General features: G+C 42.6%; 3 protein-coding genes and 2 long non-coding RNA genes across 9 annotated transcripts; 4 read left to right on the top strand and 1 right to left on the bottom strand.

Annotated features, from left to right (window-relative positions):
* Positions 1-10,122: 10,122 nt before the first annotated feature.
* LMO2 (LIM domain only 2) lies at positions 10,123-17,230 on the top strand. Of its 4 annotated transcripts, XR_010623357.1 has the most exons (5): positions 10,123-10,477; positions 10,880-11,057; positions 13,514-13,729; positions 14,755-15,006; positions 16,243-16,319. XR_010623357.1 is itself a non-coding variant. In XM_065754995.1 (4 exons), exons 1-4 carry the CDS (start codon positions 10,441-10,443, stop codon positions 16,460-16,462), a joined length of 651 nt encoding a protein of 216 aa, XP_065611067.1. In that variant the 5' UTR covers positions 10,178-10,440; the 3' UTR covers positions 16,463-17,230. The 4 variants fall into 4 exon arrangements, 3 of the variants coding, with proteins under 3 accessions (XP_065611067.1, XP_065611068.1, XP_065611069.1); XM_065754995.1 differs by lacking the exon at positions 14,755-15,006 and having other exon boundaries at positions 10,178-10,477; positions 16,243-17,230; XM_065754996.1 differs by lacking the exon at positions 14,755-15,006 and having other exon boundaries at positions 10,361-10,799; positions 16,243-17,230.
* A 2,480-nt stretch (positions 17,231-19,710) lies between these two features.
* Positions 19,711-24,229, bottom strand: LOC136060456 (uncharacterized). The gene is made up of 3 exons (XR_010623359.1): positions 23,940-24,229; positions 21,457-21,569; positions 19,711-20,091 (listed from the first exon to the last, which is right to left on the bottom strand). It is a non-coding gene; the product is annotated as an uncharacterized LOC136060456 (long non-coding RNA).
* Positions 20,479-23,124, top strand: LOC136060455 (uncharacterized). The gene is made up of 2 exons (XR_010623358.1): positions 20,479-20,727; positions 22,574-23,124. It is a non-coding gene; the product is annotated as an uncharacterized LOC136060455 (long non-coding RNA).
* A 1,593-nt stretch (positions 24,230-25,822) lies between the features above and the next one.
* FBXO3 (F-box protein 3) lies at positions 25,823-44,440 on the top strand. Its single transcript, XM_065755002.1, has 11 exons — positions 25,823-26,017; positions 29,356-29,445; positions 31,690-31,853; positions 33,190-33,304; positions 37,326-37,530; positions 39,107-39,152; positions 40,753-40,837; positions 41,658-41,780; positions 42,233-42,348; positions 42,695-42,885; positions 44,132-44,440. The coding sequence occupies exons 1-11, from the start codon at positions 25,911-25,913 to the stop codon at positions 44,255-44,257; spliced, it is 1,368 nt and encodes a 455-aa protein (XP_065611074.1). The 5' UTR covers positions 25,823-25,910; the 3' UTR covers positions 44,258-44,440.
* Positions 44,441-47,346: 2,906 nt separating this feature from the next.
* CD59 (CD59 molecule (CD59 blood group)) lies at positions 47,347-52,535 on the top strand. 2 transcript variants are annotated; one of them, XM_065755003.1, is made up of 4 exons: positions 47,347-47,404; positions 49,056-49,128; positions 49,771-49,872; positions 50,879-52,535. In XM_065755003.1, exons 2-4 carry the CDS (start codon positions 49,065-49,067, stop codon positions 51,070-51,072), a joined length of 360 nt encoding a protein of 119 aa, XP_065611075.1. In that variant the 5' UTR covers positions 47,347-47,404; positions 49,056-49,064; the 3' UTR covers positions 51,073-52,535. The 2 variants fall into 2 exon arrangements, with proteins under 2 accessions (XP_065611075.1, XP_065611076.1); XM_065755004.1 differs by having other exon boundaries at positions 47,359-47,388.
* Positions 52,536-54,768: the final 2,233 nt, after the last annotated feature.

A 54,768-nucleotide genomic window follows, 5' to 3' on the forward strand; every position in this document is an offset into this window, starting at 1 on the left:
TGTACCGGGCAGTGAGGGAGGCACCCTATGCTGCAGAGGCTGCAGGAAGGCAGCTCTGCAGGAAGTCGGGCCGGGCCAGCTGCCTCTGCAAACATTTATTTCTCTCCCTGACAGTCTTCTCCTTGATGCTCTCCACAAATGACATGGGGAGGAAGCAAGCTGTCAATTGAAAATTGTCACCTATTATTAGCTGCGGAATGCAAAGTGCTTTAGTTAAGAAACCAATGTGTAACAGATTTGCATTTATTTCCTGTATGTGTAGTTAACAGGAAATTTATTTGAAATAGAAATTATTAAAAAACCAGTGTGACCCTTCCCTGAGAAAAGTAATTTCTGTCAGCCCAGAAATCCATGCTCAGTGTTTTGGTGAATTCTAGAAAACACAAGATGTTTGAGAGGAAGAGTGCAGAGAATGGGTCAGAAAAATAAATTAGTGGACAAAGGCTGATCAAAAACTTTAAACAAGCCACAGGAAATCAATGGTGCAGAATACACTTTTTGAACCTCGCTAGAGAAAGCAGCTCCTCCTTCCAAATTAGAATGATGTGCTTTTTGTGGCTAAATTGTGACTGACATCTGCTAATTTGAGCAGAACCGCAGAGCGGTGGGAATTAAATACAGGGAATTGTGTTGAGACTGAGACTGCAAACTATTGCTTTGTTCATAATTGTTACTGGATTATTAGGGGATTTCTCTCACTTCGGAAATACTCTTCTGCCCCGGGCCACTGATATGTAATTATTGTAATTCCTATTAAGTAACATAACCAAAAGACCTTTAGAATACTCCACGAGTCTACATTTCACACTTGGGCTGACTCAGCCATGTCAGGCAGAGGTATGAGGAGGCATGATGCCTGATCAACACAGCAGTGTTGGCAAAAGCTCCTAGCACAGAATAATTTATACCAGCAGAATTGCACTTCTGCCAACACAGCGTGTTTCATCCAAGTAAGGCTGGAATAAACTCTTCCAGCAGAAGCTTAAGGTTTAAGGTACAGCTACAAAATCACACATATTTGCTGGTAGAATATAATAATAGCGTGGCAAACTATTCCCCACTTAGGTCTGTCCCAAGTTTCCTACACAGCAGGTAGCAAAGAAAACAGGAAACCAGACGTCAAGAAGGCAGCAAACCAACCTCTGAGCCTAGAAGGGAATCTTCAGAAGCTGCGATCCCTCCAGCAAACAGGAACAGTCAGTGCCTTCCTGCCAAGCTGCTGACCTGCAACAGCACTGACAGCCCTCACAGGCCACCAAACAGCTGCAGAAGGAGAGAAGTTGTGAAATAAGCTCAATCGGTGCTGAAATGAGGAAGGAAACGCTAAATGCTAAATGATTTAATTTTCTAAGTTCACTTTGTTCCCTACAGATAGACCTAGAATCGGAGCTGATTACAGTGCCTTGTTTTGATTAACAGAGAGGGAGAGAGATCTGAGGCAGAGATATTTCTATCAGTTTCAAAGGGTTTCCACATCTTGTAATTCATTTTCATAGAGGGGTCAGGGATTCAAAGGATGTTTATCTTTCATGCCTTATAGCTAAAAAAAAATGATTCTCAATGATGCTAGTTTAAATCTAGCTCACTTTACTGACCTTACATTTCCTATACTTCAGTGGAATTATTCCTGATTTACACCAGCACCAGTAGATATGCTTTACCCTATGCTGAATGAATTCACAAGCTTTAAGCAGGCTGTACATGTTGGCTCAACTTCTTTGGGAGCTTGATGAAACTTAGTGGCGATGAATGATTTCAGTTGTGCTTCAGCTTTACGTACTCCATCAGGTGGGTTTACTGCCAGAATGCCGCCAGAATTTGGAAGTTAATGGGCCAACTGCAGTCCCAGGTGCACCCTGGGATGCTGTTGAGATTGGGGTCCCACAGACCATCAGTCCTTCTGTGGTGCCTGACAAACCCGAGCACCTCTGTACTGCTGCAGGAGATTAAAGCAACATTTCTTTTGTACTACCCAGTAATCTTTATGCTTGGTGGTAAAGTTAATGTACGGGTTTGTCATTCAATTCATTTCACGCAGGCTGCCAAAAGCGCCTTCGGTGCACAATGTTACTACCAGCCTTGAGCACGTCTGAGCCAGCGATATGGAGGTAAAAGAACTACACACCCATTTGTTTCTCTGTTTCAGAGAGGCTGCAATGGTGAAAACAATCACTGAAGAGCAAAGGCAGTCTCCACTGCTTCTAAATGAACCTCTAAAAAGCACCTAGGGTTCCTGATACCCAGTCCTGTCATGACTACTAGAAGGTATCTCCACCCTCTGAAGTCTCTAATTCTTGAGAACTGCAACTCTCTTGAGGCTTGGTAAAAAGGGAAAGAGGAGAAATATGTATTAGACAATTCTGTCCTTTAGTGAGCGTGTTCCTTTTAAAAACGAATGAAGACAGGCTTACAGAGCCCATTAGTTGTTCCACATACACATTCAATGGGAAGGGAATTAGTTTCTGGCTAGCGCGCAGCCACTGGGTGATACAAAGGAAAAACTCCTTTAATCTTCTGCAGCAGTATAGCAGTGTCCAGGCTTGTCAAAAGCTGCGGGAGAGTGATGGCCCTGGTGCTGACAGCCTCCTAATTGGGTACCAGAGGGGACCAGCAGAAAGCAGTTATAAAGGCTGTGTTTGTGCCAAGAGCGTGGCCAATGTAAAGAGAGATCCATGGAGGAATGAAGAGGGAGAGTGTGGCAATACTGCAGTGCTGGATGCTGTCCTAGCCCAGCAGGACTCGTGCTTCCCAGCCAGTACTTTGATGGCTCTGAGGCTACCAGCAGCTGTGGAGAGCTGCAGGAGAGAGGTCTGGCTGGAGTCAGCAGCACTCAGAGCTGGATGGCCTGGCTGCTCTGCAATGGAGGGATCTCTGTTTTGGCAGCAGGACTCATGCTCACAAATTGGCCAGGAGATAGGAGGCACGGGGCCTGCGAAGATTAAAAAGTGAATACACACGGTGGCTTTGTGTGCTGGTAGTCCACTTTGCTCACTCTGCATTATGCACTTCCAGTACTGTGTACTGCCCCGCTCAGATCTGGCAACCTGTGGTCACCAGCACCATCTGCACTGGCTGCTGCTTCCCCAGACACTGTGAAGCAGTGGCAGTGCTTTTGGAACCCTTAAGCTGGGTAACACGGGTGCCTTTCTAATACTGTTTTCATCTCCATATTGAAAGGAGATGCCAAATAATTCCACTCTGAGACCTTGATGAAACTCACCTGAGCTAATGCATCACTTGAGGCTAGCTGATATGTGTGTGATATGCATGTACTTACCACGCACTTGCGGTCACTCTGCTTGGTCAGCTTCAGAACTGAGTGAATGGGAATAGGAGCTGGGGAATTGAAACCACAGTTCAGTCTGAAAATGGTCAGACCCTGTGGCTGTGGAATTAAATGCCTGATCTAAATATAATAAGGGCTGAAAAACTCACTGCCTGAAATGCCTGGAAGCAGAACTGGGATGGGCACCCTATCCCATCTGGAGCCTCTGGAAAGAGGATGAACTAAGAGAAACTTCACGATGATATTTTGAGCAGATGACATCAGTGAAGTATTCTAATTGTTCCAGATGAGCTAAGAAACTAGAAGGTAAAGCTCTGGGGAAGGGTGAACTCAGGAGAAAAATGTTTATTGTTCTTCTGGGCTTGTTTCCAAACTGAGAGTGGCCTTGACTGCGCTTCCTGCGTCTCCCAGCCAGACAGCACCAAGTCCAGGCAGAACTTCTGTTGGTGATAGCAGAGAGGAAAATGTCAGTGTCTGATGGTGGTATCCAGGAGAGGCAGGAACAAATTGCCAGTAAACCTCTCAGCATCCCATCTCTCCTTCCTTGGCACACACATGGCCTCTCCACAGCCTGCAGAGCAGAGAGGCACTGCTGACCCCTGTGGGGGTGTCCTTGGGATGAGGAAGACACTTCAAGGCCATAGTCAGCACACAGAGCAGTGAAGGAGAGCAACAGAGGACATCCCGCAGCAGGATCCCCATGGCCCTACCCTAAAAGATTGTACTTTCAACCCACATGGGAAGAAGTCACCAGAGCTCTAAGGGCAACGCTGTGTCAGGACTGATGAGTACGCTGACAAGCAGAGGAGTTAGGTGGGACCACTGTACACAAGAGATGCAATGGCAGCACAGAGAGATACCAGTTGGGCCACAACCAGCTCTGTTTTCTCATTTAAATGATGCAGGCTTATGTGCATGGAGAGGAAGCCAGACAATTGGTGCCCATAGCACTTAGAGGCAGCGAATAATTTGGTCAGTGGTGTAGTGCAGCATGTTTGACTAACATCTGTGATAGCTGGAAATTTACCCATCCAATTTTCTCCTCTACCCCGGCCACAAAGGGAGATCACTCCAATTATTTTTCAGACAGAATTAAGGCTGATGTTTACCATTATCTCCCTGGTAACCTTCTTCTCATGACTATATTATGCGGCATAATTGCAGAGCTGCCTCAGCTCACTGGGGCTGTTATTAAAGGCACTCCGCTTCTTTTTCCCAAGGTCAAGGTTAATAATTAGGTGGCTGGTATGCCTGCAACAAAGCCTTGTCATGTAGAAAAGAGAAGCAACTTATAGGCTCCATCAGACATTCCCAAGTCCAAGAGGAAATTCCTGCTGAATAGTACAAGATCTGCTGAAGGTGGCCCAGTGAAGTGGGGTAAATTACTAAGAAGTGTTCCTGCACAATGGTTCACAGATAAAGCTTGGTTAGGCTCACGGCATAAAGCATGTTAGATGACTTTCTATAGGATACATGACAAGGTGTGTGATGAGATTTGAAGCAGAGTTCCAGCTTCTGCGTAGAAGAGATGACCTCAGGTCCTCTACAGTACAATTGTTATTTGAGCTGTTGTAACAAGAATACATTGAGCTGTTATTCTTCTAGACTTTTTTCCAAAGATCCATGGTACTTGCAGTCTAAGTGTAAAAATATGATGCATTCCTTGGGCCATTCATTTTGGGAATATCCATCTGCCATACGTGTTCAGGGAGATGGCGGAGTCACCATCCCTGGAGGTGTTTGAGAAACGTGTAGATATGGCACTGAGGGATGTCACCCAGTGGGCACAGTGGTGGTTGGTGGTTGGACTAGATTATCTTATTTGACTTTTCCAACTTTAATGATTCTGTGATTCACTGTGAACCAGGAGATGCTGGGCTTCTCATCAGATCTGCCTCCCGTGACATCTATTTTGGGAAGGTTGACCTGTTGCCCCTTAAATCCCCAAAACTATTTAAAAGCAGAAATGATGTTACATAGTGGAACAGCAAGACCGATGTATTCCTGGAATGGTGTTAGACTTCCTGGTGTAACACCAAGGTGCTACATCTACCTGGTGGCCCTCAGCTAACATGACATAGTGCATCAGCTCGACCAGTGGTAATCTTGAAGGGCTACCTTTGTTTCGAAAACAGCTTGGAAAGTTACAACATACTAAAAGATATAATTTACATGTCTGTAAGTGTCTCTGTGATTACAGATACACACATACATATAGAAACACATGATTGTGTACTCATTATAAATGCCCACATAAATATATACACACAAACAGGGAAGCCTGAGCAGAAGATTCTGGTTGGTATTTGACTCCCTGTGAAATTTTCTCGGAGGGCAATTCTTTCCCAGTCACTGCTTATTTTCTAGAAGGAAAGCATTCGTAGGTCAATCTTAAAGCTTCTGCAGGTTAATACATGTATTTCTTCTGACATGTATGGACTTCGGATGAGATATTTAATTCTGAAATGAAAACTCTCCATAGTGTGCTGCTGGTGTGACTTACATACATAATAAGCACAGAGGAGAGCGCTTAGCAGAGAAAAGGTGCAAATTACTCGAAAGAACTATACTGTAGAGCAGTAGCCTTATGGAAAAAAATGACATGGTAATTGGATCTGGCTGGTGTGCAAGGCAGCAAGGGCTTGATGGGAGCAAGAGAAATCAATAACAGAAAAGAGAGGAAATGGGGAAGGGGAAACCTTTCACATTTCTGCAGTGAAGCATCCCTTCGTCTGACTGCCTGCAACTTACTTTTCATCATCTGTGGTGTGACCCGCAGTCGAAGATTTCTCTCAGCTGTAAACACAGGCTTGTTTTTCATCTTTATTGCTTGCTGAAGAAAATAAGGCACAACAAAACAACTTGTTACCGCTCAAACTTCTTTATGCATCAGACTCCTTATCTGAAAGTCCGGACCTTACAATCCCAGGGCAAACCTCACCCTGACTGTGGTTTTTATTGTTCTGGTATGTTTTCTTCCAGTTCAAAGGAATGGTTAACCTGCCAAAAGAGAAGTGTGTCCTTATCCTGGAGTCTTTAAAGTACTCTGAATCACACTTTGCTAAGCCTCGAAAGACTTTAAGATTCGTGCCTGTGATCGTCACTCAAGAAGAACTCTTTATCTTTACTTTCACCACTTCCATCCCCAGGAAAGTTAGAAAGTATGCTGGCTGGCTGGGAGAGTGATAGGGAGCCTTTGCTAGGAAGAAAACTAGCACTCGTGGAGACAAGATGTATGACAGAAATTATTGTCTGAAAAAGAGATTTCCAGTCCATGAAAAGGCAACAAAACAACAAATGCCAACACATTTTTTTCTTCTAATTGTGTGGTGTCTTACATGCCTATAATAGTATCCATTGTCAGTATGGTGCACTATTGATACAATACTGATTCTCCAATGTCAAACAGTGTCAGAAGTGGCTGATTTCTACTGAAGCATTCTGTATTCATCCGAGAGACCAGAGATTTGCAAATACAATTTCTCCTAAGCCTCCTAACCTGTTACACAGCATCTACATCATGTCAGAATAACCCAAAACAAAGCATCAGATGTCTTTCTATAAAAATAAATAAATAAATAAATAGAATCGCCCAAGGATTTGGCATGTCAAAGACTCAGTTCAGTGAGTGGTGGGAAGGAGATTTTCTATTTGGCAAATAGGTGAACCAAGCAGGGCAGGGATTTTTCCAGCATCGTGTGGTGGAGCAGTGGCAGACAGTAACCCAAATTACAGACATTCGTATTCTCTTTTCTCTGCCAACCTTTGCATTAATCATTCAACTTCAGTCGTGGTCTTGATATTACTATCCCATAGAAGCTACTAACAGAAAATCTAGGCCACCGGCACTGAGAACTAATTCTCATGTCTGTGCTGAGACTTAAATCCTCATAAAGTACATTTTAGGCAAACAAAAACAATGTTACTGGCTATGAAGGACAGCAATGTTAATCTTCCCTATACATGAGCTTCTCTAAATGAGAGAGACCTGAAATTATTCAATATTATCCATAAGCTCTAGAGAGAATAAAGCTAGGATGTACCAAAGAAGTACAAGCAGGAGCAGTGATCCTGAGTCTCTGTCAAATGAGCAGAGTTCCAAAACAAAGCTGAAAATACTCAGTGCAGGAGGGTCTGGTTCTTTGGAAATGGGTGCACTTAATTATTTCTTTAGATGACACCACTCATAGAAACAATACAGTTTTAGATGAAATGTTCTCATCGAAAAATATAGAGAAAAATCCAGCCCATTTCTTCCAAGTTACTGCTAAACACAGTAACTCTGGTTTTGATCTCAACTATGCTCCAATAATTAGTCTGTAGTAGGATCTACATTAATAAAATTTAATTGAAATCAACAATCATCCCTCATGATTTTTAATCCGTCAGTGAACACAAAGAGCTGCACCAGAAAACACAGGAAAATACAGCCTCACAGAGAAAGGGACAATGGAAAGAAAAGCCCTCACTAAAAATAGTACCGGTCTTTTTGTCCCTGTGCAGGAAATGTAGGCACCACAAATTCTAGCCCTGAATAATGCTTTGTCTTTGTGAACATTATTCAGCAGGAGGCAAAAGTAAATCAATGACCGATTCTGCTGAGGGGAGTAAACATTTACAGATGGGAAAACTGAGGCACAGAGATATTAAGGGACTTACCCAAGATTAAAAAAGAAGCCACTCTTCATCACTGCTCATCTGTTGTGCTGGGACATGAGATCCTTGGGTGGGTATGCCAAGCTTCGCTGTCCAGAGTGAGAGAGCATTAAATGCAAGCTCAATAAAAGAAAATTGAAATGTCTCCCCAAAAAAGATTTTGATCCCCTAAGGTATTAGAATACACAAGTCTTGGTTAGAAGGACAAGGACATTCTTGCTGGCTTTGGTGTTTTTTTTGTTTTGTTTTGGTTTGGTTTGGTTTGGTTTTTTTTACAGTGAATCCAGTGGAAACTGACGGCCAAGGCCAGCCCAGAAACCTGGGCTGTTTCTTGACAAATTACATTCAGGCAAAACCCAAGAGCAGTTTAGTTTGGTACTCCCCATCAGGACAGGACACTACCTCCTGATGCACAGGGCCAAGCACTGCCTGGAACTTTTGCTTTGCTGTTTGTTCAACTTTAATCCCAGTTGCTCTTTGCTTAAGCAGATTGAGTTCAAGTACTGTCCCACTAACCATGGTAGAGCAACATGTCTGTGGTTATGTATCAGGAGATAGACTGGTTTCTTTGTTCCTATTAGCTCTCTCCATGCTGTTTTGTCTCTCATAGGAAAGAGGGAAAACAGTAAATAAACTTGTACTCATTGTTATGAGTCTTTACACTGGGAGATAGGTGGGGTCTATGGGAATATGTGATGGCACTGGAACCATCATGAGGATTACGCTTAAAGAACTGGCTTTTTTAGGATGTTTGTTCTGGGTCTGAAATGTGTCGACTTCTGTGTTTTTGTCCCTCACTGAAACTGGTGACTGAGTTGACCTCTTTTAGATAGGCAGAGGGATAGAGGTCTTAAGATATTCATTTCCTGTGCATTTTGGAAAAGTATATAGAAGACAGTGAGCATGCCAGAATTGCTGTACTGTACGCACAACTGTGTCCTCTGAAAGCAGAAAATGCACCTGGCCTTTTGGAATTGCTCACATTATCTCGTCAGGACCCGTTCGGAGCATGACTACCCCAATCATCAGGGAAACTGTGACTCAGAGTTTATACTTTATTAAACCTTGAGACATGGGGCTAGGGGAAATCGAGCTCACACAAATGCTTTTCCTTTTCTTTCTCACCCCAGCCCCCCAAACGTGTTTGAAGTCCTTATGACTATTTCTGATCCACCTTTAAAGCCAATTTCAGATTTTTCAAACCAATGTAATAGATTTCCCATCTGCCAGTGTTTTTCTGTCTTGCGGTAGTTTAATTCTTCTATCCTCCTGAATGATTTACATCTGGCTTTTCTGAACACGGTGTAAATATATAAGAAATGAAATGTTCATCATTCTGTCCATGAAACCTGGTGAAAGAGCTACACTGTGACAGGAACATTTGGTTGTGAGAGAGGCTGTCATGCTGTAACAGTTTAAAATATGTTGGAGATAATTCTTTTATAGAATAAGAAAGATGTGTTCTAATGACCAGTGATGGCTCTAAAGTGTTGTGAGAACTCAGTTCAAAGCCCTTGAAATTAATAACAGTCCTTCTGCTGACGTTACTAATCTTTGGATCGGGCTCATTAAAGTATTTCAGTTATTATAACCCCGGTGCCAAAAAGATGAAAAAATTAAAACGTACTCATAAAAATAGACATCAAATGTATTTCTGTTCTGGGAATTAATATAGAAACGAAATGCTTCTGCTGGTGCTTTACTGCAGATCTTTTCTTACTGTTTCTGAAGGAATTAGAGGGGGGAGCGGCTCATTTCGGCCGGGGCTCTGCCTCCAGCAGCCGCCGGGATCTAATGCCACGGAGACTGGGAAAATGCTATAACCACTGTAATAGTTTTCACTCTGGCCCTGTAAATCAGCTCTTTCCGGGAGGTGCGGTGCTGATGGAGAGGAGGGGGAGGAAGGATGGGAGTGGAAATAGAGACATTCAGGCATGAGTTTCTCATCTTTAGCTTCCGTGTGATTCATTGCGGATCAATACTGTACTCTCGAGCTTTTATAGCTCATTAACACCAAGCAGCATCAAGATATAAATTTGTTATAGTGCTTACCGAGAACCCGGGCACGTCTGGAAACAGACACCGGCGACCAGTGACTCTGGGACACAACGGGATACGAGGGAAGCACGGTTTAGCTGACTGATTTGCACTCTAGGTAGATAACAGCGCTTGAGTTCCGACCCAGCGCCTGATCTCTCGGTGCCGTAGCGAAACGTGCGTGGCGCGGGCATGTGCGTGTGTAGGGGATGGAGAGGACGAGGAGAGGGAGCGTGACAGCCGCTGTGCTTCTGCGTGGGGCCGGGCTGCCCACAGCTCGGAGCCGGACGAGGTTTCCCTGAGCCCTTCGGATGCTTTCGGGTCTCGCACTTCCCCGGGCGCCCCGCACAGCGATGCGGTGCCGCTCCAGTGACGTCGTGATGCGAAAACGCAGCGTCAGCTCGCAGCCCCGGCTGCGGGAAGCCCGAGCTCTGTCTCTTTAAGAAGCCGAGCGAGTCGTGATGCTGCTGTTTGTGTTGCTAAACCCCCAGGAGTCCAGTTAAGAAACGGGCAGCTGTCTCTTTAAGCGTGATTTCCTTCTATTGTATTTGAATCGTGATCAGGAAAAAGGAAATGAAACCGGAGAGCCGGGGCCGCGCCGCGCAGCACTAATAGCGATGCCGAGCTCCCCGGCCGCAGCACCCGCCCGGCTCCGCGGGGCGAGCTGAGAGCCGCGGCCGGGCAGGAGCCGGAGAGCGGCGGGCAGCGGTGGGGCGGGCAGCGGTGGCCGCGGTAGCCGCATCCCGCCCGCCCGCAGAGCCGCAGCCGCGGGAGCGGCCCCGCCGCCCGACGCGCAGAAGGAGCGCGGCGAGGATGGGAGGTTAGAGCCCGCGGGCAGCCCCGCCGCCGGAGCCCGGCAGCCGCCCCAGCCCGCGTTTGTCTCTCTCTTTGGTGTTGCAGGAGGAAATCCTGTGAATGTCATTGGGGGGCGGAGGGGGAGCGCGGCCGGTGACAAGGCGTCGAGAGCAGACGGCCTCTGCGGGGGCAGCGGGGGCAGATCGCACCACAGGCACGCTACAAAGGAGCCGTCCCTGCCAATGTCATCGGCCATCGAGAGGAAGAGCCTCGATCCTTCCGAGTAAGTGGCCTCTTTTCTCCCGGCCTCCCCGCCCCTCCGTTCCTCGCGGTGCCACCGACGGCAGCTGGCCGGACCCGCGCGCCCCTCGGCAGCCGCGGGGACCCCTCCGCGGCGAGAGACTCCGGGGCCGGAGCCCGAGCGCGGGACGGCCCCATGGGTACGCGGCTGCGGGCTCCGCTCCGGGCCGGTCGCCTCTCGCCGTCCCCGGGCTGCGGGACACGCTGCGGGGCTGTCGCCCAAGCCGAAGGAGGTGGCCGTTCCGGGGTCCCCGGACCGGCCCCGCTCGCTTCCCCGAGTATAAGCGAAAGGTCGGAGCTGTTATCTGCGGGTGCCCGACTTCCACATTTGCACAACGCGAGGCGCTTTGCAACTTTCAGGGGCTTTGCTGGGGGAGGTGTTGTGCAGAGGGCGTGCGGTGGGACCCCGCGGTGCAGGTGGGGACAATTTCCCTCCCTGGTTTTTAACGTTGGTGGAAGGGACCGACCCGCAGGTCCCCTCCTGCAGCCGGCTCTGTGCAGCCCTCCCGCGCATGCCGACGCCGTCCTTGCGAGGGGCAGTGGCAGCTCGGTGTGAAACAGCGTTGCGCCCTCGTAGCTGCACTTACACCCGTCTGGAATCGTGATAAGAGCGAAAAAGAGAAAATCTTTTTTCAGATAGCGCTTAAAACATTGCTCTTAGTTAAGTTCGGTCATCCGAGGTTTGCTTCCTGTGAGATATTAAAATGCCATCTCTTGAAGCTGCGAGTGAGCACACGGGAACCATCCCCGATGTGGGTTAAATCAATTCCTGCCACGTTGCGTTTGATGTTTTGTGTGCTACGTTTTTTCTTTTATCATCTTTGATATCCAATTTGCACTGCAGCACTTGAGCAGTATTTATTTGTTCTCCTGCTCTGTGCCCTACTGGCTTTGCTGGCGTATAGAGATGTGGACATCAGAAGAAGTGATGCTGTTACAGAGCTGCCTTGTGATTCCCAGAACCTGTGAGACAAAAATATTTGGGGGCTGCAATCTCAGGTTTCTGATGATGGCCAATAAGGGGCACGAAGGTGCATTTCCTTGCAGCTGCGTGCTCTGCTGGGAGGCTCACAGAGCTCATCCAAACGGAGCCCATCTCTGGGAAAGGAACTACGGGGCTCAAAAGAGACAGCTTGGAATAAGCAGGGCCTGCTCCTGCTCACAGCCCATGCTCTCCCGAATTTCAGTGGGATCTCGCAGAGCTCAGGCATCACTGCTGGGGCCCAGCAGCTTGGGCACTGGGAAAGCAGTGGGCTGAGCATGTCGTCTCGTCACATCCCTGGGCTCAGCTCGTGAAAGCTACAGGATCAGTTTCATAGCACAGAAGTTGTTGACCAGTTGTCATTCCTCCAGTCGTTTTTGCCTAGGAAACTGCCGACCCAGTAAATAGACTGTATGGAGCTTCTTGAGGCAGCAGCGATGGGATTTCTCCTGTTGCCTGCTGGAATCCTGGAGCAGCCTGGTTCTGCTCTCACAGTGGCTCTGTGTCCGCCAGAGGGAGAGACACAACACTGAGGGACTGAGAGCCCCAAACAGTCTGGGGCTCTGCTCTGCCTCCTGCTGAGCCTCTTTGGTCATGATCCAATAATGCAGTTAAACCTAAATACACAAGCATTGGGTCTACAGGATGGGCTTGTGTACTTTTGGGTGCATGCACAAATGCGTTATGGGGCTCTTCAGTAAGTTAGAGGTAGATCCAGGTGCTGTCTGAGTTCATTCAGTTGCTTACAGACATTTAGAATTAAATCTTAAAAATACTGTGGAAAAAAACCAAAGCATTTTTTTTAATGGAAACTAAAGCCTGGCTGTGTGTCGTGGGCAAAACAGTCTTACTGGAAAACAGAATACAATAAGAACTCGTAGGACTTGTGGTTGTTGGTATCCATCGGCCCACACGGACTCCACTAGCGTTTCCGTGGAATAATGAATCCAGGCACCTTTCTGAAAAAAGTTTCTGTAAAAGTGCCATCTTCAATCACATGAAAATGTGATTTCACGTTGTTTGAAATATATTTTTAAGAGCTGCATGGGTTAAGCCTCGTGATGAGCAATTCATGTTTGTTCGGCAGAGAAAAGGACAGATCTACGCTGCCACCAATGCTCTATTAACACTGTAGGGGTATTTACAGTAATGAATAGTCCTGGGTGGTAAAGAGACCTTCACGTTTACGTGTTATCCTTTGGAGACAAATATAAAACAAGTTAGCAAATACTTGGCTACTTTTATTAGCTCCTTATACTTGAAGTTATCCCAATCTCTTCAAAGCCCTATAAGTGCGAAGTCCTGCTCGCTCCTCTCGTGTTAGAAGGCTCCACTGGAAGATAAAATGAGAGTGTGCTCTGTGCTCTCACCTGACCCATCTGCTACTGTGCTTAGTTTTGTTTTTCCTCCTTCTTCTCACTGCGTGTTCTCTTCTCCAACACTCCTTTCGTCTGCAGGGAACCGGTGGATGAGGTGCTGCAGATCCCCCCCTCGCTGCTGACATGTGGGGGCTGCCAGCAGAACATCGGGGACCGCTATTTCCTGAAGGCCATCGACCAGTACTGGCACGAGGACTGCCTCAGCTGCGACCTGTGCGGGTGCCGGCTGGGAGAGGTGGGGCGGCGGCTGTATTACAAGCTGGGCAGGAAGCTCTGCCGGAGGGACTATCTCAGGTATGCGGCCTCCCAGCCTGCTTCCCTTAGAATCCTTGCAGTTGGAAGGGGCCTTAAATGCCATCTGGTCCACCTCCCCTGCTAGGAGCAGGGACACCAACGCTAGGTCTGGTGCTCAGAGACCTGTCCAGTCCGACCTTGGGTGTCTCCAGGGACAAGGCATCCACCACGTCGTTGGGCAACTTATTCCACTCACCTGCCCTTGTGTTCTACCATTTCAGCTATTAATTTAATGTACAGCTATTGAACAAAGAATCATGCATAATTCATTTTGGCTAGTCTTAGATGTAGAGTTAGAGAGAAATAGGGTTTGCTCAGTGCTGCTGCTCCCTGGATAGCTGGATGCCAACTAAGCCATGTCAGTGTGGGGTGCTGCCAAGCAGAGATTGGGAAGCAGTGATGAATTTCAGCAAGGAGCTGCCCGCCCGAGCTGACTGCAAGCCAGCTCCCCAGAATGGCTTTAAGCAGTTCTGTGCCATTCCAGGCGTTGCTGTGGAGCTGAAAGTTATATAAAAACAGGTGCCGAGATTGGCTACAGATGAAAGATCATTTCGTTCTCTCATTTAAGAACATGGTATCCAAGGTAACTGAATTCAATTCATTTTCCTGATGTGGTAATGTCAGCCTTATAAGAGATGCTTGATTCCTCCAAGCAGTGGGACCGCTGTAGTTGTTTGGTTCTGACGTGACAGCCTTTTGTACATGGATCCATCCATGTCTTTTTCTGCATCACTGGTAACTTACTGGGAACACTTCAAGCAGAAGGATATCATGCACTGGACGCGTGGTGTGGAGCTGCAGCTGCTACGGGGAAGTTTAGTCCCGCTAAGTTGGACCCAGTGGAGTTTTCAGCAACATCTATCTCCCTGGCTGATTTGCCATAATTTTTAAGTAGAAGGATTAAACTGAAAATAATACAATTCACAAAAATCCTTAATAAATCATCTCTATGTTCTCAGTTACAAGAAAAGTGTTTTGCTCTTTGCTGTTCTGGCTGTATACCATTTGTATCCCTAACGTTGCAGGAAGCTTGTGCAACAGGCTAAAGACATTGTACGTATCTTCAGCTACCTTACTGAAGTCTACAGAAATTAAAACATCTCAGAGGAGCTCCTAGCCATTGTGTTCCAGAACTTGCTGATGGGAATTTTGCTTGGCAGAAAGGGAACCACTTATAAACACTCAGCAGAAATCATGTTCCAGCAATGAACCAGTGTTAGCTACGCTTCCCAGATACTTCTTGTCTTAAAATGGAAGCAATAGAAGATATGTCACAAGTAATGTATTTTCTTGCCATGAGATGAAACGTTTTTGTTTATTTAATAATATAATATAATATCTTTCATTATTAACGAGATATTTTGCAACGTCTGTGTAACCTTATTACTTTTGTTGGGTAGAAGACACTGACATCTCCTGGTAGACTAAAGAAATGATATCTTCTATGCTTAAAGAGCTGTCTGTAATAGGCATTCCGTTTCCAGTTCAGGATAAATGAAGCAGGCACAGATGTGAGGTGTAAAGGGGTGGACAAAATCTTTCTGAAATTAGTATGGAAAGCCAAAGTCCATGAGTGTATTCTTTACACAAGTGATAGGATTTCTCCCTCCTTATAAGAATATATATGATAATCTTAGTGGTCTTTTCCAACCTAAATGATTCTATGATGTTATATATGTACGTACTCTATATATGCCCCTTATTTATTAATGGTATGACTTACAAACTCTGTAACCAGCAGGCTGTGTGAAATGCTGCTGTCCATTTTGTCATCACACATGGCTGAGTATGTTGCCCTGCTTCAGCTGAGAATGCTGGCACATGCTGTGAAGGGGATACATACATGGTGCGTTTGTTAGGGGCTCCTTTTAATAGAAAATATCATACTGATTTCAGCAGGGAATCTCAATCTGCTCTCAAAAGAGCAGTCCAGAACATATAATTGTCTGGGATGGGTGAGTACATGAAGGTCTTAGCATGTATCCTGAAACTCAGCAGGAGTGACTTCATGAATACAGAAATATTAGAGCTCAAAAGAATCTCAAATGTGGAAGCAATGAATGCAGACAGTAGAATATTAAATCATAGCTATGTCATAATGCGGTAACTCTTTCCTATAAACCACAATAGCAGCAGCTGAAGATAGGCAAGATTTATCAACTGAAAGTTAATTTCTGTTGATTGTATAAGAGAAAGTATTAGCATCACACAATTTTATGCTATGTTCTGATGAACCTTTGCTCTGCTTGAAGCTGCTCAACATTTCAGGATAATATCGTTGATCACAGAATTCAATTACCTTAGAAATAGGTGAAGACCTTGGACTTTCTACCTCAGTTTTTGGTACTGCTAAAGTTTGAGTTCTGCTCGAGCTTTCCCTGTGACTGCTATGTATCTTGGCAACAGTATGACTAATGAGGCAATGCTCTGATGTTGTGTTCCTGTTTTGACTATTTTTTTCCACACCTTTTCAGCAAAGAACTCTACTTACTTCTCTGCTGTTGTTGTTTTAGGCTCTTTGGCCAAGATGGTCTCTGTGCTTCCTGTGACAAACGGATTCGGGCTTATGAGATGACCATGCGGGTGAAGGACAAAGTGTATCACCTTGAATGCTTCAAATGTGCAGCCTGCCAGAAACACTTCTGTGTTGGGGACAGATATCTCCTCATCAACTCGGACATAGTATGCGAACAGGACATCTACGAGTGGACTAAGATAAATGGAATGATATAGCAAAGAGATGGTTCATGTCTATGAAGGACATCTCACAGGCAACGCAGACGCATAGCTGCAGTGAGGAGATAACCACCTGAGCTATGCACTTTGTCTAAAATTGGGGGGAAATACCACAGAGTAGGCCCTTTTCAGGCAGTGCTACGTAGAATCTAAACTAAATATAAGTGAAGAAGGGAGACTGAAGCAATAGTAGATAGACTGACTTCTGCTAACAAAGGTGTATCGACAACAACTGACAGATAAGCAAGAGCTGGGGAGAAAACACAGTGAGATAATGAATGCTCATAACTGGAAAAACAGTAGTGACTTCTGTAAAGAGATGTTATGACTTTGTCACCTGCAGATTAGGATTGTGCAATTGATTTTTCTTTTCAACTTCTTTTAGTTACTCGGTTTAGACGTCATCTCCTAATGCAGATGTGAAGAGGAATACTGGAAGAGAAGGGCCAGTCACTGATGTGGTCATTCATTAAGGCTTTGGGATAGGAGAGAAGGACGGAGAGGGTGGAGGGCTATTTTGCATGGATTTTTTTTTTTTTCTGTGAGAATGAAGAGTGCATCTAGTCCCAAACTGTTCTTCAGAAAAGTCCTGCTGAATAATTGTTTTTCAGGCACTGCTGTTTCAAGATGAGATGTTCCATAGATCATTTCTATACAGATATAAATCTAAAGAGTTGTTCAACTATTTTATTAACTTAGATTATATCGATAAAATATTTGTTGTGTGTAGTAAGACTCTGCAGCTTTAATAAAAATGACAGAAGATTTGTGTGTTATTACTTCTTTCTTGGAAATCGAACTGGATATTTTGTTTGCATCGTTCATTTTATTTTCTGTAGCGGGGTTTCTTCTTTTGGACTACATCTAATTCTTGCTGGATTCACTTAAGGCCGAGTCTCAAGGCAGCAACAGGAGAACAACAGTCAGTCTCATGAAGCTTTGTAGAGTTCTTCATACTGAGGAACAATTGGGTAATATTGTGTGATGTCAGCCCTTAGGTGCTGATAAGGATGTTTTGAGGCTGGCTGATGCCATGAAATACATTTGAGTATTACTTCGCAGCAGAAGCAGAAGCTGCCTGATCTTAGAGGAAGTCATGTAGGGTTACGTCCTGATTTTGGTCCAGATCATTGAAACCAGTATAATATGACTCAAGACAATTGATACTTACTAATGTTTAGAAAGAATTAAGTCCAAAGTCCTTCCTGCAAAAACTGTTATGGCTTGATTCTTAAGCAGGAGGAACTTTCTTGGCATTATAGTAATATAAAAAGCAGGAGATCTATTCCTGATCAGGCAGAAGTGGCCATTTGGAATCTTACTCTAACAGTGACAAGCAGTGGGAACAGGGAAGTGGGGATGAATAGTCTAAGTTCCTTCCTGCGTGAGAGCTGTTTCACACTTCTGATCCTCTTCATGTCTATATGTTTTCTGGTTCCACTCTGTTCTTTTAAGAGTGTCACGAGAGCAGTTTAATCTTTTTACACATATTAAAAATAGAGCTTATAGCACAGTGGAACAAGCCTGGCAATCAACTCAGAAGACAGCTGTTAAGTCCTTTCACCCCTTCAGTAGCAACATGTAAGCAATAGCACCTAAAGATGTGGGTATCTTATCTTATCTTGTGTCTTATTCGTTTTAGTAAGGTGGTTACCTGAGGGATCTCTCATGTTTCTAGAAGTGCTAATTAGTGGCAACACTTCGTATTGTATCCTGAGAGCTCTTTTTTTTTTTTTTTTTCCTTACTTTTGTTGTCACAGGAAGCACTGGGGACAAAAAGCTTTAAATCTTAGTGCCACTGAAGTTGAAAACTATACAGGAGACATGATCTCACGCTTGAAAAGAGAAAGCGCCGTTTGAGTCCTCTGTGATTTTCCTCTTCTCAAGTGGTATGCTGACCTCTGGAGGCCATAGGCAGCTGTTATAATTACAGCTCTTAGCGTAACATGCATCCCTGCCAGCATATGCAAGAAAGCCATGTACCCAGAACAAGGAACATCCAGCTTTCACTTTCATCACGCCCAGTGGCTCATTGCAAATACTCTGTCTCAATATCCCTGTTAGGTGAGGTGCACAGTCATTCTTGGGGTCTGTGCATAGGAGCACACAGTGAGCACTGCATTGTCAGACAAGTCCATAAAAACAGTTTCAAGGCAGATACCTTTAAAGCTTTCCAGGTCATCATGCCCTATTGTAATGTCTCTTTCAGGGACCTCTGTCTCTTTCAGGGATCTCTTCTTTCACTCTTTTCCTTTCAGTGAAAAAGCAAACCTTGACAGCACTACAGTACAAGAGGAGAAAAGAGTGCTTACAGCTTCATTAACGTCTACAAGTTAATGGCAAGAAAAATGTACAGATGACAGCAATCAGCAGTAAAGCTGCACACCTTACAGCCTCATGATAGTGTCATACTGAGACAGGCAGACATCGAAGGGAATGTGTTACAGCAGGGAGCATGAAGTCTGCTCCAATACATGGAGCGTACTTCAGAGACTAGGCAGTGTTCTGCCAGTGATCCTGACACTGCCAGGGACTTTGGCAAAGTGGGCAGTGATTCTGACTTTTCAGAACTGCTATGAAGAGGTTTTGAGTCCCATTCTGACCTCACGCTGCGCAATGGTAGAAGTGACACTGGAATAACTGAAACGGCAGAATTACAGTGGTATAAAGATGGCACTGATGTGATCAGGAGCAACTGAGGTCATTACAGAGAAGACTTTAGACATTTATTCCCTAAACCCTTTTACAGAGTAGTCTTCAACCGTTCCCAGACATACCACAGAGCTGATTTCCACCATTCCACCTCAGAGAGAGTTCTGACTGAAAACAGTGTGAGGGACCTCATGATCATCTGTGTTGAAGTAATAATGTCCATAGTTCAGAGAGGCTTTGTGCTAAGGAAAGCAAGATCTGTGTTTTGTCCCCACCTCATCAAGTGTTTCCTGTGTAACGTCTGGCAATGTAGTTAAATATTCAGCTTCTCCATTGCTCACTTGTGAAATGGAGATATTCTCATTTACTCTTAAAAACATTTCAGAATGTCCTTTTAAACTTAAATATATTTGCAATGGAAAGATTCTGCAGTGTGGATGTTCTTATTTAGTTGCAAGACCACCTATTTTATCTAGTCTAGGTAACTTCAGAAAAGGATTGAGCTAAACTGGAAGACAAATTTTTGTGCCAGGAGAAGAGTCTCCACTTGAGCAGTAGTATAACTGTGCCTATAAGCAATAGTATAACTGCATGTATAATTATGTCAATCTGTTGATGGACTTTTCCTAGTTAGATAAACACTTAGACATCACAGAAGACGACTTACGCTCACAAACAAAGGGAAGAGGTTAAAAAAAAAGGTAAAAAAATCTACCAAGTATAGGAATACAAAATGCTGTAGTCATTCCTAGCATTTCTTTTGCTGTCAAATCCCCATATGATGTTACATTCATCGCACTGCTGTGAGTTACCATTTATTCAAGCCCGCTGCATAAGTCATACTGCTCTCAAGTCATGTGTAACTTCTGTTCTTTGGATCCAGGTGGAGGGAGAAGGGGTTTCCCTTGGAGCTGGTTTAACCAATGCTTCACCTCCATCCTCACAAGTATACTTCATACAGCAGGGAGTCTCTCCTAGAATGAAAAGAAAATAAAATATTCAGAAAACAGTGAAAAATAAAAGCAAAAATTATTTAAAGCCATCGAAAAAGCATGATAATCTGAATATGACTTCATCAGCTGATATTCTAATACATCGTCCTTTATGTGTTTTCAACAGCATCAGTATTTTAAAAGGCATGTCATCCCTCAAGATTTCCCTTCTCTGTCCCCATTATTCAATGTCATGGTAGGAAAATGAGAGCATTACCATCAATATTACTTTTTTAATTCCATGTCCTTGAATAAGGGCAATAAGAACCCTGCATAATAGAGTTTTCAGCAGGGAGAGTAAATGGGAATCGGTTGTTAATTCGATACAGAATACAGAAGCTGACTCTCCCCTCTCTGTTCTCAAGGTAATACTGTGCCTCCAATTGTTATTATACCCAAGAATCAAATTATTGGAATTCTGGACACATCAGCACAAAACCGAAGACTCCCTGCCAATTTCGTAGCCTGCTTGGAAGAGAACATCATAGAGCATCACTCATTTATACGACTGCCAGCCTGAGATTGTAAATTCAGAAAACAAGAAGGCCTCAGGTGCTGCACTTTAACACATCTTTCTGCTCCTGAATCGCCCCCCTCCTCACTACCCCCATGTACAAGGTAACATTTTATCTCTGAAAGGCAAAGCTTTCAACCATCTGCCAGGATGAGCACAGCCTCTGCATGGCCTGAATGTGAATTGAAAATGAGACTATTAAGTCTATTAATTGATAACAGTGACTTGTGACTTTGAAGGAGATTCATGACACTTGGAAAAATAATCTATAAAGATTTTTGTTGCTCTAAAAAGACAGTGCAGCATCAGCTTATTTCTCTTGCAGCAGGTTCATCTCTTTTATTGCACTGCAGGCAATGGAAATTTTAATGGACGCTGGAAAAAATGATCTATTCCTCAGACCCACAACAAAAAAGAAACCATAAAAAGGCATAGAACAGAGAGATTGAAATAAGATATCAGAAAACATTTAAGGAATGGTAATTAAATTAAGATTCACAAGTCTATCCATGAGAGGACGATTAAGCTGGCAGAAAGTTGAACCTTGTTTGAAGCAACTTGTTCCCTCCTGCTGGGGGTTGTTTTGTGCCAGTCTAATGAGATGGCATATTTCTGAAAGGTTCTTGACATACGGGTAGATCTCTGCCCGTTAGTTAATAAACATATTTTGAAGCAGTGAACCACGTTCTGTTCAATGCCTTTCAAGTGCCTTGCAAGCAGCGATACATTGTCTCTTCCCTTTCTAAGCTACTCCACTCCATAGATAGGGAAACTGTGGCCCAAGATTGAGGTGACCAACTTAAAATTGCGCAGCAGCTCAACCAGACTTAAACATGAGCAGATCTTAGGTCTCCAGAGCTAAGCACAGACCATTTTGCAAGTGCAGGATGGGGAGTAAACAGCCCGTGGAGACATTTGGTCATTGGTGGTAAAACTTCATGAACTTCTGCTAAAAGAAATGCACCTGATGATGTTTACGGTTTATTCCTTGCATACCGACCATTTCACTGCTTGCAGTAATACTCAGGTAATAATCAAAATCTCTTCAAGCCCCCTTCTCTGTGTTCTTCACAAACAGTAAAGGAGGGATGATCAAAAAACTCTTTTTGCATTGCTACCCTATTACAAATTTGGTTTTCAAACTATTATTATTTTTGGAGGAAAACATACAACACATGAAAATCCCATTTAAGATTTTTAGGGAAGGGATATTTCTTTTCTAATGACAGACTGAATACTATTTGCTGAGTGCTTCCTGACCATCTCTGGTGTCTCTCTGAGGTACTCTGGTTACACGTGTATGTTGGTGTAGGTCAGTGAAGCCTGGGACCGAGGGTAGATGGAGTGCAAGATGTTTTATTTCTGTGGAGGTGCTGAAATAGGTGGGCAAGGAGGGATGCTGCTCCAGTATGACTGGGGTAGTAACGACCAGTCACTGTCCTGCAGTGCTGACAGAGGAATAATGTTTTAGGGCTGGGACCCTGGGTGGTGAACAGCTGAGCCCCTAGCTTCAGGCTCCAGCAGTCTGAGCTCTTGAGATCCTGACTCCCCACTGTTACTGTGGGCATGGTTATTTCTGCAAAAATAAAACAAAATAAAATAAAAATAAAACAATTGTCTTACATATCTTGTCAGATAACATCATCGATGCATTTCACAACACCTGTAAGTCACTTTTGAGATACAGACTACTTACTTGTCTACACTTATTTTAAAGAGACGATCTCAATAAGACTGAAGTTCTATACTGAGACATATACTCTTTGACCTGACAGTATCTTGCAGCATCTTGACAGCTACATTAAAAACTGCTTAGATGTCATGTTGCTAGCTTAATAAAATGTATGAAACCTGGAATTATCCACCTGAGGATGTTTCGCAACACTGTGAATTTCTAGGCCTACTTGTAAGACAATATTCTATCACAACATGGTTGCGTTTCCCTAACAGGAGGTGTGAGTGCTGAATTCCCCAGGAATTCTTGGAGCTGGACCAGCAGCGAGTTTGACCCAACGTGCATGAGAAGCGTGTTGTTCAGCTGATAAGGGAACCGAGAACATGCATCAGCAAACACAGTTTGTTTATCCTGTAATAACTGGTTTTGAGTAGTACAGCAAAAAGTGGCTGGGTCTGCATGAGGCAGATAAGAGCTCCTACCAAAAGGACGAGCAAAGGGCACGTGAGGCTTCCTGGAAACTTCAAAAGAGAAGCCTTCAGTGGGAATGGATGACTAAGGGAATTGCAAAGGGTTTCGGGAGTCTTTTATCTTTGCACTACCTCTTCAAATCCGGCTCAACACTTCACTAATTTATTGTTGCCGTCATCTGACGAATGTTCACTGGGCTCAGCCTTTCTCCTGCAGCACAGGTGTTCAGAGCCAAAAACCCACTGCTGGAACCGCAGCTAGTGGTCGTCTTGTTCAGAATCTCAGCTAACAACCCAAAGAGAGAATATGTGGAGCTGAAAAGTGAGCCGCTATCTGCTTCATACAGATGGCTTTTTTCAGGTGTGAAAGAATCAGTAGTAGCAGAATTTTTGAAGGGGCACACGATCGTTCTCCATTTTCCTCAAGCAAGGAAAGACTTTCAGAGCTTCTAGGCAAATGAAAAAGCTTATTTTCATCGGGGTCTTTCACACATGCTTTAGGATGAATCATACAGAGTGAAAATACTGTAAGCACATGAAATAATGTATATTCCCAAAACGTAATTAAAGCTTTTTTGACTAAATTTGAAATTAGCTGTCTTGGGAGCATGCACAGATGATCTCCTGTGGACTCCTCAAAGCTATTCCCCGTTAGCATTACTCCAGCATGGACAGATGCACACACTCTGATGGAGGCACCTACTGGGTACTCACTGCACTGAGTTTCTGGTCTGTACTGCTCACTTAATTTAATGTGTCCGGTTTTGGAGGTAAGGATTGTATCTTTCTATGCTATTTATGCTCTGTAAAGTAAGCAGGTTTTTTTGAAAATTACATGGATAAATGTTTATATTTTTAGTCATATCTCTCATTTGATTGATGTGAAAGTACGCTGTGTGAAAGGAAAACCAACTCAGAACTAAGAAACCACAGGAAAAAAATAAAACTTGGTTATGTCAGTTTGTGTTAACATGGAGCCCTTCCTCTATAGAAAAAAAAAAAAAAAAAGATAAAAAAGGCAAAGACTATGACAATTACACTCTAATTGGAATTCATATCTTTGCAAACATAAATAAATGCCTGAGCGCCGTTACAGAGCTTGGAGTCTGAGACTTTTTATTTGTTTTACTTATATTGCTAATAAAGAACACAAGCATGGAGTCACTCAGACCTGACCAGTGCAAGGCAGGGAAGGAGCAGAGGCGTCCTGGTAACAATCTTGGGCAGCCACTGTAGATGAGAGCAGCCATATGAGGCCACCTGATAATTCCAAATCTTTGGACCACAGTTTTATCAGCACAGTACACCTTCCCTAGCTCATCTCTGCCCCAGGACCTGCTGGGCTCATACACAAGAGGTTATGAGGGTCTAATTCATCCAGAAACTTCTGCACTAAGGGATCTGCCTGGATTACTATGCTCTTCACACCTCATCTGGTCCAGAAGCAGAAAGCTGAGTGTAAGCTCCAGCTGCTCCTTGCATTCCACTGTAACCATGACATAAAGTCTGTTGGTTTGACCACTGGGGATACCAAAGCTGGCCTGTAGGCTGCATTTGACTTCAGCTGACCTTGGAGTTGCCATGGCTAATCTCCCACTGTGTGAGAGATTCAAGAAGGGTGTCACTGTTTGTGCATGCGTGGCTGTAAAAAGAAGGGGATTTTTTTAAAAACAGTTGTTTTATTCAGTCAGAAGAAAGCCTGAAGCTGTATGCTGACAGAAATCCCATTTGTTACTAAAATGCCCAACAAGCTCATTCATACGTAATATTCAGTTTGTTCACATACACATTTCACTGCCTCCGATCCCTATAGCTACCATTCCAGCATCTTTCAAATCTCATCTGAGATTTTCACTCCTGTGAAGGCTGAAAAAGTGATTTGCTTATCAGTTCCTACGTAAATCCCTCACCTTTCAAAGGACAACTGATCTATCTCCATGTTCCTTTGATTCAATGAAGTTTCTGCATAATGATCCAGCTCCCATTTTTAATTTCCTTTCCCTTACTCCTTACATGTTGTTTGTTGCAGCCACTTGTGGTTTATGGCTAATTTTAGATTATCAAACTTCTAAACAAACTTCATTGCCTTGCTTTTCCTACATGCCCTGAACTTATTCTCTCTTTTGCACATTGAAAAGCAGAAATAATATTAGCAGTATAATAACAGTACACATTTCTTTGGGGCCTCGTATTCTCAGTGGCAGCTGTAAGAGGCATATTAGTAAATGAACAGAATTTCAGTGACCTAATTGCATTAAATGAACCCAGAGTAAGGCCAGCTGCAAAGCTCTGTTTTGGCATGCCCAGGGGTCATAGCCCCATAGGTCATGTCATAAACAACACAGGTTGTGTAATGCCTTACGCCCACTTACATCCTGTGGTTTCTTATCATCTTCTGGCATTTCTTCCATTTGGATACAGAGGTAAGAAGCAAAGCTTATCAAACGTGGCCAAACATATGAAGAGGTTAAGCTCAGGTTAGCATAGATGTTAAATAAAGGCTTATGGTTTAAACGATTAAAAGATATTTTGTGTTGTAGCCTGTATAGAATGGCCTCGGTTAAGAACAGAGTTTATGAATATCACTATAGTGGACACAATGGGCACAAAAATCCTGCACTGCAATTCCCTGCTCCCTTTATGGTCAATCATTCAGGGGTGTTCTGCATCCCAAACTGGATGACTGAAGTTCAGCACTGTGTGGCAAAGATCCCTGGTGTGTTAATTCATTAGAATCTCAATAGGTAAAAAGAAATGAAGTACACTGATTAAAAATGAGATGCGCGAAGGAATCTGAGAAACATTCATCCTGGGGAGTACAAATTTAGCCACGTAGGCTCGAAGGTGGGCGGTAATGGAAGAAAAAGCGGGCTGCTTTATTACAGTGAGGAAGAACCACCCTATCTGGCCGCGCTGGAAAAGAAACGCCAGTGATAGCTGCAGCTGCAAAGCTGTGGGAACGGCTTTAAACTAAAAGCGCGGGTATTTGGGTTAGACAGCGGCGAGGCGCCGCGAGAACAGGCGGAGGAGCCGCCGGAGGGACGCGGGCCCCGGCGGGGAGTAACGGCCGCCAGGGGGCGCTGCGGGCCGCCCCCGCTGACAACGGAGCGGCGCGAGGGGCGGCCCCGGGACGTCTCGCAAGATGGCGGCGCCCCTGGACATGGAGCCGCCGGCCCTCAGCCTGGAGCTGCTGCCCACCGACCCGCTGCTGCTCATCCTCAGCTTCCTCGACTACCGGGATCTGATGAGGTGAAAGCCGGGCCCGGAGATCCGCGGGAGCCTCCGAGCCGTGGGGGCGGGGGGGGAGTGGGGGAAGGAAGGACGGGCGGCCGAGCCCGGCCTCGGAGGGAGAAGGGGGAGGCGCGGGAGGCGTTCCCCGGGCCCCGCGCTCCGCTCCGTGGCCTCGGTGCCCTCGGGCCGGCAGGTGCTGGAGGAGACACGCGCTTAAAAGAGCAGTATTGGTCTGTTAAGCGAACGTTCCCCGTTTTTCCCCATTGCCTGCTGTTGTGTGTGTGTGTGCGCGTGTGTTTGAATTACCAAGGAGAGACGAACCAGTAGCTGCGTTAGTGGGATGAGTGATTCCCTGAAACTGTGCAACGTGTGGGCAAACAAAGGGCAGTTTTGTTGCCAGCAGTGCAGGCGGTTCTCTGAATGAGCTGTTGTTCGGGGCTGGGGAAAAGCAGACGGAAACAAACTGGAGGACCTCTCGTGAATGAGGGCGTGAATGAGAGTTGCAGGCTGCTCCATGGCAGCTACGGGTCGGACAGTGGACGTGGGGATATGTTTTTAGCTGAAACCTTAGCAGTGGAGCGCAGGCAGTGGCAGTGACCGAAATCATTAGAGAGAGGAGTGTGTGTGAATCCAATAGTATGCTACATAAATTGTTTTCCTTTTTGTAAACATTAGTGAGGAAAGCTGAAGGCAGCAGGGAGTCTTACCTTAACTAGGCAGGAAGAAACAGATTAAGCATAATGGAAGCAAGAATTTTAACAATGGAGTAATTGGGTAAATTCAGTGGAGATGACTTAGTAGTTGATAACAATATTGTGAAGGCAGTTAGGCTTAACGCCTGTTTTTCCCATGTGTTTGAGGAAATGAGATGAATATGCAAGATCAATTAAATACTGGTAAGGTTTCTTGTTTGTAAGTTCAGTGATGGCAGTTTTGCTCAGCTTTCAGTTTGTGGTACACAGAGTGCTACTTGAGGACGTGTCTAGCTTGCTTATCTTTGTTTTAGTGGCATGTGTATATACACAATCACAGACACTCCAATTTCCCCAGTATTCCACATAATGAAAATTGAAAAATACAAATGAAAATTGCAATAATGAAAAATGCCAACACTGATGTAAATAAGGAGAATGTCTTTAGTAGAACCTTTGACCATGTTTGAAGCCGCGTGTTACACTGTTACCACATCACTTATTTTTTCCAAGCAATTATAGGCTTGGCTGGTCATTAAAGTTGGAAAGATCACTGAGATCATCCAGTCCAGCTGTCAGCCCATCACTACCATACCACTAAACCACATCCCTCAGTGCACATCTGTGGTTTTCTTGGAAAGCTCCAGAGATGGTGTCTCCACCACCTCCCTGGGGAGCCTGTTCTGATAACAGCAATATAATAAACTTTCAGAATGTCTCAAGTGAACTTCGTTGCCAAATGTCAAGGTCTTGTTATTCACAGCCATGAAACAACATTGTGTTTCTTGTGGGCTTCTGCTGGGATTACTATTGAATACTAAGTGCAAAGCATTAATAAGCGTTAAATTGTTTCTTGTTCAAAAGCAAAGCCATTAACTTACAAATGCTGCAATGGCTGGCGAAGTGACACAGCAATGGTACAAAAGGTCTGTGTTCTCATCAAGCTGACCAGTCAAATAAGCAAGCCCTAACTCTGAGAAACTAAAAAGTGCAAGACCATGCCAGTGAAAGGTGATGAATAAAAAGGTCCAAGGGCTTCAGCAATCAGTTTGATGTGCCTCATTGGTAGAACTTGCTACCTTAATAGAAGTGAGTGTGTTTCTGTCCTTGAGGGCAGAAGGGAAATAGCAGGGCATACCTGAGAATCACTTTAGTTTGTTGAAATGCTAACGCAGTTCTGGTTTGAACAGCTTATTGTGGGCACTAGGGACAAAAATGTATTAAAAAAAAAAAGATTGAATTGAACAGATAAACACAAATAATTCTGCAATCTCGGTGTGAGATAGAACGTGGCTGATTTAGCTTATAAAAGGCAGGATTTGGAGCCATCCAAATCCATGTAACTGTGTCCGTTTGCACTGTTAGTCTTTATAATTTGCCATTTTCTGAGCTATGCAGAGAAGGAAAAAAAATGAGTCACCAGGAGCTGAAGTTTAACATCTAAATATTCAAAATGAAGTTACTAATCATGGCTGTTAGAGCATACACATTAAGTGTTAGAACAAGGTACCAGAGTGGTGTTGCTACATCTGTGCTGGTGGTATCTTCATGCAGGTTTCTTCAAAGCATAACTGACAATTCAGTTCAAACGCAGAAGAGGAAGGAGGTTCATTGGCAGGTGTTTGGGTTAGAATGAATGAGGCAGTTGTTTCTTTAAAATTCTATGACTCTGAATAAATGAATCATTCCCTGTCTTACTGCTCTGCGTATTGCTGATGCTTTGCCACACATTCTTATATCAACAGGAGGAAAATTTCAGTGTCAGCTATACATTTCAGAAAGGCTTTACAACTGTGAAAGAAAGCAGAAGAACAGACTTTTTTTTTTTGATAGTACCTCCATTGTTGCTTTTAAAACTCATATTAACAGGTATTGGGAATATGGGTCCTATATTGCTATCTCCTTGCATCAGGGAGACTTGAATGACTTCTGAGGCCAATTCCCAAACCCTATCCTACAGTTTTTCTTGCTGCTGCACTGCGCAGCATTTTTTCAAAGGCAAGATGTGATTCCTTTAATTTCCTGAAGCAGCAATGTTACCTGTAATACAATGGCAAGAGCTTATGTATGCTCTTCGTAAGAGTGAACTTGCAGTACTGATTTCCTAGTCTAAGATCCCTTATATTTTTTTTCTGTTTTATTCTCTGCTTCCCATCGTCAGTTATTTAAATAACTTGCAGTGGAAAATAACTTCATAGTATTGAAACTTTACAGTTCTGTGTCTTACTGATCGAGCTTTCAATAGCATGACAATGGTGGGGGAAAAAAAAATAAGCTAGAGACAGGTGATTCAGGTAAGGAAGCAAACATAATAACTGGCCTGTGTTGCAGGAATGCTAACTTCTGGTGTACTGTAATCATACCTGAATCTTTCAGATTGTGTTTGTGATGGGGAAGACCTACAGGCTGACCTGCTTTACAAAATTAATGAATTGCTGACAGTTCTCAAAGTGTATACTTCCATTAGAAAAGCAGTCCATGGCTTACACAGCTGTAATGGAAACTGTTAGCCATTGTAAGAACAACTCTAAAAAGGATAGCTAATGAACCTGCAAGCTTTCTCATTTATTTCATGAGAAAGCAAGCTACAGTGTATTAGTGAGTATTTATCCCTGATTAGTTCACTGCTTTTCTGCAATTAAATATAATGATTTATATTTATAGCTGCTGCTATTTGAGTCGGAGACTAAATCAGCTATCAAGCCACGATCCATTGTGGAAAAGACACTGCAAGAAATATTGGCTTATTTCAGAGTAAGTGTGGTTGTCTTAAGCCTTTTTTCTGTTTACAAAGGAGTCTTGTATGTTACTGTGCACATTACTTCCTGTAACACTGAGACTGGTGTTCACCATTTGCTAGCTTAAATTTGGTGGAAGCTTAGAGCTGTCAAAAATGTTCATTTTCTATAAAAGCTTCATGAATGTAAAAGGATTAACAAGTTTTATGGATTGATATTGGCACCCTGGTAATGCCTAAGCTGAAGGAGAAGCTGCAGCGTGGCTCTCAGACACCAAATATTCCATGGTGATATTCTGAGTGCTGTAATTGTGGGGGTACACCTGCATGGCTGTGTCAGCGACTGCTGTGACTAGAGCTACAGAGTAGCTGAGATTGGAAGGGTTTTTCTTTTGAGATGATCTAGTTCTACTCCTCTGCTCAGGAAGGGTCACTTATGACAGGTTGCTCAGGACCATGTCCGATAAATCTCGAAGTTTTGCAAAAAATGGAGACTCTATCACCACTCTGAGCAACCTGTTCCAGTGTTTGACCACCCTCAGAATATTTCTTTGTGTTGCTTGAACTTCCTGGCTTTTAGTTTTTGGTGATTGCTTCTTCTACTGTCAGTGTGCACTGTGGAGAGGAGTCTGACTCCACCTTTACTCCTTTCTGTCAAGGTATTAATATGCATTGATAAGATGCCCCTGAGCCTTCCCTTCTCCATTCAGAAGTGTTCTAGCTCTCAACTCTGGTAATGTGGAAGATACTCAAGTCCCATAATCATCTTTGAGGACGTATGTAGTAAGTCCGTATCTCTTTTGTGGAGCCTGTACTGGACAGTGTGCTCCAGACACAGCCTCACATGAGCTGTCTAGAAAGGAAGAGTGTTCTTGGCCAATGTTTTTCCTGTTGCACCTGAGGTTCTGTTGATTTTTTTTTTTTTTTTTTTTTTTTTTTTTGCTGCAAGGGCACATTGATGGCTCTTGGTCAGCTTGGTGTCCATTGAGACCCCTTCTTGGAAAAGCCACTTGCCTGTTTCTTGACCCAGCATGTTCTGGTGTGAGAGGGTTATTCCTCGACAGATGCAGGACATCAATGTGTCAATTTGATGAATACTCTAATTATATACAGCTTATGAAGATGTAATGCAGGTTGTAAAAGTTTTCCCTTGAGAGTCTTGTGTAAAAATCCTAAGGGGAAAGAAGCAGGTGTGAAGTTCAGACTGAATACCTGATACTTGACAAGAAGAGCGTGGTGAACTTATATGGGGAAGGTGAGGGAGTTAGGGCCCTGCTAAGAACAGACTGTAGGGTTAGTTTCTGAGATGCTGGTCTCCATTCATCCAAGAAGAGTAATTAAAGTTTGAAGGAAATTTCTGTGTCTGACATTGGAGGGTGAATATGAGCTTAAACTTCTCTCATCTGCTGAGACATGATTTGTGCTAGATTCTTCCTCTTCTAACTCTACAGTTTTATCATTCGTTTTTTTCTAATTTTCCAGATTAAATTTAATCTCTCTTTTTCCCCCCTCAACTCTTCCTCAAGAAATAAGGCTCTTCTGTCCTTATTTGAGCTAAAAAGATGAAAGCTGATGTGAAGACATCTCAATATCTAAATTAGCATGCAGGTGTACGGAGCTATATTAAAACTTCTAAATTCAGCATGCTTATTGGAGTCTGAGGAGTTGGGATATATCCTTACAATGGAAGAGCTGCAGCACTGATGAAGGCAAGCACCCTTTGTCAGATGTCAGTCAGCATCTTTTTTTGGCAGCCTGTATTTGAATAATTTGCTGTTGTGCCTGTGAGCAGAATTGAATATGCAGTAATTCTTTGAGAAATTGGCTTTCTGGATACAGCGTTCTTATTGAACTATCAGATTTGCTCTTTAATCCTTTTTATTGGGTAAATAGAGGAGCTCGTGACTCCTTTATTTGACTACTGCAGTAGATAAAAAAAAAAAAAAAGATTTTTAAAGACCTGTGAGATGAGTTAGCTATTTAACAGTACTCAGAAATCAATAGACAGTATTCTTTATAGAAATACTGTCTCCATATTTTCCCCTGATTCTAAGTACCAAAAATGTTTCCTAAATCTGTTCCAAGTCGCTGTTTAATAGATGTCAAAGTTAACTGGATTGGTGTAGCTTCCTGTGACTGAGAGGTGTTCTTGGCATAATATGCATACTGTTTCTGCCAAATGACAAAAAATTAACTTCTCGCGTTTTGAAGTCAAAATTTTTAGGCTGGTGTTTAAAAGTTCTTTCTTCATGTCTACTTAGTGAGGAAAAAAGTCAACGAAATCAGAGCTGGAAAGCTATCTTCATCAGTACCTACTCTGATCTAGGAAGATATATCCAGTATTATGCTACACTGAAAAAAGCCTGGGATGATCTGGAGAAATACCTGGGACAGCGGTGTCCTCGGATGATTGGTTCTTTGAAAGGTACAGTGTGATACCTGCTTTAGTAGTGCTACTTTGTTTATGATTTAGTTTTATACTGCTTTTGTCTTAGACGTGTGCATTACGTCGGTTACTGGAGCCCTGGAAGTCGAGGAGATGTGTTGTCCCTTCCAGTAAATAAATCTATCAGACTACGTACATAGTCCTTGCAAAGTACTAGTAATCCACAGGCAGTCTTGAAATAAATCTTACTGCTGTTTTACTTTCAGAAGCTTCTTTTTGTCTGTGAAAAGACAGAAAGTGATTTGAGTTTTTCAATTTCTACTCTTGAATGGCGATGGGAAGTTTTAGCAAGAGCTCTTACAAGACTTAAACCTTGATGGTACCATTAGTACACACTTTGTTTCGCTGGACTGTTAACTGACACCTTGCTGTAAATGAGGATACAAAATCCCCCCTGGAGTTTGTGTGGAGGTATAAGAGTAGTTATTCCCCACACCTTTCTGTTGATAACTGAACATGAAAATTGCACCATTTCACTCGACACATTTGCTGCTTCAAATAGAAGATGAATGGTGGCTGCAGCCAAGGGTGTTTTTCATTGAATGGTTGGACTGGAAAATGAAAGATGCAACCCTTGAAATAATATTGCCTAGAAGTCATAACTGACTGTCAGCTAATAACAGTACTGTGGGGGAGAGGTTCGTTTCACTTCTTAAATACTTTCTGCTTAGAGCATACCTGTTGAGATTACATTGGTTGAAGGTTGGTGCTATATTAAGTAATAAGTTAATGTAATCGGTCTCCTTCCAAATTTATGTAATGTTAATTCTATGCCTCCTGGTGTATGGTAGTTACTAAATGTTGTTTGTTTGATCAAGACGTTTACAAATTTCCCCCTTTATATTTGAAATACTCGATTTTAAGTGATTCTGGCTGCGTGATTGGAGCCATGCTTGTACGCAACCATCTCTCGAATTTTCTGTCTTTTTGTCTGTTAGTTCACTTACTCTGAATTACAAGCTGCAAAATACTGCAAAATATATATTCATGTATTTTCTTTTGTAATAACATAAAACAAGATATATCATAGTGCTGGGCTACATTAAATTCTCTTTGGCAATTGAAAGCATGCTGTTATGTCTAGAATGTGGCTAATTTCTCTTTATTGCTAGCTGTGCTGCTCTGATGAGGTTATTGAAATGAAATCTTAAAGAAAAGGTCTTAATGCAAATCCTGGTGTTCACATGTGCAAGGAACAGCATACAAGCATTGTGGGCAGAGTAGTGAAGCAGCATTAAATCTGAGAGTCAGGAGCAGTACTGGTTTATTCCCCTCTCTAACACTCCCTTGTAATACTCTTTCTTTTTGCACACAGAGAGTGTGCAGGAGGAGGATCTAGATGCCGTGGAAGTTCAGATTGGCTGCAAACTCCCTGATGACTATCGATGTTCATTCCGTATTCATAATGGACAGAAGCTAGTTGTTCCTGGGTAAGCAACAGCAGCTACTTATCAAGTTGTTAATCTTCTGTATTTCTTAAAAAGTTAAAATGCCTGCTAACTGGGGCAGATGAAATATTCAGTGTATTGTAACTAAGGGACCACTTGTGACACTGATTGTACAGTTGATTATGTTCTAGTGTCAGAAGTAACTGAAAATGTGGTGTAGATTTCTAATTGCTCTAAGTATTCTTCTTACACTTCACTAAAACTTCAAACTGTTAACATACCACTGCAGGTTGCTTTCTTGAAGTTTGCTTTGTGTTGTGTGTGTAAGTGAACTAGTCCCAGACTGCAGGCTTCATGTTTAAGTAACTTTTGTTCTTTGAAATGATTAAGGAATAACTTCCAAACCAGGTAATCATTCTCAGTAGACTCTATATGTCAATTTTGCAAAATAGATTTTAGTTTTAAGAAGATTTTACAATCATACTTCAGCAGTTAAAAACCCCTTTTGCCTCAAGGTTAGAATGCAGACGATTGTACGTGGATTTGTATCTTCCAAGTGTGAGAAGTTTTAGCACTTGGTGAATGAATGCAAATGTTAGCAAAAGATAAAAAGTTAGTGCAAATCACTGCAGTGTCTCTACTGGGCAGTGCTTTCATGTTGCCCTACCAAAACCTTCACTGATAAGGGAGGTGCAGCTTCCTCTAATTCTGGTGTTGTAAGTGCAGAGGGTATATGGGAAATGGTTTTCTGCAAGTATAAGGGTGACTTTTTTGTTTCCTGTCAAGGAATTTTTTTTTTTTTCCAGAGGAGAGGTAGTGTCCTACCTAGTTCAGTAGGTTTTAAATGAGGCAGCTCTTTCCATTTTGAAAGTACTTCCTTCTGTTAAGTGATAGAGTAAAAAGTGGTAGGTAGTAACTGCAAATACATTGTTGTTGATCAATGGATGACTCTAACTATAAATGCAAATATGGTTCACAAAGCTTACTATGTTTGATCACTTGGAAGTCATCGGGAATGCAGCTCTGCAGCTTGTGTGAATCCTTCTCTTCCTACTGCTCTTTTGCTTCCACTATGCTCTGCCTTGATGAGCAATGTGCCTGTGAAGGAGCTGCAGCAAGAGACCTGTGTGTTTGGGCATGACCTTCAGTTCAGATAACTGCCCGTGGGCTGTGATCTACTGCTGCGCCCTCAAAGGGCAGGTATGAGCCCACGTGCACTTTGTCAGGCTCCATTGTGGACCAGTTATCTCTGGCGTGTGAAACCCTGGAGTAAGAAAGGGTGTCACACTGCAGGTGGAAGGTGTGGTGTTATTTTGGGGCAGGCTTGCTCGCTGACCCCACAGTTTGTGCTCCATAGCAGGGGATGAATACTGGCAAGATCTGGTCTAGGATGTAGAAATTGGTGAGTTTGTGGGTTGGATGTGTTAGACCAGAAATGGAGGGCACTGGGTCTTAGGTATGGATGCCAGTCACTGGTAGGTGCTTTAGGAGCCTGTGTCTGGATTTTAGCAAGACTGCATGTGGAAAAATGAGCGAATGGAACCTGTTGCCCAAGGTAGGAGCAACTTAGATCATGCAGACATGTGGCAGCTTGTGCCTTGAGTCACTGCTTTCATAATGCTCGGCAAAAGCTTCGCGTGTACAGAGGTTTGCATTTGAGAACATTAGTGAAAGGCAAATCAGAAGGGAGTTTGGGTGGGGAGGTGTAGATTGCAAGTTTGTTTACTTAAATGGGGAAGAGCAGTTTGTGGCTGTTTACTTCTTTGGGGAACAGGAGAAAAAGAAGTTGATGCATGGTTTATAAAGCCAAGAAGCTTATCTTCTATTGCTGTAATCTTGACACAATTTCTAGTTCAGTCCATGTTAACCTATTGAATGCCATTACTGAAAGACCATTTACTTGGGGACTAAGCAGTCTTCGTCTCAGGAATATTTTCTTAACTACCTTATCAAGAATACTCAGTTGTCAGCAGTGGCCCAGTCTCATTTGATCAAATACATAGAGTTCTAGTAACTAAGTAACAGCTACCTCTAAAAAGAAATGGGATGTAGAGTCTGGATTTTAGAGTGGATGTTGGTTGTTTTGTTTGCTCCCAGTTCTAGGAGTTTGCATGTGCAAGTTCCCATGTGATTCCTATGTTATCATTGACATTGCGTTAGGATTGAAGTGCTTTCTCATTACTTTGACCAGCTTCTTGCACTAATGGCCCTTGGGCAAAATATCTCACGTTTCAGAGCTGTGAGAGAATGTCAGCTGAATTCTGCCAAAAAGGAAAGAAATAAGAGCAGAATGAGAAAGCTGTTGTTGCAAATCTGTGAGATACTTACAAATGCAGAAGCTGGATGAACTTCAGGCCTTTTTCCAAATCTATGATGTTGACACATTGATTTGTCAACTGTTTCACGAGAAGAATATCTCGTGGTTTTTTTTTTGATGTTGTCTTCCCAGATGTCTCCAGGTCCCTCATCAGTTACATAAAGACATGCTTATATGCAGTGCATTTATTACTCCAACTGCTGCGTTCACTGTCTTGTACCATTAGCCTGTTTGAAGTAATATATTGAATTCTTATGCTTAGCTGAGTTTTAAAATCAATCTGTAAAGTAACCCAAATTCAGGAAGCATCAAAGCATATTTCTTAACAAAATATTGTCAGGTACTCTCATATTTGGTTCATACTTAACATCACATGCATGTGTTATTAGAAATTTTGATGTTGGTTTGCTTGCATATTTCCTCTTGAGGGCCCTCCAAAGAAGATAAAGTGGATTTTTAAACAAAAAGGGATATTTGAATACAACAAAAACTAGATGATGTGACTTCTCAAATACAGAAGCTAAAATGCTAGTAAGATGGAAAATAAATAAAGGGTTTATACGGAACTCATGTCCACTTATTTTAAGTCCTATTTAAAATGGTTCTCTTTGATTTTTACCCTGCAAAGTTTTCTCTGTAGCCTGGGACCTTGCTAAGCCTGAAGCCTACCAGCTCTTTCCTTGTCATGCACAAGAACTTAGCTGCAGTGTGTTTTTCTTTGGCTGTGACATCTGTACTCATCTCTTCTTGCTAGGCACACTGCTGTGGTGTGTGCTCCTGTGGGTGATTACTTTAATCATGTTACCCCTTTTAACATTCCTCCATTATCTGCCCATCTATTAGATTGAATGTATGATGCTTATTTTTTTTTAAACTTTCACCCTAGCCCTCATCTCACCTTTCACTCATATCAGTGTTAGTGTTAGGTTCTGATGCTTACCCTTGTTGTAAATCGGTTATGTGTTTTCGGATTAGTGTCACTTTTTTTTTCCAAGTGTCTGTATTCTTTTTGTTTCTCAAGAGACTCCTGCAGTCTTCAAAGTCATTTTCTTACTGTCAAAAACAACAACAAAATCCCATCCTTTGTAGTGGTGCTTATAAAAAAAACAGGAAAAATTAGGCACGTAATGCTCTTGTCATGTCATGCTTTTTCACTCTTTCCTTGTATGACTTTGTGTCTGTCTGCCTTAGTTTTTATACAGAGATTTTAATCTCCCTGGCTCAATAGTTTTCCTTCTTTATTTATCAACCTTTTCTCCAAAGCGTAGAACATCTTGCTTATAGTTTTAATCAGCATCTGTTATTCTTGCAGCTTGTTATTCTAATTGAAAAAATCGTGGGTGCTTTGATAGTATTGGAATTAACCTGCACAGTAAGTGGGATATCTTTGGCTATTATTACGTTAAGCTACACAGGAAATTGTTCCAGCTGTGAGCAGGTAGCCTACAGCTTCTTAGAAGTAATTGCAGACAGGATGGGAATCTTGAGCAGTTTAAAATGGTGCTGAGGTATACAAAGTGTACAAGAAAGAGTGAAAGAAATAGAGCCTCCCTTTAAAGAGATTGCAACTGAGATCTAAAACTTCTCTCTGCTTCTGGCTGTTACCACTGGTTTTCATATAGCTCTAATATGATTCATAGCACTGATAAATTGAAAGCTTTCATTGCATTCTGAGTGGTGTCTTCTGCTTATATCTACCCCGTTTATGCATATTGTAGGATTTTTTTTTGTTTTTCTCACTTTCAGTTTGATGGGAAGTATGGCACTGTCGAACCACTACCGCTCTGAAGACTTGCTGGATATTGACACAGCTGCTGGAGGCTTTCAACAGAGACTAGGTCTGAGACAATGCCTTCCTCTGACCTTCTGCATTCATACTGGCCTGAGTCAATACATGGCTCTGGAGAGCGTGGAAGGACGAAATAAATATGAGATCTTCTACCAGTGTCCAGTAAGAAGGATATGCTTATACTTGGGAATGTAGATTTGTAATGGTTGATAGCACCTGTTTCCATGTTTGCTGATGAATGAAATTCTCAGCATGAGGTGAATGCTGTTGGGCAGCGTGTTGGTTCTAGCTACTTGTCCTTGAGGTGTCATCAGATTTTAATCCAAACCCAGAAATGGAGTGGTTATTAAGTGAAAGAAATTTGCATAAAGTCTTTAATGGCTATAACAGTTTTCAAATGACTACAGCAGTTTTCATAGGTTTATGTGAGTGGAATTATATTTATTGGAATACGTTAGTTAAATTGGTTGAAACTGTGGCAGATACGTACTCTTTTTCTTGGTGGTTTTGTTTGTTTGGTTGTTTTTTTTTTTCTTGAGGAAAAGCTTTTCTGCTATGGAAGATAAGCAGAATCTCCTCTCCCAGATGTGATAAATATGGACTTGATATAATAAACCCTCTAGGTTTTAAGCAAGTCTTGCTTTCCAATGAGAAAACAAATTAGTCTTGAACAATCCTTTATAGACTTGAGTATTTTTTTTTATTCTTATAGCTGTAGAATTTTAAGATAGGCATTATTGTTGCTATTGAAGCTTAATGGTGTTATACCTAAAAAGACTTTACTTATCCTCCTCTTTAACCACTCCCACCACAACAGTGGGATGAATGAAGAAGTAAAAATCTTCCTGCTGTGAAATTTCTGGAAGTATGTTTTGAAAGCATGTAGCAATGAGATCTGTAGGGAATGTTTTGATAATAGATTACATGAAGGATATCAAGATCCCCATTTGTGTTATATTAAGTATTCAAACCTTTTGGATAATGCATTGGAACCTGAATGGTTACTTTACATGCTTATGTTTTGGGTCATCTATGAATAGCCCTGCTTTTTTCAGGTAGGAATATGGTAATACAGGAGCTGAGATTGTTTAGTCTGGAGAAAGGAAGGCTTAGGAGGTTTTATCATTGTTCAGAAATACTTGATAACAGGCCATAAAGAAGTCAGAGCATGACTTTTCCCAGGGAAACCAATGACAGAGAAGAGGCAGTGGGCACAAACTGAAACATGGAAAACCTGATCTGAATGTGGGCAAAAAGCTTTTTACTGTGAGTGTGGTTGAACACTGGAGCAGATTACTCAGAGGCTGTATAGTCTTTGTTCTTGAAGACAGTCAGAACCCAAATGGGCATGATTCTGGCTTAGCTCAGTTCCCTGGCATAAGAGAATCGGGCTGATCATCTCCAGAGGTCTCTTGCAACCTCAGCTTGACTCTGCTTTTGTTCTGAGGCATAATTTGTTTGCTTTCTTTCTTTAACAATGCCTTAAATCTGATGAGCCTTAGTGGAATATCAAAACTGTGTGTGTAATCATCAGCTGAGCACTCTCAGAGACAGACATCTGTGGTTTTTATTATAGTGATATATTTGAAAATCTGACTGGGATAGAATGATATATCAAGGAACAAGATTATTGGTTTAGTGGATACAGGGTTCATTATGTTACCTTGCAGATTTTGAATTTTAAACTTGGAAGTCTAATGCTTTCCTTCTGATACATCTATTACTTTGTCTGTTTTAGGACCAAATGGCTCGCAATCCATCTGCTATTGATATGTTCATTACAGGTAATACTTCAGGATAAAATATTCTGCAAAATGTTTGAATTGTGTTGTTTAAGAAATAGGTGTCAGTTTTTGTCAGATAATATCAAAGTGTGCAGTGCAGTTGACTTGAACAAAGCAAGTGTTCTAAATGTTGTCTGGTAATTTTAAGACTAACCTACTTTAAAGCATCAGTGAAAATGATTTCCCTATTAAAGTTTGTCTTTCCTTGTGCCTTGTGTACAGATGTTATGGTGTATTAACCTGTCTAACAAGGTGAGCAAAGGGTGCAAGTTAGCCATCGTGGGTGTGTTGTAAGTGGTTATTAAATTAACATCCAAGTGGACACAAAGTGTTGCTGGGTTGTTTTTTTTTTTCACTAGTAGCTTTTACAGCCATGTTGGAAGTTCAAAATACTGTGTCCTTCAGTGAAATCTAATTAATTATAACCATGACTACAGAGGAAAGCCTTTCTGAATTTCTGGGAGCTGAAATTTCCCTTACAGTAAGATGATACACAAAATTAACTGTGAGCCCTAGGATTGTCAGAAGGAAGATGCAGCAAAAGCTCAAGTGAAATACTTTGGATACTTGCTTCTCTCTCCAGCTTAGGATGATTTAATACTTTAAAGCTACTCTACAGCCTATTCATGTTCCTCAAGCCTGCTGCTTTTATGGAGTTGAGTCAGTGATGAGATGATCTGATGTCATACTTAAATGTACCGATTGCACTTGGCTGAAAGAGTTCATCTTGGCATATTTCAGGGTGGAGGGGAAGCTTATACAGCATTCATCTAGTTCTTTTTTGAACACTGCAGAGTAAATTGGTCTATTTTCTCCATTCAGAGTTACTTTAAACAAAGTTTGCACTTTGAGTTAGTGGTAGGAAGGAGGATAATAAGCATAGACTTCCTTATTTGGAAGCACAGTGCACGTAGCTCTCACTACAAGGAGGAAGTGGTAGTCTAACAGGAGTGATCAGTACTCAGTAACAGCTCGGCGAAAGTTAGGATAATGATTTTTTAGTATTTCAGTTAGTTTAAATATGGTTTTGTATGAGTAATATTGACAAATAACTGAAGAACTCTGTGTTCTTTTATACTGAACTCTTTATCACAATACTTAGAAGAATTATGGCTAGAAATAGAGCCAGCATCTCTTTTATGAAACTCCTTTCTTTGAAAGTCAAATTTGACAGCTTAACTGTCTGTTTAGAAATCAAGCTGCTCCTAAATCATGGCTGTAGTTGGACTAGCTGGAAACAGCTGTAAGAGTAGGATATGCCACTAAATTAGTGTTCCTTCAAATTATAGGAGAATACTCACAGAAGAAAAACAAGATGAGAGACACCAGCATTCAAAATCCACGATTATAATGAAAAATACTTTATTTTGATTGCTGTGGCATTCTTGGAGTATGTACTCTTAGTTCTAGGTTGGTTGCTCCAAATGAGCTTCCTAGGTCAAATGGACTGGAATATTGTATTGGCTAACTCTTCTAAGAAACTCTGAGAATTTATTGTGAAATATTCAAAGAATGAAGCTGTTTCCTTCCACTGTTTATGGAATGCACTTGGTGGTGAATCTGCCCATCCTTACAAACACTCCTCTTCTTTGGCACCTAGGTACATCTTACTTGGAATGGTTTACGTCCTACGTAAACAAAGTGGTAACTGGTGGTTATCCTATCATCAGAGACCAGATTTTCAGGTACTGTGACTGAGATTTAAAGCCTCACTGCAATATGTCCACGCTGCTTTTAGAATGTAGACCTCTTTCTAAGCAGTTACGGGTATAGGATATAAAAGCTAGTAGTAGAGGGAGGAGGGAGTGCATGAAATACTGCAGATACAGCTTTAAAACAGGAAGCTGAAATACATTTCTTTCACCAGAAACTTGAGTTTGTAACTTTATATTAACGAGAGTGGAATTTTGCAGCTTAGCTTCTGAGGCTTAGCTAACAGCATATTATTTATTGTTTACTATGCGTGTGCTACAGCTGCAGGGCTGTTTTGAGTTATTAAAACAGCAATTGTTCCAGTGAGCTGGTCTCTTAAAGTAACACTGTGCTGAATAAGTAAATGAGCAGGACTTGTTCTGGTGTTTAAATTGTTGTTTACTTTCAATGTTTTCTAAGTACAAGTAAGAGCCTTAGTTTTGAACCTGAGTTCTTGATCTGAAAATTACTTTGCTATAGGATTCGTTAGGTTTTTGTGCAATAAATAACATAAAAGCACATCCTTAACAAACAAGTATCTTCATTGATTTCAGTTGATGTTATACACCTAGCTTAATGCAAGCATGAATGCAGTTGCAAAGAGATCTGTGGATGTATGAGCTTGGGGAGTGTATGTAATGAAGGCACTGCATACATCATTTGCTTAACTACCAGATGAAAAATTCAGAATTACTTTTAAATCTAGCACTACAGTGCTGTTGGTAGTGATGAACCAATCACTTCACATGTTTAGTTTTCTGCATTGAATGTGCCATGCTATTTGCAGATTGAACGTTTTCCTTTTTTTTTAAGGTATGTGCATGATAAAGAATGTGTTGCTACCACAGGAGATATTACTGTTTCTGTATCCACATCTTTTCTACCTGAACTCAGTTCTGTACATCCACCACATTATTTCTTCACTTACAGAATCAGGTAAGTTGTTCAGTTCTTATCCTTAAGACACAGGAGAGGCCTTTGTAGAGTTCACATCATCAATTATATGAATACCGTGCAGAAATTTATAGTTACTGAAATTAATGTATCTGAATGTATCCAAATGTGCACAGCATGAAGTATTCAATTAAAAAAACAACCATTAAAACGTTATCTGGTCAGGTGAATAAGGTATCTGTCAGGCTGGTAATTATTTAAATACAGTGAGGTGTGAGGTAAGAAGGTTACAAGTACCTCCTGTAACTCAGAAATGATTATATGAGTGAGCCATACAAGTAGATACTGGCAGCTGATTCAGTACACCTTACTGTAAGTTGTTGATTGTTTTTTTTTCCCCCCAGTCTACTTTAATAGATACCTCAAGACTGCCAGAGCTCTTAAAATGTATGAAAGTAGTTTCATCATCATTAAATGTGCTGTTTGGCTTCCAGAATCGAAATGTCCAAAGATGCTCTTCCTGAGAAGGCCTGTCAGCTGGACAGTCGGTACTGGAGAATAACGAATGCCAAAGGTGATGTGGAAGAAGTCCAAGGTCCTGGAGTGGTTGGTAAGCAAAAGATTACTTCTGTAAACCCTATAGAGTAGGGTTCTTTGTAAACACCATACAGAATGGTGACACGGTAGCAGCTATGTGGTTTGTAACGACATAATTTCATTGCTTGAAAGAAGTTGTATTTATTTATTTGGTCTTTAAAGCTGTTTTGCAAGCAGGCTTTGGACATCTCGACGGTTAACCTTTCTTTAAGCAGTCCTTTTTAATGCTCCTAGTTACAGAGCATCGTTTCTGCTTCTACTGGAACAGCTGCCCCAGTGCTACAGATGCAGCTGCTCTAGCATAAAGCACTGAAATGCGGTTTTACATCAGCTCTTACTCACTACTATCTTATCAACAGGGGAGTTTCCAATAATCAGCCCGGGGAGAGTCTATGAATATACCAGCTGTACTACTTTTTCCACAACATCTGGATATATGGAGGGGTATTACACCTTCCACTGCCTCTACTACAAGGAAAAATTCTTTAATGTTACAATTCCCAGATTTCATATGGTGTGTCCAACGTTCAAGGTGTCCACAGCACGAATGGTAAGCAGAGATGCAGTTGTGCTTACCTTGGATTTTCTCTCTCACCTCCCGTCCTCACTGAACACTGATCTTAATAGTAGAACTTAACTGTGTGTCTAAACTGCAGTGATGACTTTTTCAGGTTCAGTTTTTTTCCCTGAATATCAGTTCTCTTTGAGATCCGTTTCTCTTAAAGCATAAAATCTAAAAGTATCACTCAGTCTCATACTTAAACAACTTTCCATTATGTGAAATCTTCTATGCTTCTGGAACGTTTATTGATAAGAAAACACTTCTGCTGCGAAATTCAGAGTGCTGTACAGTATTCAGAATGATAACACATTTACACTTAAGTCAGACTGAAAACTACAGTAGTCTTTTCAGTCAGTTTCTGCACTGGTAAAGCCATGTGTCCTTGTTGCTTTGAAATGTAATGCCACCAATTTGAAGTGAGTAAAATGATCCTCCTGATGTTTAGCTTTCACTTAAAGTGCATTTCACTAACTCTCTCAGTGACTTGGCAGATCAGAAAGATACTTAGCTTGCTGTTAGTTACCATTTTGGTTTGGAAATTGCAAGTTAACCTTAATTTTTCTGTTTTGGAATATTTAGATGCAGTGGCTTTATTTTTATGACTTGCATAGCTCTTTTTTAGTGACTAGTTGAGGTAAAACCCAAAATCTCTGTGCAAGCACTGAGTATTTCCCTAGGGATAGGCCTCTACGTTTACACTTGGTCCCGCCTTCCCAAGGCATTTGAAACATCATGTTACTAGTAGCTATAATAGCGAGTGCCAGCAGAGGTCGTACTTACGATGGGAAATACTTCTAGCTTACCTTAGTGGAAGAGGTTACAACATAAACGCAAATGATTTTTACAGTCGGATATCTCTTTTGTTCTACTGCTAGTTTTGAGGGTAGTAATAACCCTTTGTTTTTAAGCTGCCCGTATTAAAATAATATATAAGCCACCAAGGCCAGTGGTGCAACTAATGGTTCCACACTGTGATTTTACATAGCTGTGCATATGGAGTAATTAAGGCTAATGGAAATTTATTGAGCTGAAGATCAAGTAGTTTGGCAAAATGATCTCTAGTGTAAATTAAGCTTTATAATTTTAAGGAACTGTTTTTTTAAGATGTTGGCTATAGTATCTACCTCAGTTAATAGGTGTGGTAATATAGATCTCTAATTTTTCAGGACAGTCGTTTCTTCTTTCTTATAAGCTGATGAAAATTTTAATTAAATATGAATGTGTCTTGTGCTAGGAAACAAATCACAACGAATATGCAGTGGATGAAGACGAAGATTCCACAGACACTGATGAATATGAAGACCGGCGTAGAGTGATGGACATTCCTGCACCTTCTGGACGCTGCCCGCACCACACCTGATGGGACTTCTTTCCAAAACTGTTTTCAGAAGCTGAACTCTTTTGGGGCTAGTGCATAAAAATATTTCTGACCATTGTAAATGAACTTTCTGTTGCTCACCAGGGCAACTAGCATGAATGTTGGTGCCACGTCTAATATTCATCGGAGTATAACTTCTTTTTTTTCCCGGTTTGAAAGCGCAGGGGAGGGAAGGAGGGGAGTGGAGAAAAGAGAAAGGTGTTTGGGTTTTGTTCCCAAGGTGCAGAACAGTGCGATAGTCCGAACTAATCATATGTTACAGTTTTAAACTATTGCCTGCAAATACGGTGTGGGGATTTGTTTTTATACAAGCATTTAAAATTAGCAATAGACAAGATGGCAAAAGAGGTGTATATCGTCCTTTCTCCTGAGTTTCTACTGTTGATAATTTCTGCTAGGAATGATGTTTGCAGGTTGGTTGGTATATCCTGTTTGGGTTAGATCAGGTGCTCTTACGCTCTTTTGATTAACATGGAACCACCAGAAAATTCTGATTGTCAGATAAATTTGGAGTGAAACTGGCCTTATTTTTAGACAATCTGTCTTTCGGCTTCATTTTATGCTAAGTGACTCTGATTGAATAATGCCTTTCTGGAATGTAGTGTACGTGCATCATCTGCCACTCGGTAAAGAAATTTCTCAATGACTACCAAGTATGGATTTGTAAATACATTTTGACTTTTTCATGATAAGATGTTTGCTGTTCAGACTTTGCCATAGTTGACAGTTTATGTTGAAGTATCCTGTTTCTCTAAATCCTCTGTGGATTTTTGCAACTACGCCCCCTGAATCCCATCCCCCCCAAAAAAAAGAAGAGCCTGACAGAACACCAGATGACTAGAAGCTTTATATTTAAAGGAGTATCTGTTTGCTTTATCACTTTTATTTTGTTTCCATTGTCATTAATAAACAACTTAACTGCCTTCGTTGCTTCTGACAAGACTTGAACGAAACTGGGAACCGGTTTTGCTGTAGCCAGTTCTTTTTTTTTTACACCAGAATTAGTAGCTCCAATGAGTAATGGCAGTATATTGTTGTTATATTGTTGGATCTTTCAATCGCTGAATAGCTACAGCTGTTACAGAAAGTCTGAATGTTTGTTTGTTTGTTTCCTAGAAGTCATTGTCACAGTCTCTGGGTTCTCAGTGTGCTCATCTTTCTCTTGTGCCACACAAAGCGTTTGGATGGATCTTCCACGGTGGTAGACAAATGAATATTGAATGTAACCCCTGCAATAGTTCTTCAGGCAAAACATCAGAGGAGTGGGGGGAAAAAAAAGGTGTTGCCTCTCACAAAAGTCTGAACAGCAGTCTGAATTACTAGAATAGCTTAAAAAGGTCTTTTGAAGCCCCATCAGTATTAACTGTTAGAAGAAAATGTGTTGAAAATGATAGTGGCTTAATGTGCTTTCTTAACAGAAGGTTCGTGGTCAGTTAAAAGGATCAGTGAATAAATGTTGGGAAACCAGTGTTTAGCAGAACTAGAGCTTGCTTATTCCAGTGCAGTGGGACTGCTGTGTGCTTTAAGAGCTGTTAACTGTCACGGTCAGAGCCTTGCCTAGTCAGAAGCAGGATCTGCAGGTTCTAGTAACATAATATCAACCGAAGGTCATTAATCTCTGTAGAAACACTTCCAACAGAGGGCTTCCTTTTCCTTTCAGTTGTTACAGGGGAAGTGTAATTGTTGGTTCCTGTTGTGTAAGGCAGGATACGGGGTCAACACAATCCTACTGGCTTTTGAGTGCTGGTGGCCTCTGATCCAATTGCAGCCGGCACTTTCAGGGCTCCTGTAACACTCCACGTGTATGAAGTGCAGACCTAATGAGGTGGGAGAACGGCTTGTTGCTGTTATTGTACCAGCTGCATTTCTAACAGGTTATCTAAAATGGCTTCAGGCTGCTATTTCAGCACAGTGGCAAAGTGCCTGAAGCACCCAGATGCCAGTTACTGCAAGCATTGTAGCTCTTGGTCATGAACAGTCAAAACAAGGCGTGTGTCAGTAGTCTTCCACATCCCACCCAAAACTGAAACTTCTGCCAAGTTGGTACGAAAAGTGAAGCGGCTGAAACTGTGGAAGAAAACAAGGCCTTAGTCATGGTTGCACGCTGAAAGCTTCACTGGGAATGAGAGAAACGATTGTTGAGATGCCTCTGAGGAAGAGGGCGTTTCAGCAGTGCTCTGGCTGATGCAGCGCTGCAGGTAGATGCGTTAGTAAACATCACAGGGACTGTGAGCATCGCTCGCTGACTGCTCGTGGCAAACTGCAGTGAATGTGCTGCCCTGTCTGCCTCTGGTGGCTATCGCTGAGATTCAGCCTGAAGCTCGTTCAGCTGCTTCTGGCCAGATTATCCCGAGTCTGACGCTGCCCCATAGCTGGGGCTCTTGCCCACAGGGGCTCGTTGCACGCCTGTGAGTCCAGAATGCAGTTAAAGGCACATCCAGTGCAAATGTATAACTAAAGCAAACCTTATTTATGTGTGTGGAAAAGGCTTCCAGTGGTACCTCGCTGTTGCTGTGGGAGTCCACTGGGATTTTTGGGGGGCTCGTACTGAAGTGATTTAACGGAGAGAAGCCTTCTGCTTTGGCCCTGACTGCGTCATGCAAGAGAAAAACAAGGCAGGTGCCAGCCAGCGAAACCCTCAGGAGTTGCTGTTCAAGTTGTGCCACTGAAAGCTTTATTCTGATCGATGTTGAAAGAAGTGTTCGAGGAATGTGCAAGGGTGGAAGATCCAGACCGCAGTGGAAATGCCGTTCATGTGACGATTTCAGGAAGGGAACACAGGCCCGTTCTCAGCTTGTGGCTGTAGTTCCACGGTGCAAGATTTTATAAGTGAAATAAGAAATTAAGGTGTGCTGTTTTTTTTTTTTTTTTAATTGATAAGTGTGTTTAAAGTCTTAGTGTCTCGAATTCCGATAGCTCATAAATGGCGTGCACGAACCTCTCCCCCTTTGCTCTTAGGTACGTCTCGCGTGGAGGTCACACCTCTAAAACACCACAGCAGCAGCTGCGCGTGTGGGCCGCGCCCGCAGCTCCGCCCCCGGGGCGGGCAGCGGCAAAGCCTCGCAGCCCCGCACCGCCGGCACCGCCCGCAGACGGTGCGGGACTGAGCGGAGGTGCTGCGCGGAGCCGGTACGGGGCGCGGTGGGTGGGGGCGGCCCGGGGCTGCTGCTCGGGGCCCCTCGCTCACCGCAGCGCTGCGGCGGGGGATGCGGAGCACCGCGCCCAGCGGGGAGCGGGAGCTGCCTGTCCTGGCGGGACGGGGCGGGCGGCCGAGGAACGGGGAGGATGGGGATTGCGGGGTGGGTGGCGGCAGCGCCGCAGTGCGCTGCGTGTATCTACGTGTATATCGCTACCGGAGGGTAGAGCCGCAGCTCCCGCTGGCTGCGGAGAGTCCTTCGACGCGGTCCTCAGCCGCAGCATCAGGACAGCTATGTCGCTGCAGCCCGTGAGATGCCCCGGAGGAAACAGCGACTTGGGCAGTTTAGGAATCCTTTGTTCCCTTTGAGCCGCGCTGTGAAATACCATCAAATCGATGTTTACATTACAACGGACGGGCGCGTTGCGGCGTTACTGCCGTCGTTGCCGTGATGCTGGCTGCAATGACCGGCCGCGATTATTCCGGCCGTGACTCGCTTCTGCCGTGCCGTGCCGTGCCGTGCCGTGCCGTGGGCACTGCGGGGTTGAGGGTCTCTTAAGATGGCGGCGTCCCGGGGCGATGCGGGCTGTGCGGGGTCCTGGAAGGCGTCGCACCGATTGTTTTATCGTAGGAAACATCGCATCCTGCATCCGATGGCTTTTTTTCTTTTTTCTTTTTTTTTAGCTTAGGTAATACAGAGGAAAGCGACTACTTGTTTATTTGGCTTATGACCGAGAAGGATTTCAGTACTGTTTCACTACAAAGCCACCTTTAGACATTCTGTCGAGAGGAAAATCTGTTGGGAGGAAAAAATGCCATCACTTGATGATGTCAGCATCTTAACTGCATACAGAAGTATTTCCAAGCAGAACAAGCACGGCCAAGAGCATCAATGGCCGTGCCCCATTGCAGTCTTATATTGAAACAGGTTATCTGAATCCCTGCTGTGCTTTGGGACTGTCAAATCCCACCCAGGCTTTGAAGCTAAACACAATGCCAGGTCCTTCTGCCACAAGTGTGTCTTTCTGTCCCCACACCTGCTTGGTGCTGGGTCTGAAGAAGGGTCTATTCTATTCTTGGGTACTGGGGTCCTGAGAGGCTTCACATGAAGTTGTTTTCCATAGAAAACATCTACTTTGTATGTGTATAAAGAGCAATAGGACGGGGGGAATGGTTTTAAACTAAGAGAGGGAAGATGTGGTACCAGTGCCTGTGTTGGGGTTGGTGGAAGTGTGGGGAGACAGGTGAGTGGTGCAGGCAGACCTCGTGCAGCCCTGATGGAGGGAAGGAAGGAGCATGGGGTGGCTGCGGGGTTATTGGTGGACTGCTGGGAAAGAGAGGACATGCAGGACCACAGGCACCTCTCACAGAAGGTGATAACTGGCGGTGGTGAGAGCTGCTGGGCAGGGTGAGCAGCAGTGCTGCAGCCAGTGGGGCTCTGGGCCCGGTGCCCGGCACTAAACCTTCTGTGTGAAGGTGAAAGTCACTTTTGTCTCTTCTCTTTCAGTGGTTTTCTGGCCTCCAGTGACTTCAGTCACACAGAATCCCTTTCTGAAACCTTGATTCCTCACCAAGTGTTTTGCCAATTCTGTATATATTTTAAACATAATAAATATTTTAAATCTGTTTATGCCCTCCCAACAGGGAAGAAGCATGATCAAAATGAATTGTGTCCTGCTAACTGCCTGCATTGTTCTGCTTGCCTTTTCTAGTTCTGGTGAGTATAATGGAGGCTCTTTGCTGATGGAATGTTATGACAGTGTGTGAAGAAATCATGGAAACAATGTCTGAGAGGGAAAAATAACAAGAAAGGCCTGCATTATTTAATGCTGCTGCGGGGAATGAGGGTAACCTTATAGGCAGGGCTTCATTTCTGTGGCTGATTGTTTTTGGTCTGAGCGGAGAGCTGGGTGCAGAACATGCTGCTGCTTAATATAGCAACTAAATATGCTGTTTTGCTGGTAAAATATTGAATTCCTGTTGTATAATTTAGAAACAAGGAATATAGCACAAGGGAGAAATGAGATAGAATAAAAGGAAAAAGGGGTAAGTGGATGGAATACAATTCTGGTAAAAATGTCTCTCATCTGTCATGCTGGACAATTTTTAGATGAGAAGCAAAAATTAATTCCACAAGGGGTATAAAGATGAGTGCTTTTTAAAACAAAGTGTGTAAAGCACACGCTTCAAAATCTTACTTGCAAAATTGCCAGCCTCAGTGTGTACACCGACAAGAATTTCAGTTTGAGTTGCATTTAACAGCCAGAGATAGGTTTTGTGGCAGTCAAATGCAGTCACTGTTTCTTCGTTTTTCTTTTCAGTGTTGCTTGTTCAGTAAGGCAAAGCTCTGTCTCCTTAGGTTATGCCCTGAGGTGCTATCACTGTGAGAACAGCCCTTCCTTGTGCAAGACCAACAGCACTTGCTTATCAAATGAAGATACTTGCTTGCAGATGAGATTTGGTAGGTATACTGACTTACAGACGCAAGGTAAACATGTCTGTATCTGTTTTCATTGCCTGTGCACTTCTGTTCTGGACAAAACTTGAATTTCCTAGCCTCCTGCAAAAAAGGATTGCAAATATAAGCTTGAAGGTCGTGCCTATAGTAAATTGGTGTATTTTGACTTCCAAGCAACTGATAAAGATGGTGATGATTTAGACATTTGATGTATACATGTATCAGCATGTACTCGCTATGTACTGAGCTTGTGGCTGACACGCCTTTTACTTTAGCTTGTCACCTCTAAGGAGTCCAAGTGGATAGGCCCATGAAGGCACAGAGGGGAGAAGACTTTTCTGAATTGGACATTCATTGTGGTCATTGTAGAATTTAAGATTTCCGATGTAAGGCTGGAGTTAACATGTTGCAAGATACCTCAGCTGAAGATCATTCTAGCTCTGTAACAATTTATTCCTCTCTCTGTTGTCCTGGAGTTTGCATTCTGTTTGAAAGGCAGAGATGAAACTGCAGCCATTTTCTGAGGCTTCCTTTGCATCAAGGTTTACTCAGCACAGGCTTTTAATTACTTTTTTTTTTCTCTTTTTTTCTTTTTTTTAACCAAGACATTCTGAAGCCAATCGCTTCCTAGTTGGAGCTCCCCTACTGGGAGCTTGGCATCTTGCGTAAGGATGTCCACAGTCTCGCAGGGCAGGCTCTCTGGCAGGAATAGGCACACAGGCTGTGTGAGGTGAGCCTGCCAGCTGAGTGCTGTGCTACATCAACTCCAGCAGCTCTTGTCTTAGTGCAGGTCCCTTGAAAGTGAAGCAGTAAGCAAAGTGAAATATTCTCCTGGTTTCCCAGCTGGTTCCTTCTGCCCTAAAAGGCTGCTGTGGTGTTTTTGTCTTCTTAGGACTGCCAATGCTCATGGTGTGGAAGAAGGAGACTTCCGTCTAAGCAGTGATTCTCTCTCTGTATCAATAGTAGCATTGCTTTCAATATTCTCTTAATGGTTTTAATTATTTTGCAGGTAAATTGAGAACGTCCTCCTGCTGGAAGTTGTCTCAGTGCAATGTGAATGATATTGCTGTGTTCTATCAGTTGGATAATTTTGATTACTTTTGCTGCCAACAAGACTTGTGCAATGAGAGTGCAGTTACTGGGGTTAACAAGGCAGCTGTCAGTATTGCCTCTGTAATGGCCATGTTATGGGTGCTTCTGTAGCAATCCCGATCTGTATGCTGTACTTCCAAGCTGAGATTACACAAAATCATTAACTCTTCTCTCGGTTGTACTTCTTGCATTGTCAGTTCTTAGCTGTGAGCTGAAACAAGGCCTTTTAATTTTCAGTTCTGTTTTTTAAGCTTCCACCTGGTAAAATGCTGTCTCCCTTCATGGGAAGGAGACCTATACTGTTAACTCTTTCAGGAAGCTCAGGAGTTTTGGCATGATGTCTGCGCAACAGAAATACCTAATTCTGAAGTAGTGTTACATTGTGGGGGACCTCAGCAAACCCCTGTGGGTGACACGGGAAAGAAAGAATAATGTAGGTTTTGTGGTGGAAAACTGTAATTTCTTATTGTCCCATGAATTTTAATCAATTTTATTTGAGATTTTGGTTCTTTTGGATGCTATTTTTTCATACACCAAGCAATGAGTTTACCCTCAACACAGAAGGTGTTGAATCATAAGTATAAACTTGCTGCAGTGTTCATGATGAATGCTGAAGTATTTGTTTTCAGGCAATGCAGACACTTTGTTCCTATCACTGTAATTTTTTTTTTCATTTTTACAAACCAATAATGTAATGGTCAGCACCGTTATTTTGGAAGAAAGCATCTATGTTTCTTAAAACAAAACCAAAATAATGCTTTTAGTGAGGAACACTCTCTTTTTATATTTCTGTGGGCGTGCAGATTTACATATGCTAGCTTCTTTTCTGGGCTTTTATTTTACAGTTTAGTTTTGCTTATATTTTTTTCTCCAAGTCTAGGATTTAAGCTAAGCATGTGCTTTGCACTAAATATTTCTTGGTATACTGAAAATTGTTTATAAAATGCTAAGGAATTAAAATGGCACATCTAGTTTACTTTCCCTTGTAATCAGCTTTTGTTTTTGTTGAAACACATGGACAGGTAAACTTAATCCTTTAGGCTTCTGTAAGAGTATTAAACAAAAATTTGCAGAAGTTTATATTTTGACCTTTATGCAACTGTATAAATGCCAGTCAAAATACACATGCATTTAAGTAGCATGAAGAACAATGCTTGGTTTGTACGTGTACGACTTCTAGAGCTCAGACACTGCACACCGTTCTGACTCAGTGGTGGAGGAAGCTTTGGTGCTTCCCCACTCTTAGGGAGTGTCTCAGTTAAGCACGATGCCAGATTTTCCTTTGATAAATTTGAAACTCTTAGCATGTTCCTGCAAGAGTAATGGTCCGTAGCTGATGGTATGTTCTCTTTCTGAGGATCCTAGCTTGTGCTGTCCAGGGTGTCGGTGACACCAGCTCACTCAGTCATAATAAAGGCAAGGGACTGCACTGTGTTACTCCAAGCCATTATGTATTCTGCAATGCACTTTTTGGCTAAGCTTGCCTTAGCTACGAAAGCACCCTGGGATCTCCCTGGTCACTCAAAATATGAAAGCTATGCTGTCTTTGATTAATAAAAATGTAAAAAAGAAAATGCGGAAAGTGTGGTTATTTGAGAGCATGCTACTTACAGCTAAATATAATTCTCATTTCCAAGCAAGATGCATCCATGCTTTCCTTCGGGAAGCTCTCCTTAAGTGCAAGCCAAACTTCTCTCACTTCTGACCTGGAGGTGGCTGCTATATATAGTCAGAGAGTTTTGACAGAGTGATTATTTCTTTAGGGAGCTGTTATGCTGGGAAATAAAAAGGATTAGTGGTCTTTCTCTAGGTGAAGTAGTACTGGTATGACACTGGAGGGAAGCAGTAGAATATGTGGTCCATGAACCTATTAGGATTTGTCCTGCTGAAAATACTGATTTCCCATCATTTGAGAAAGAGGAGCTGTCTGTGCCAAAGCATAAAATACAACATGCTTTGGTAAAAGTACAATTTTCCTACAGTAAAAATAATAAAAGGTGATAGAGCTGAGATTTTTTAGAAAGAACAAAAAATTGTAGGAGAAGGGAAGTTTAAAAAAGTGAAAAAGCAAACAAAAAATATTTAAAAGACTTGACAAAAAGTGTTAATTCTGTCATCACAGAGGCAATAAATTTCTATGTTATGGTGGTAAAACCTCTCATAACTATGAGAATAGTTAGGTAGTAAGTATTTCATATCATTAACATGGTACTGGTTGGAATGAGAGGCTGATGCCACTGGTTGGTAGAATTTTGTTGTATCCTCCTGAAGTCATCCTCTGGTTTTCTCACTAGATGAGGTGGGGTGTCTCCATGCTGTTTCAGGATGCAGGATGTTCTGAAAAGAGGCATATGTATAGAGAAAGCAGAAAGCCTGAGGAAGAAATTTCCTCCCACTGCTCTTTGGGTTGAGAGAAATGAGGAGTCTGACAAGTTAGGAGCAATTCTTCCACGTTTAGGAGGAATTGCTAAGGCAGTAAAGTAGTCCCAACAGAGAACTGCACACAAAGCAACTTGATACTGGACAACTGGGGCATCTGGACACTGCTGTTTTATCAGTACGAAAGGCATCTAACAACAGCAGTGATCCTCCAGCTAGAAGAGATCTCACTGTATCCAAACCTCCACCTGTCTCTGAGGGATATGTATCTTGGTGATAAATGAATTCATTGTTGGTGCCGAAGAGAGTCATAACAGTTAAGTTAGGCTGCAAGGCACACAAAAACGTTACAGCCAGTTATTCATGAGATGCACATTTGTTTTCCCAGTGTGCTGTATTTTCAGATTTGATGATGCAGTTTTAACACTGCTGTAACAGGACCTTGGTGCAGCACTCTGCATTTTGGAGCGGGAGAACCGAGCAGATGATTTGCCTGTTGGGGTTCCATAAGCAAGCAGGGTGTCATTTCCCATCCCATCTTTCTAAGGCTAGTTGATACACAGGGTTAAAAGGTAAGGAAGGCTTTTGGATGACGCAGTCCATGTGAGTTTATATGCTGTTTTGATTATTACAGCAGGTCAACTCACATTACAAAGAAAAGTGAAAGTTTAAGAAAGTTTTGGCTTCTTTCACTGAAGCGGAGTGTTTGTAGCAAGGATGTAGGTAAGTTTTCTGAACCAGCTTCTGGAACTCATTTTGAAGAGTCACTTAAGAAATGGTCATATAAGGGTAAATGAAGTAAGAGGCACTGAAACAGTGTTCCCCAGGCAGCTCTTGTATGCACATTCCTATATATGAGAGTGGAAAGCTCTGTAATTCTGGGCCTGAAGAGGATGCAGGGCTGGCTGTACTCAGAGGCATGTAAGCCTTCTAAACCTACATCTTTTTCCATGTACATTCTGCTTCTGCTGCTCTCGGTTTTGCCTCACAACCCTAGAGGTTTCTTTATTTATGAGGTCAGTCATGCGCTATCATAATGAATGTTGGCAGAATTTCTGAATTATAAATACAAAGCAGAAAAATCTGTTCAGGAATGCATGAGGAAATCTACCTGAACAAGGGCTGACCACTACCTGAATATGTTTTGGACCATTATGTCTGAAGCCCCCCTCCTGCATATGAAAATCTCTAGACATGATCTAATGCTGTTTTTGCTGAAGTGGTTAGGACTTTAGGTTTCAGTAGGATGCCTTCCAGCCCTGTGTTTTTCAAATGCTAGCCAACCCCACTGCTCTCTGCGGGTGTAACACAGTGCTGTTGTTCTTGTGCACACGCTTCCCAAAGAAGTCTTTATTCCTGAGAGTACTGCGAGGCATGCAGTGATGGGAAGCCTGTGTCCATGACGTGGCTGGGAATTTCAGTGGGAAG

The sequence above is a fragment of the Cyrtonyx montezumae genome, unplaced genomic scaffold (assembly GCF_038088225.1).
Source record: "Cyrtonyx montezumae isolate F1298 unplaced genomic scaffold, pur_monq_1.0 scaffold_10, whole genome shotgun sequence".
In the NCBI taxonomy this organism is placed as follows: Eukaryota; Metazoa; Chordata; class Aves; order Galliformes; family Odontophoridae; genus Cyrtonyx; species Cyrtonyx montezumae.

What these genes read in the sequence shown, in the direction of transcription:
- LMO2 (XM_065754995.1), top strand. Translation starts at nt 10,441, where the DNA reads ATGCTGCTGTTTGTGTTGCTAAACCCCCAGGAGTCCA. An exon ending in GCTAAACCCCCAGGAGTCCA is followed by an intron (nt 10,478 to 10,879) that starts GTTAAGAAACGG and finishes TTGGTGTTGCAG; the next exon opens with GAGGAAATCCTGTGAATGTC. An exon ending in TGCCGGAGGGACTATCTCAG is followed by an intron (nt 13,730 to 16,242) that starts GTATGCGGCCTC and finishes TTGTTGTTTTAG; the next exon opens with GCTCTTTGGCCAAGATGGTC.
- FBXO3 (XM_065755002.1), top strand. Translation starts at nt 25,911, where the DNA reads ATGGCGGCGCCCCTGGACATGGAGCCGCCGGCCCTCAGCCTGGAGCTG. An exon ending in GACTACCGGGATCTGATGAG is followed by an intron (nt 26,018 to 29,355) that starts GTGAAAGCCGGG and finishes TTATATTTATAG; the next exon opens with CTGCTGCTATTTGAGTCGGA. An exon ending in CCAAGGTCCTGGAGTGGTTG is followed by an intron (nt 42,349 to 42,694) that starts GTAAGCAAAAGA and finishes TCTTATCAACAG; the next exon opens with GGGAGTTTCCAATAATCAGC.
- CD59 (XM_065755003.1), top strand. Translation starts at nt 49,065, where the DNA reads ATGATCAAAATGAATTGTGTCCTGCTAACTGCCTGCATTGTTCTGCTT. An exon ending in GCTTGCCTTTTCTAGTTCTG is followed by an intron (nt 49,129 to 49,770) that starts GTGAGTATAATG and finishes CTGTCTCCTTAG; the next exon opens with GTTATGCCCTGAGGTGCTAT. An exon ending in TTGCTTGCAGATGAGATTTG is followed by an intron (nt 49,873 to 50,878) that starts GTAGGTATACTG and finishes ATTATTTTGCAG; the next exon opens with GTAAATTGAGAACGTCCTCC.